This window comes from Euphorbia lathyris, chromosome 1, assembly GCF_963576675.1.
Source record: "Euphorbia lathyris chromosome 1, ddEupLath1.1, whole genome shotgun sequence".
NCBI classification, from domain to species: Eukaryota; Viridiplantae; Streptophyta; class Magnoliopsida; order Malpighiales; family Euphorbiaceae; genus Euphorbia; species Euphorbia lathyris.
The window spans coordinates 47505877-47577965 of NC_088910.1; the positions used below are offsets into that span (position 1 = coordinate 47505877).

Here is a 72089-nt window from a genome sequence, read left to right on the forward strand (position 1 = left end):
TTCCAAGGTGAGTGGGATATACATTTACCTCTTGTGGAGTTTGCTTATAATAATGGTTATCATTCGAGTATAGGCATGGCACCTTATGAGGCATTATATGGAAGACCGTGTAGAAGCCCTATATGTTGGGATGTTGAAGGAATGAGGCAATTAGAAGGACCTGAGTTAGTCCAGGAAACGATTGAGAAGATCAATGTCATAAAGAAGTATTTAAAAGCTGCACAGGAACGTCAGAAAGCTTATGTGGATCAGCACCGAAGGGAGATGGAATATAAAGTTGGAGATAAAGTGTTTTTAAAAATATCCCCATGGAAAGGAATAGTTCGTTTTGGTAGAAGAGGGAAGTTGAATCCAAGATACATCGGGCCTTATGAGATCATTGAGAGAGTTGGACCATTGGCTTATAGGTTAGCTCTACCACCAGAATTGTCTTTAATACATGATGTATTTCATGTGTCAGTATTAAAAAGATATAGATCAGACCCAAGTCATATGATTCCTGAACCTGAGATTGCAATAGTGAATACAGACTTGACTATTCGTGAGCAACCTTTGGAAATTTTGGGACGAGAAATGAAACGACTCAGAAACCGTGAAATTCCAATGGTTAAGGTGAGATGGAGTCATAATCAAAAACTTGATGAGGCAACTTGGGAGGTGGAAGAAAATATGAGGACACAATATCCTTACCTATTTGAAGCTTCTGGTAAGTGAATTTCGGGGACGAAATTCTTTAAGGGGGGAAGAACTGTAACATCCCTAAAACCCTAACATATACATCTTCCCACATTCATATATGTTTTCATGATTGAATACATACATTTTAGATTCATCGCATTGTCATTAGAAGTTTTATATGCATAATGCGATTACCGTGCGATTAGTAGACGATTAGTGTATCGTTAAGATGTAACGATTGGTTAATTGAGTTAGGACTTAAATGAATGAATGAATGAATTTATATGTCCTAAATTGATTAAGTTACACTTTAGGAGGGCTGAATTTGAGGTTTGTGAGCAAGCACGAGGTGTCACCCCAATATTAAGACAAAATACACCTCTTCATTTGCCAAATGATGTGCACAACTCATTCTTTATCTATTCCAGCCACAATTTCGACCAAAGCTTCAGCAAAACCTTCCTTGTTCATATCCTAAACCTCTCCAAAGAAAACTCTTCCAATTTCTTCAATTTTCGAGTCAAACAAGTCAAGTTAGGAAGCATACTAGGTGATAGACACGAGTTGAAGGTTAGTATGTTGTTTTAGCTTGTTTTCTATGAGTTTGAGATTCTGAAATACCTAGGTATGATCATAGGATTTGTTGTGGATGAGTTGTGATGGAGTTTGTTGAGTTTTGGTGTTGTTTAAAGTGGTTATAGGCTGTCCAAATTAAAGATATGTATCAAGTGCCCTAAATAGAAATCTAGGGTACTGCTTTCAGTCATTTTGGAGCATGTTTTTCATATTGATATTCTTCGAATTTGAAGATACATAAAGAATAACATATGTTTCTATATGTGTTATGAAACCCTCTGTAAAATATGGGACTTTAATTCCATATATAGATGAAGAAAACCTAGATGGAACATGACTGCCTCGAAATTGAATGTCATGTGAGGCAGCCATGTTGATGTAGCATTTTGAGGACCTTAGAGTCATAATTTGAGAAAGTTCCTTTATACAAAAGTTTTCCTAACTACTTGAAGTATATGTATGTAAAAGGATTTGGCAATCCATTGTGTTTAGTGTGAGCTAGGTTGAGTGAATTTTGGTAGATGCAAATCTGGATAGTCTGTTTCTTGGCAGGAAACAGGACAGAATCATTTTGCATGCCATATATTGTGTAGAAGTGATCTTCACATGAATTTTGGATATGTTATACCCATATATGTCTAGTTTCAGTAGGTTCAAGAATCAGGGAATTTGGATTTATATAGAGAGAGTTATGGCAGAATGTGTGCAAGTAGGTCATGTGATGATCTAAGACAAAAGGATTAGATTGCATGAACTTTGTGGCATTAGTGTCTTGTAAATCATATAGCATTCCTTAGTTTATATTTTCATCAAGTTTATGTTAAGGCTAATTGGATCAATGTTATGTGACATTATGAGGGCAAGGTGCAATTGAACGCACACCCGATCATGTTGAATAGATCGAACCAAGTGCGACGGTAAGCATATTGCTTATATATGTGTATGACTGTATTGTGCCTTGTGACTTGTTGAGTGTGAGATGTGGTTGAATCTGATGTGAATGATGTGGATAATGTTTGAGTGTTTATGATACGTCATGATTGATAAGAAAGTGTTATGATTGAGTATGTTGCAGTGTTATGCGTAAATACGGCATGTTAAGCCTTGTGCACATACTGGAACTGAATAATGGTTGGATTATAAATGAATATGAGCTTGCTTAGATGGATATGTGAAATGGTCCAAGTTGAGAGTGCTATCCGAATATTGTGAGCCGGAAGCACATGTGTTGAGATATATGAGTACGTGAGTGAGTGTAACTCCTCCGTAGCACAGATGATTGTATTCCGAATTTAGTGAGCCGGAATACAGATTGGGCCCAAGGACCATTTTATATATATTGTCTAAGTACAGCAAGGCCTTTCTAAAATAAGTATTACTATAATAAGTGAAACAGGTGAATAAAGTCTAACTTGGTATTGATGATATATTTTGATTTGTGCTCTTTACATTACTTTTGTATATACATATATGCGTAATATGTTTATTGAGTAGGCAGCTCACCCCTTGCCAACAGATTTTACAGGTTAGGTGGAGTTCTTCTTGCTTAAGGTCGCACCAGCAGTGTCAGTCCATTCTCATCTAGGCATTTTGGAGTCTTGTGATATACTTTTGTTTTGTAAATCCTCTATGTAGGATAATGACTTAAACGTGTATTGTAAATTGTAAATGCTTTCTCTTATGTATAATATGTAAAGTTTATATGAGATTGAAGTTTATATGATTGAGAATTGAAAGCATGTATATAACTGATATTGTGTGAGATATCATGTGATCCAAGTGAGGGGGTTACATGATAAGTGGTTGCGGAATCCGCGTGATGTGAATATTGCTTCTTTAAACTCCAAGAGGAATGTGTGTCCTGATGATGTTAATCAGGATGGTCTGGATGGTCAGGGGAAGATTGAGGGAGCTAATGTAGGGGAAAAGGGTAAGCAGAATACCACAATGAGAGTTGCAAATAATAAGGTGGTTCAGATGGTTGAGAGAGATGAAGAGCATAAGTTGGTAGAAGGGGACGGAGGTAGTGAGCTTGATGATATGATTCTTGATGATGAAAGGAAGCGTAAGTGGAAGGTTCAAGTTCAATCTGAGTCGGTTGTTGAGGTGGTTACCAATCCTGCTGCTGGGAGTTTAAACAGTAGCAATCTTTTTTCGACCGGGGTCCTAGGGACGCCCCACCGGTCGCAATGATTGGTGTTAGTTGGAACTGTCGCGGGCTTGGCAATCCGCGTACAGTGTTAGCTCTTAAGGATATGATTAAGAGCTGTAAGCCTTCTTTTGTGTTTCTAATGGAGACTCTTGTTCATGCTAATAGAGTAGAAGAATTAAAGAGAAATATAGGTTTTCAGGGGTGTTTTTGTGTAGACAATATTGGTAGGAGTGGTGGTCTGGCTGTGTTTTGGAATGATTTGATTTCTGTTGACATCTTGAGCTTTTCCAAAAATCATATTGATATGTCTATATCTGATGGTGTTTCTCCTACTTGGAGGTGTACTGGGTATTATAGGAATCCGGATAGGAGCCAGAGACAAATTACATGGGATTTGTTGTGCTCTCTTCGGGGGGCTTCGCCGTTGCCTTGGTGTGTTATAGGAGATTTTAATGATATTTTGGGGCCGGAGGAGAAGAGGGGTTTACATTTGCATCCGGAGTGGCTGTTTAGAGGTTTCCGGGAGGCGGTCTCTTCTTGTGATCTTCAGGATCTTTTTTTTATCGGGCTTTAAGTATACGTGGGAGAGGGGGTCGGGGTACTGAAAATCATGTGGAAGAAAGGTTGGATCGGTGTATGGCTAATAGGGGCTGGTTTGAGTTATTTCGTCAGGCCTCTTTAACGTGTATTGTTACTTCCACATCGGATCATTATCCTTTAAAGCTTAACACTTCTTTGGAGGTGCATAACAATAAGGGTTGGAAATTTAGATTTGAAAATGGATGGGTTGCGGAGAAGGGATTTGTGGAGCTTATTTCAAAGCACTGGAAAGGGTCTGTGAATCTTGGTTTGCTTGAAAAGTTTGGTAATTGCATTAAGCTGATGACGAGTTGGAGTAAAGATCATAAAATGGTTTTTCGTAAGCAGATCTGTCGGCTAAAGGAGCGCTTGTTAGAGGAAGTGAAACGAGATTCTCAAGGCTCAGCTAAAATGGTTTTGGGTCTTAGAAAGGAAATTGACATATGGCTTGATAAAGAAGAGCAGTATTGGAAGCAAAGATCAAATTTTTTTTGGCTTCAGGGAGGTGATAAAAACAGTAAAGTTTTTCATGCTGCGGCTTCAGCAAGGAAGAGACGGAACCGTATTCTTTATCTGCAAACGGACAATGGGACTAAACTGGATACTATGGAGGAGCTGGAGTCCCATATTCGTTTGTATTTTACAGGTATGTATGAGGATGTGGATGATGGGAGGGTTACTAATGTTGAGTATGTGAAGAGTCGGTTGGTTCAAGGTGAGATTGATTCTCTGCTGAGACCTTTCTGTAAGGCTGAATTTACCTGTGCAGTTATGGCAATGCATCCGGATAAGTCACCGGGGCCGGACGGGCTTAATGCGGGTTTTTTTCAGAAGTTTTGGTCTGTTATTAGGGATGAGGTGTTTGTGGCTTGTTCTCAATGGTTAAGTTCAGGTGTGTTTCCTTCTTCTATAAATGAGACTGTGATTACTTTAATTCCAAAATCTTCTAGTCCGACTGAGATTCAGGATTTTAGGCCAATCTCGCTTTGTAATGTAATATATGAGATCATTTCAAAAGTATTGGCAAATCGGCTTAAGCCCATTCTTCCTCGGCTTGTTAGTCCGGAACAGTCTGCTTTTGTGAAAGGTAGATCGATTCTGGATAACGTTTTGATTGCTTTTGAAACCACGCATTACATGCGGAGGAAGAATTCTGGGAAGAGAGGTTTTGTGGCTATGAAGATCGATATTCGAAAAGCTTATGACAAGGTTCGTTGGTCTTATCTAAGGGCGATCTTGGTTCGAATGGGTTTTCCGGAAATGTGGATTGGTTGGATTTGGCAATGTGTCACTGGAGTAGAATATAAAGTGTTGATTAATGGTGTTGAAAGTAAGGCTTTTAAACCAGGGAGGGGGCTTCGTCAGGGCTGTCCTTTGTCTCCGTATCTCTTCATTATTTGTGCTGAGGGGCTGTCCCAACTTATAAAGCAGGCTGAAGGGCGGGGTGATATTCATGGTGTTAAGGTATGTCCTCATGCGCTGATTATTTGCCAACTGTTGTTTGCGGATGACAATATTTTCTTCTTTCGTGCAACTAGAGAAGAATATGAGGTGGTAAAGGGTATTTTAATGAAATATGAAGATGATTCGGGTCAAAGTGTTAATTTCCAAAAGTCGGGTCTGATGTTTAGTGCTAATGTTGGGATGGATCTTCAAGCTGATCTTAGGAACTGTCTTAGAATACAGGGACCTTTAAACGGTGGTAAGTATCTGGGATTGCCGTCTCTGATTGGTAGAAAGAAAAAGGAAGTTTTTAGCTATCTGAAGGATAGGGTTTGGCAAAGGATTAATTCATGGCAATCTTCTATTTTATCTCAAGCTGGTAAGGAGGTTTTAATCAAATATGTCCTTCAAGCTATACCGGCTTATACGATGAGTGTTTTTTTTGTTGCCTATTTCTCTTACTAATGAAATTCAGAAGGCTTTAAACTCTTTTTGGTGGGAAAGGAAAGTAAATGGGCAGAAGAAGTTGCATTGGACTGCGTGGGATCGGTTGTGTGATAGGAAAGACGAGGGAGGTATGGGTTTTCGCCATTTAAGATCTTTTAATTTGGCTCTTCTTGGAAAGCATGTTTAGAACTTATTACAAAATCCGAATACACTTCTATCTAGACTTCTCAAAGCAAGATATTTCCCGGGAGGGGATGTGTTCTCGGCCTCTTTAGGTTCAAATCTGAGTCACGTTTGGAGGAGTATTCATTTTTCAATCTCGTTTGTTCAAGGAGGGTTCAGATGGAGAATTGGTAATGGACTTAAGGTCCGGATTTGGGATGACCCTTGGCTTGCTGGGGATGTTTTTTATATTACCTCGGGGAATCCAGATTTGGATGGTGTTAGTGTGGTTCGTGATCTCTGGAATACAGGTACTACTGATTGGAACTTAAATTTGATTAATGGGGTTTTTTGTGCTGAAGATGTGGCGGCTATTTTGTGTTTGCCGGGAGGTGTCTTAGCTAGAGAGGATGTTCTTCGATGGCATTTTGATAGAAGAGGAAGATATGAGGTGAGGTCTGGTTACAGATATATTTTTGATAATTTTTTTGTGAACACTGTTAATAATGTTGGGGGGAGCCATAGTTATTGGGTTAGATTGTGGAGCTTGAAAATTCCACCGCGGGTGAAACTCTTTTTGTGGAAACTTGGGAGGGATGTTTTGCCGACTCGGGATAGGTTGTATAGGAGAGGTTTGGACATTGATAATATTTGTGGAGTTTGTGGTAATTTTGGTGAGCATAGCTTACATGTCTTTTTAGACTGTCCTTTTGCGGGTGATTGTTGGAGGGAGGCTGGGATTGTTTTTGATATTCCGCCGGTTGAGAGTTTTTGTGATTGGTTCAATTTTCTGATGAATCGTCATGCGGAACCATTTTTGGGTAAAGCTTGTATGATTTTGTGGTGTATTTGGCGTAATAGGAATGCTAATATTTGGAACGGACAAACTTTACCTGTGAATCTTGCTGTCCGGCTTGCTATTGATTTTCTTTACCAGTTTTTGGCGGCTCAAGACGGGGCGGACATGTCTGCTGTTCGGGTTCGTGAGGGGTGTGCGGGTAAGAAATGGAAGCGGCCTCCTTTGGGCTTTATTAAAGTTAATATTGATGCTGCCATTTTTAGAGATTCTAATGAGATCGGGTTTGGGGCGGTGGCGAGGGATCATCAGGGTGTGTTTTGTTGGGGTTACTCAAATTTTAAGAGCAGTAATGTTGATCCATTGATTGCGGAAGCTTTGTGTTTGAAGGAGGTTCTGTCTTGGCTAATTGCTCAACGGAAATCAAATGTTTTAATTGAGTCGGATTCTAAGTTGGTGGTGGAAGCTATGTTGAAGGAAGATGATGATTTTTCGGAGTTCGAGTTGATCATTTCACAGTGTAGGCTATTGTTTCAACAAATTGTTGTTGTTAGTCTTTCCTTTATTTTTAGGCAAGCGAACGGTGTTGCTCATGCTTTGGCACGAGGGTCACGTTCATATGCTAGCCCTTATTCATTTGTTCATTTACCGGATTCTATTCGACCTTTGTTACGTTCGAATTTGGTTGTTGTTAATTCTTAATAAAGGTTGGTTCAGTTCAAAAAAAAAAAAAAAAACTTCCATCTTTCTTTTCCTACCAAATTAAAAAATCTAAAGAAAACTTGAATTTCACCTTCAGTCAACATTGGGCCAAAGATTATTGATGTTGGACTGTTGACTGAGATAGACTCCATACCATATTAGGTTGCCTCAAATTGTTTCTTTAAGCATTCTCACTAGGCATGGCAATGAGTACAAATTTCATGGGTACTTGATACTATTTGAATTATGTACGGATGAGTTTAGAACGAGAGTGAGATTAAAAAAAATACACGTAGCAAATATGGACAAAAATCAGAATACACCCTAGGGTTTCCATTGACGGAGATGATAATTAACTTTTTAGTTTAATTGATTCTATAACATTGTAGTATCAGACTCTATCGAAAGTTTGAATCTTAGCAACTATATTTGTTGATTAAATTTTAACATTTGTTAAGTAATACATGCTTCAATCTCAATATGTATTCACATAATGTATAAGAGATAATAGTTAAAATTATTCTTTGATCTTGAATATTAGTTTAACTTTTTAGTTGAATTGATTCAATAATACTTATTTCCTATCATATATTTGTTAATTTGTTTTTTTTACTCTTGAATGTAATTGATGGGGCGGTCAAATGCTATTTGTTTGTTGTGTGATGGTCTTATGAGAAATTATTGTCACACATTGGATTGGTAGTTTTGCAAGATGTTTATTCGATGTTGAAGGATGAGATTACATGAATTTTAGATGGGCTGAATCTTGTCTGGGAGATGAGTTTTAAATTGGTGGAGATGGAGCTAGGCAGTTTTCATATTCCATTTTCTTAAAAAAATTAATTTTTTTTATAAAACAAAAAAATTTAAATTTAATATATATAAATTATAATTAATTATTGATTCAATAAAAAAATGAAGATCAAACTTTTTAGAAATTTGCCAATAATTCTACAAAAAAAAAAAAAAAGAAATTTGCCAATAATGAAACAACTAATTGCTATGTTATTATTAGATTATGTACTAATTTATCTTTATAGTTATGGGTGAAAATTGATTTAACCCCTATATACAAAATAATCCAATTTCAAACCTCATTAATGAAAGATTAGTTTTTGTTATATATGCAATTTCATGTTTTAGTTGTCTTTGAACGTCTAGCTTTCTGACCACCTAATAAGGTTTTTCAGTTACCGAAAAAAAATCATCACCCGTTAATGACGTTGAAATAGTATCGTCTGGTGAATCTTAGGTTTAAAATTGTACTATTTTATACGTAGATGCTAAATTCGTTTTCCTTTAATAACTATAAGGCTAAATTTATAACTCGCCTATTATTGTTAAGAGAAAAGTTATGAAATAAATTTTGAAGCTACACAAACAAATTGTATTATTGTTGTCGATTTTCGATTCCATTTAGTGGAGTGTTGTTTTTCTATATATGATTATTATTAAATTCAGACATGATATAATAATTATTTATGGAAATAATTTTTCAACAGTTAAAATTAGTTTTAAATTTTGTATAAAAAAATCAAAACTTTTTTTAATTGGAGGCTCTTCTAAATGGGAGGCCCTAGGGGGCCACCTATGTAGCCTCCATCTTGAGAAGAAAATTAATTTTAGATACTCCATAAGAATTTTTATAACTTATTTTATTAAATCCCATCACATATAGAGATAGCAACGGATATTATACCCGCAAATATCCAACACAACTCAATCCTAATAGAACTACGTGTAGTCTGTATAAAAGAATATGCGACAAGTATGAGATCAAAACTATTACTAGGGACGGGTATGGGAATGTCCCGAAAGTACCCAGTACCTGTCATAAATCTTTTATATAATTAAAAAATATTATTGTTTTTAGATGTAAGATGTTGGATTCAAACCCCAACATTTTGTTCTTCAACCATTGAGTTATACCATTCAACTATTTTATTCTTATAGATTAAGGGGGTGTTTGGTTGCTCATTTTCATGCTCATTTTTGCCTTTTCACTTCAAGAAGGAGAGTTTTAGGTATTTGATTAGTGACTTTCTGTTTGCCTTTTACATCTAAAAAGCATCATTAGGTGTTTGGTTAGTGATCTTCTGTTTACTTTTTACACCCGAAAAGCAGCCTTTTACAAAAGTAGAGAATATCTGCTTTTTGGAAAAGCAGCTTTTTCTAACAGCAAACCGTAACAGCAACAACAATCCGTAACAGGAAACAAAAAACCGTAACAGCAAACAGCAAATAAAACAAACGGACCCTAAAATTCAATTTGTTTAATTTTTAAATGAATATTTATTAAATTTATACTTTATTAAATTTGTAATATTTTTTGTTTTATGTATTGATTCTTAACGGGTAAAGATACCCACAGATACCCGCGAATTAAATAAGACGAGTATAAAATGCAAAAACTATACCCGGATATGGATAATTAAAAAATAAACGGATAAAAAATTGGAATTGACAATACCCGCAAATATCCTACCCTTGGCCATCTCTAATCACATGGAACACTTAAGTGAAGAAAATAAGTCATTTCCAAGATGCCTAACAGGACACTTCTTTTGAAGAGGATATGCCTTCTTCTCATGGAAAATTGCGAATTCCACTAAAAGATTTTTATAGTATACGTGTAGTAGATAAAGAGATTCTTTTCTTTCTTGGTCGGCCACTTCTTTCCTCCTTATGATTAACGTGCTCATCAAATTTTGGAATATTAATTAATTATCACCCTATCATTTATCCGGAAAAACAAAATCTACTATACACCTGTTCCACTGCATCATAATAATTCAATAACTGTATTATTCATACACTGAGCTAATAATTTAATAATACAGATTATAATTTAGGATTTAAGGTTTATAGTTTAAGTCTAGGGTTTTAAAATCACAATGCAAGTCCTAATTCTTGCCTCCACCCTCACAGAAAAGCAAGTTTCATTTGATTATATGCATCATCTGGTTTAGAACCACAGCTCAAAAGAAAATGCAAATATTTAGTTCTTGAGAATTCACAGATCAAAAGAGAATACTAATGGATTATCCTGCACAAAAATACAAATATTATTTGGAAATTTATTCTAATCGGACCTGAAGAAACCTTGGAGGACTAAAGAAGTTGAGATGTTTACTTCACTGTTCGGGATGGAAAACATGGCCTATAACGTTTGGATTTCTCATGCTCCCGGTCCCGGCTATTCTTCTCATGAAACTTCTTGATATAGTCAGAAGCCATCCCATCTATCAAACTGTTCCCTTCACGAATCATATATGTCGAACCTTTCTCTTCATCCGCCTTCTGCATCACAAAGGAATACGGCTTTGACCTGCTCCGCATCTGCTGCGATGACTTTCGACTTCCTGCAGGAATTTCAGGTTGGTCTGTAACCATTACAGAACCAGTAACAGGTGTCAGGTTTTTGTTAACAAGTGAAGGTTCAGTCAGCACGACTCCCAGACTCATCTTAGCAATAGAAAAAGAAGAGAGTTTAATGATGTTAACTACCATCTTCATTGACTTCTCACAGAGGGAGTCGTTGCTCTTATCCTTGCAAGTACTCATGCTGCTGCTGCTGCTGATTTAGTATATTTATACCAAATTAAGCAAATAAATGCATGAACCAAGAACAACCTACCTTATGGTTACTAATATAAGCACTTGAATAGCTTTGGTTTGTGGAGATTATTCCTTTAGATAAGTAGTTCCTTCCTTGGAGGATGATATAATTATAAGGGAGAATCAAAAGAATATGTCTTCCCCACCACTAACTAACGTTCCGATCAAGACAAGTGGTAACTCAAAATCATAATCATCATATGAATAATGCAATAAAGAAGTGAATTTGTTCTAACAATGAGGTTCTCTTAAGTAAAGCTAAATACTTTGATAGAGGTTCTCTAAAGTAAAGCTAGTTTGTTATGTGGTAGCAAATGTTATGCTTGTCTCCAAGTCAAGTGAGGAACAAGATTCTCTTACACTATTTCTACTTTCTCAATCAAGAAGAAGTTGCCCACAGAATCATCTTTAACTTCCCCCTTTTCTGAAAAGCTGCTTTCACCACAACTTCCTCTCTCTAACTAAAATTTGAAAATATTGGAGAACAAATATGATCATCCTTCCTGCACCCAACGTCCATAAAACTTTAAGACGTCATTCATATATAAATTTAGGGGAAGGAAGCATGATAAGGAATCTGTTCAATGTTATCATCTTTTTCAGTAATACAGAGTTGCATGTACTTAAGTTACATATTTGCAATTGTAAGCACAAACTAAATTCAAAACTTATAAATGTACTCCATATGTAATAGAAAGTGAATTTGCCTTCATTTTGGATATCTGTTAACAGATCAAGTAGAATCTCAACATTATATTATCTCTATCATAGTGATATTAAATATTAAAACGCTCAAACCTTAAACAGACAATGTTGCTTTTTTTATCTCATCAATTGCTAGATTCTGTTTTCCCTTTTTTCCCTTTAATTTTCAGTACAACTCCTCTTTGGGTGGCTACATGGGATGGAGTAAGTACCACTGACATGTGGACTTTCAGAAAGTTGTTCATAGTAGTTCATGGGAACGTTGTAATAGTTTTATGTTTTCACCACTTACCTGAGATTGAAGCCAACTATCTATGTTACTGTGCTGAGTTCAGATTAGGGTGTTAATGAGCCAAATAGATAGTTGGCATCAAAGCTCAGATCGATTCGAGTTCAGAATCGGCTTGAGCACTAACGAACCGAGCTTGAACTTCCTTAGGTTCAAGCTCGAAAGCTTGCAAACTGGCTTAATACTATATATATTTCAAATTTTTTACTTCATATATATATATATATATATATATATATATAAAATATTTCATTGTCTTAAATTTTTCTTTCATTGATTATTATTAGTTTTTCATTACAATTCACAACTCACATATAAGACTTAACCTATCAAAAAAGATGACACAAAAAACTCTTTAGTTTTTGAGCCTTTAGCTAGAAACTTATGTTTTGATAAAGATTAAAATAATTACAAACTTTAATATATATTTCAATATTTTAAATTTTTCTATGAGTTTGCATCTACTATTCTTGAATCTGGCCAATAACATGTGATTTTTTTAAAATATTTAAATTTGTATGGGGTACGTTATAAGATTTTTTTTGTCGCCTACAATGAATTTTATTAAAGCTCGTGAAAAGCTCGATAAAAGCTCTGTTCAGACAAAGCTCAATCAGATTCGGTCAAAGCTCGGTTCAAGAGGGCTCAACTCGAGATACTAACGAGCCAATACCGAGCCTACCCAGGTTCGAGCTCGGCTCAGCTCATTTACACCCCTAGTTCAGATCAAATAAAGAATAGAAGAGGCAACGCTACAATGGGAAGAATGTTTAGCGATGTCATCTTGAGCTAAGTTATTCACCTCCTATTTTACCCTTTTATCCACAGATGAAGTCAATGTTTCTCCTTTTGACAGAAGCTTAGTAGCAAAACTTACCTGATTCGGAGTAATTTAGACATTAATTCGTATTCTTAGACATTAATGATTTTAAATATAACAGACAGTTTTTAAATTTCTTTATTTTCCTTTTTTTCCTTGAAGAAAAAGAAGTTCAAGGAAGATAAACTTACAAGAATCAAGCGACTGGCTTGCTTCATATAATTCATACAGATGAGAGCCAAGGGTTAGGCGCAACATATGTGTACCCTTGGAAATGTTCTCCAGCTGTTGGCGTGGCAGCTGGTGAGTCATCAAGAGGCATTCTTGTCCAACACTGGTCAAAATTTGCAGTACAATCTTTTCCATTCACATCCGGAGTGAACTTTGGCTGCAATCCCCTCTCTTCTAATTTCTTCCAATTGATTGACCGAAACCATTTATGACTTTTCACCTCATCCCCTCCATCAGGACCACTTCCTAACCTTCTTGCTGGTTCTTTTTGCAGCAACTGCGAAAGTTTACAAAAGAAACAAAAAAAAAAAATGTTACCAACAGCTGTTTGAAAATAGAAGCGGGTTTAAAACCATATGGCAACTCATACTTACTCCTCTCAGCAAAGAATGAGCTTCAGAGGTGAGGCGTGGTGGAAGCTTGACTTTCTCTTTGATAATTCTCTCCTGAAGTTTCTTTCTATCTTTATGCGTAAATGGTGGCTGCACACATATATATACACTGAAATCAACTCAAAAACCAATGTCAACACTTGATTCATAACTCGTTTATGGAAGGGGAAGGAAAAGTTGATGAAGCAAAATCCTCCCCCATTATCTCCTAAGAGGAAAAAGAAAATGACTTCATAACTAGAGTTCGGTAGAGAACATTAAACAAGCATAGTACCTGCCCAGTTAGCATTTCAAACAATAGTATTCCCACACTCCACCAATCAGCATCTTTGTTGTGGCCTTTAGATAGTAAGATTTCTGGAGCCATGTATTCGGTTGTCCCACACATTGAATTGGATCTACTTGATTCATCAATTTCCTTTGCCAGTCCAAAATCAGTTATCATCACCTGCATAACAAAATATCTATTAAGCAGCTGAACAATTAATCAAATGTCATAATGTATAAAAGAAAATAATTGAAACAAAGTCCCATTACATGCCCATCAGGATCCATGAGAATGTTTTCAGGTTTAAGGTCCCGGTGCACAATTCCACACTTGTGAAGATGTGAAACAGCAGATACTATCTCAGCAGTATAAACCCTTGCCTGATCCTCACTATTCAAGACATGCCAAGAGCCCAAGTTAAAACATATCATTATACATATTCATAAGAAGTCCAAAAAGGTGGGACATCATATCATATACCTGAAGATCCCCTGACGATAGAGATGAAAGAACAGATGACCTCCGTTTACAAAATCCAGGATCAAATAAAGCTTAGACTTGGTCTGAGAAGAATTCAAGAAGAAAACGTTCAGTGTTTTTCATACAAGCACAAAAATACTAATCAAAACACTTATCAGAAACACATTCATGGTGAAAATACATTCATTCCATATGCAAATAAACAAATCAGTAAGAACATATGCTTTGAGCGACCTTGGTAATTGCTTTAGGAACTATTCAATTGCACATAAAACAAAACTTGAAACTCAAACGAAGACATAATCAAATTGAATTGATGAGAAATTGAGAGTATGAAGTACCTGAAAAGAGTAACGAAGCTGAACAATGAAAGGATGAATAACTTTAGAGAGAATATCCCTTTCGGCCTTCATGTAATCGACATGATTCTTTTTAATAATAGTATCTTTTCGCATCACCTTCATCGCATAAATTCCATCATCGTTACCATCTCCACAATCTCTTACCTTCTTTCTAACTTGAAACACCTTACCGAAAGCTCCCTGTCCTACAACTCTCAGGATCTCAAAATCGCTAGGGCTAATCTTACTCCCAACCTGCTCACTCTTCCCCTTGCCATCACCTTCAACAACCTCGCTCTCATTTTCGCTATCGAGATCCTCTACCTGGATTTGGACAGGGAGGGAAGGGGAAAGGGTATATCGAGGAGAAGGGCCCAAGAAGGAGTGGGACCGATTGTGGATAACAAGCGGTTCTGCGATAACAGCGGAGGAAGAAGAGGAGGAAGGGGTTGAAGTTGAAGGCGATTGCGATTGTGATTGGTTAGGGTGTGGGGTTAATGGGCCAAATACATCAGAGAAATCGAATTCAGGGGCGGTGGTGGAGTTTGGTGGTGTGATTGTGAGCTTCTTGAGATGAGCGGATAATACAGAGTGAATGTTTTTCTTCTGCGAATTGGAAACCATTTTAGGATTTGAGAGAAAATGAGATAGGAATTAGGAAGAAAAGAAGACGAGCCAGCCAAGAATTATGGATCAAGGCAGGCTGAGAGAACTGAGATCACATTTTTTTCAAAAGAAGTAGAAAATGAAGCTTTGTAGATCACGAGAGGAAGAAGAAAGGGAAGATAAAATGCAAAATAAATTACAAAATACGAATTCCAATCAATCTAGCGACGAAATAATTGTCATTTATTGAAGAGAGCAACAGTTACAGGAAGAAGTTACTAATCTAGGCTTTGGGAATTGAAAAGAACGCGCCTTTCAGCGCGAGTGTGGGAGTAGAAAGGAAACAAACAAACAATTCACTGTGGCAGTGGTTTTGACTTTTTAAAATTTATAAAAATATTATTAAATTAAATATATCAAATAAAAGTATTATTAAATTAAATAAATTGAATTGTATATACTTACGCTATTTATAAACTAAATTGATGTCCAGGATGATCATCTTTGTCCGGTTATTAGACTGTCTTCGGAAGAGAAGAGGGAGCTCAGAGAGAAGTGGAAGGTGTCTTTGATAGTTAAAGTGTTGGGGAAGAAGATCAGCTTTAATTATTTTGTCCAAAGGATTCAAGCCCAGTGGGCTAAGAAAGGGAAAGTCAGTATTACTGACATTGAAAATGACTTCTATGTCATCAAGTTTACTAGGGTTGAGGATTACAATTCGGTGATCAATGAGGGCCCATATATTATTTCCAACCATGTTTTGGCTTTACGGCCTTGGGTTCCTAATTTTAATCCTCATGATTCTACTGTTAACAAGATTTTGACTTGGGTTAGGTTTCCGGGCCTGCCCATTGAGTACTACAGTGAGAAATTCCTAAGCAAAATAGGAGGTATGGTTGGGAAGGTCCACCATGTGGATAAGACTACTATTGGTGCCATTAGGGGCAAGTTTGCTAGGGTTTGTGTGGATGTGGATCTTGCGAAACCCTTATTATCTAAGTTCTGTGTTCAGAACAAGGTGTTCTTTATCGAATATGAAGGCTTACATAACATTTGTTATGATTGTGGCATTTATGGTCATTCTCAGGAAGGTTGTCCCAAAAGGGAGAGTGTTTTGAAGGAGACTGTTATGGAGAGTGGGAGTATTTCTGTAGGTAACCAAGGGAAGGAAGGAAACTTCGGTCCTTGGATGGTAGCTAAACGGACTACTCGTCGTAGAACTCAGCCTCCTATTATGCAGAATCTTCCTCCTGATATTATAAAGAAGGGGATTTTTGCTCTGTCTAAGCCTATTGCTGCCCCTAGTGTGAAGGAGAAGCCTATCCCCAAAGCTAGGGAAGAGGCTGGTACCAGCTTAGCTCTTAGGCCTGGCTCTAGGTTTGGTGCCCTATCTATTGAAGACGTTCATGAGCCTGTCCAGGGTGATGAGCTTATGGAGCACAGTATGCCGGGTCTGGAGTCTGTTGTGTCTTCTGAGCTAGTGGTTGATTCTGTTAATCCCCTCTTTGCTTCCAAGAATGAAGCTCAGGGGGGCCCCCTAGTTCAGGCGGCCCGAAAGATGAAGGAAACTAATGAGGGTAGGTCTTCTATTCTTAGTGGTGATCCTGGTATTGGGAATCCAATGGGGGTTATTAAACCTGGCTGGAAAAAGCCAAAGGGCAAACAAAAAAGCATCCAGAAGTCCTTGGCTTTTTCAGAGAAGAGGGGACCTGCGGGTACCTCGGTGGTGAGGCTCTCAGGAGCCCCTAGTAAATACCTGGCTTAGGTAGGTTGGTGCGGTCAGTCTTCTCCTTTCTATGGACTTGTTGTGCTGGAATGTTAGGGGTGCGGCTAGCAAAGCTACCCGTATCCATATTAATGACCTTATTAAACAGTTTAACCCCTCGTGTTTTGCTTTACTGGAAACTAAGATTAGTGGAGAGAAAGCAGATGAGGTGGTTAATAAGTTTAAGAACTGGAGGTGTGTTAGATTGGAGGCTACTGGCCGAGCTGGTGGGATCTGGCTTTTCTGGAGGTCAGATCGGATTCATTTTGATGTTATTAGTATCGATAAGCAGTTCATTCACATTAAAGTTAACATTTTTGGTATTACTCCCTTCTTGACTACCCTTGTGTATGCTGATCCTATCTTAGTTAATCGTAAACGGCTGTGGGAGATTCTCTTTTCGATGAGTGGCAGCATCTTTGAGCCATGGTTTATTGCGGGTGACTTTAATGATATCGGCCTTATGAGTGACCAGAGAGGAGGTTCCAATCATTATGTTAATCGCTGTCTTCACCACAAAAATAATATGGATTTATGTGGGCTTTCCGACTTGGGGGCTTCGGGTCATAGATTCACTTGGAAACGCAATAGTACCTTTGTTCGTTTGGACAAGGTCTATGCTAATGTGGCTGCCCTGACTTCTTTCCCTGAGTGTTCTGTTTTAAATCTTCCGTTCCGTCATTCGGACCATTGCCATATTTTGTTTAGACTTTTGAGGGGCAACCGACCTAGGAGGAAGAGACCGTTCCGGTACCAGCTGGCTTGGGAGTCCCATCCCAAGTTTAAGGAGTTCGTCCAAGATAATTGGAAACCTCATTCGAATGTCCTGCAAGCTGCTGAAGGGTTCAGAAATAAGGTGCTTGGTTGGAATAGGAATGTCTTTGGGCACATTATTAGAAGAAAGAATAAGTTGTTAAAAAGAATGGAGGGCGTTCAGCGTAGGTTGGATGTGAGGTTTGATCACAGTTTAGATGGCCTCCTTAGAACCCTTCAGAAGGAGCTGGAAGCTATGCTTAGGCAGGAGGAGCTCCTCTGGTTCCAGAAGTCTAGGAAATCCTGGATTAGAGATGGGGATCGTAATACCAGGTACTTCCATCTGTCCACTATGATCAGGAGGCAGAGGAATAGAATTGAGGCTATCAAAGATTCTGATGGGGAGTGGGTGTATGAAGATGAGGCGATTCGAAACTTGGCTCTGGAGTTCTATAAGGAGCTCTTCAAAGAGGAACCTGTCCAGCTGGAGAGGGCTCACTCTATTTCTACCTTTCCTTTGATCAGTGAGGATATCAGTCAGAGTGCCTTTCTTCCTATTTCCCGAAAAGAGATTGACCATGCCATTTTCAGCATTGGGGCGTCTAAAGCGTCTGGTATTGATGGTCTTTCTGCTGGCTTCTACCACAAGCACTGGGGTATTGTGAAGGAGGGTATCTATGATTTTATCATAGGTGTGTTCAATGGGTCTAAGGATATTGAGCTGGTTAATAGAACTCTCCTGGTCCTTATTCCTAAAATTGATAAGCCTTCTTCCTTTTTGCATATGAGACCCATCAGTCTTTGTAATGTTCTTTACAAGACGGTTACAAAGATTGTGGCTAATAGAATCCGTGGCATTCTTTCGGAGATCATTTGTTAGAATCAGGGTAGTTTTGTGCCCGGTAGACAAATGATGGATAATGTGGTGATTGCCCAAGAAATGGTGCACACCATGAAGATTAAAAAAGGGAAGAAAGGCATTGTGGCTCTAAAGCTGGATTTGGAGAAGGCTTATGATCACATCAACTGGAATTTCCTGATGGAGAGTCTGGAGAGAGCTAGGATCCCGGACAGTTGGAGAAATCTTATTAAGGTTTGTATTACTTCTCCTGTGTTTCAGGTTATGGTGAATGGGGATATGTCAGAGGAGTTCTCTCCGGGTCGGGGCATCCGTTAGGGTGATCCTATGAGTCCCTTCCTCTTCGTTATTGCTATGGAGAGGCTGTCCCACCTTATTCAAGATGCCATTGATATTGGGAGTTTCCACCCGGTGGCCATCAACAGCTTCTGTCCCCAGGTGACTCACTTATTCTTTGCTGACGATGTCCTTATCTTTCTTGAAGGTAATGAGGAGCAGTTGAGTGTCATTATGGATATTCTGGATTGTTTTTGTTCGGCCTCTGGTCAGAGACTTAATATCCAGAAATCTAGGATGATGTGCTCTAAGAATATGAATCCGAGAATTTGTAAAAGATTAAGCGATATGTCTGGTATTCCTCTTACCAATTCTCTTGGGAAGTATCTGGGTATTCCTCTCCACTGTGAGAGAGTGTCTAAAGTTTCCTTTAAAGATACTTTGGACAAAGCCAATACGAGGTGTGCCACGTGGAAAGCCAAGACTCTCTCCCTCGCTGGCCGTCTGACTTTAATTCAATCTGTGAATTGCGATGCTCCCAACCACATCATGTAGGCTTGTCAGCTTCCGAATCCTGTGCTTAATGATCTTGATAAGATTAACCGGAGGTTCCTGTGGGGGGAAGCTGCGGAGGGAAGAAAGATCCATCTGGTGCCTTGGAGCGAGGTTTGTCAGCCCAAAGATTCAGGTGGCTTGGGCATCAGGAGAGCTAAGGATAATAATAAAGTTTTATTAATGAAACTTCTTTGGCGTATGTGGCAATGCCCCTCCTCTCTCTGGGTTCGCCTTCTTTGTGGTAAGTATCGGAAAGATAAGATCTTTGGGGGCCCTAAAGAGAGAGTTACCAGTTGTTCCTTCCTCTGGAAAGGGCTTAGTGCCATTTTTGCTGAGTTTTGCTCGGGGGTTGGTCTGGATGTGGGTAATGGTAAGTCTATTAGCTTCTGGTTTGATACCTGGATTGGGGATAAACCTTTAATGGATGTGTGTACTTCCCCCCCGCCTAGTGATTTCCACAACTGGAGGTTAGCCGACGTGGTGGACTCTGAAGGGGACTGGATTTGGCCTAAGTTTGATTCTTTCTTTTGCCTTGAGACTCTCCTTAGAATTAGAGGAGTGAAGGTGAGTAATCAAGAGGAAGACATGGATAAGCATTGCTGGGCGCTGACTAACAATGGAGTTTATTCTTGTAAATCTGCCTTTGAAGCTTTTTCCCTTGACAGGACTGTTAATCCCTCGGATATTTGGAAGACCATTTGGTCCCTTAAAGTCCCCTACCGTATGAGGAGCTTCCTGTGGCTGGGCGTTAAAGACAGGTTACTTACTAACTCAGATAGGTACAGAAGGCATTTGGCGACTTCTGGAGCTTGCGGTAGATGTAGAGGCCATGTTGAATCCTTGTGCCATGCTCTTAGGGATTGCCCTAAGAGTAAAGAGGTTTGGAAGAAAATTCTCCCACAATATACTTTCTCTTCCTTCATGTCCCATTCTGTGAACGACTAGTTCTCAGATGGTATTAGGGGAAAGTTATTGTCTTATATGGAGCATGGGGACATTTTCTTTGCCATTATCTGTCATCAAGTTTGGAAATGGAGAAACGAGGCGATTTTTGATAATAAAGCTGTGCTTTTGCCTAACTTAGCTGAGTTCTTCTTGATGAAACTCTCCTCTATTATTGATAGTTTCAAAGGTGAGTCCCTTGCCAGATCCTCCCCGACTACTGATGTCCACCTCGTGAGTTGGAGCAGGCCGAGAGAGAGGGTTGTGAAGCTGAATACTGATGGTTCCTGCCTCAGTAATGGTAAGATTGCTGCCGGAGGTGTTCTTAGGGATGCGGGAGGCGCCTGGCTTTCTGGGTTTACCCAGAATTTGGGTTTGGGTTCTTTTTTCTCTGCGGAGCTCTGGGGCATTCTCTCTGGAATCCAGCTGGCGATTAGGCTGGGTGTTAAGAGGCTTTCTATGGAATCAGATAACTTGGAGGCCATTAATATGATTTTGGGTAGTCATGCCATGGGTCTTCATAGCCGCAACCTTATTAAAGCTATTAAGAGACTTAGCTCCTCTTTTGAAATCCTTGAGTTCAGCCATATTTTTCGGGAGCAGAACCGTGTTGCAGATCACTTGGCGGCAGCTGGCCATGAGGGGGTGTTAGGTGTTACTACCCTTACCGTTCCCCCTATCGCTCTTTCTCCTCTTCTTTTAGAGGATAGGATTGGGGTTAGCTTTCCTAGCTAATCCCGGTGTAGTTGCTTTTGTTTCGGCTTTCCTTTCCTTTTCTACCAAAAAAAAAAACTAAATTGAATTTAATGAAATAATCATTTAACAATACTCAATTGTATCCCAAATATTGGTGTTGCATTTTGTTATCTCATACTCCATTTACTGTTACCAACTCCATTTATTGTTACCAGTCTTGATCACATGCATCTTAATGAGCATGTAGAATTTATTCATTCACCATTAGATCTAGGCTTATTAGAATCTTAAGATGGAGATTCAAAACATCATGAGGTTTAGATTTAATAAGCTTATATCTAACGGTAAATGAGCAAATTCACTTACTTATTAAGATGCATGTGAAAATTCCTGGTACTAATAAAGTAATACCATTATCCTAATAATAATATCATTATCCTACTCCATTTACTAATAAAGTAATATCATTATCTTGACTTCAACTTGAAAATAATTGTAAGACAAAACTAGTACGAGACCTCCTACCATTTTGAGTTTAGTCTATTTAATCTAATATTTTATTTTAACATATTAAATCTTTAATTTTTTTTGGTTTAATACATCAACTGCTCCCTAAACTTGATTAAAATATTAGATTGACTTTCTAAACTTTACGAGTAACTCATCGACTCCCTAAAATTGTTTATACTATACTATATAGGCACAAAAATGCATGAAATGCATCTTCGCGTATGAATATGAATTACACACACGCTGATGTTAAAAAATGAATTGACAGATGGCAGTACACCAATAAAACGATGACACATATAAATGAAATTTAAAGATAAAAAGTCTAAATTAAATCAACTAAATAATAATCTATTTTTTCCCTTTTTTTCTGCAAAAATCCAGAACGTCCTGTTTCCTTTCTCTTCTCTCTTTCTCATTTTCTTTTTGATTCTCTTCTTCAAGTATTCCGGCTAGCCATGGCCATTCCGAGAAGGAGCTCGATTTTTCTGGCCAGCAAATTTTCTTTTTTTTTTATCAGGATTTTTTTAATGTAAAAAATATAACAAAAAAAAATCTAGAAACTCTGTTTTTCTCTCTTCTTCGAGTAAAAATATCAAAATTCTCTAAGAATTCTCAATCATGGCCTATAAAACCACAAATTCAACAGTCATGGATTCAAAATCACTTTGCCCATTTCACCAGATATCTGAAACCCAACTCATAGTCAAATTCCACCAACTCATAAGCTTCTTCGGAGAAATAACTCATCATAAACAGAGTATCTCTAAAAAAAATCCAAATTGATTCAAATTCGGATGAAATCGTACATATTTACCTTTTTTCTTCCTCTTTCACTCAATTTCACTGCTTCTCCTCTTCAATTCCTAATCGATAGACCCAATTTCAAATGGATCTTCTTGCAAGCAATGATGGATTCAAATGGACCTATAGAGAATTTGAGGATTTAATGGATTTTTTTATCATTTTTTTCAATTAATAGCTAAAAAATTTAAAAGACGGGCTAATTGGTGTAGTGATTTCAAGAAAAAATTGGAGAAGATGGTCAAATGGCTTGTTGGTGTAGTGATTTCAATTAATAAAATGTGACAGAGGCATGACAAAAAAGAAAGGTAGGAAGTAATGACTCTCTACACGCGCCATTCCTTTTTTCTAATCCCACGTGATTTACTATTAAATACCACATAGGATTTTTGCGTTCATTTTATACAGTATAAGCAAGTTTAGGGAGCTGATGAGTTACTCGTAAAGTTCAGGAAGCCAATCTAACATTCTGGCCAAGTTCAGGGAACGAATAATGTATTAAGCCAATTTTTTTTATCACTTTAAGTCCCAAATAACCAAAAAAAAAAAATTTGATGAACAAAGAATTATTCATTTTATGTGGATTCAACATTTGTATTTTTAACGATTCGAAAATAAAACATTATTCATTTTATCTGGGTTCAACATTTGTATTTTTAACGATTTGAAAACCATATTTTATATGTTATACGTAGTAAGAGAAACTGTAAAAAAATCTTATTTTGATTTGTAAAATTATAATTACAAACACAAGTAAAATGATTAGATGTTCGCAACTAACCGCAAATGGAAGGAAACTTGAAGAAGGAACATAGAAAATTGCTTGGCCTCTCTGTATGAACAACTTTCTCATTCAGTTTGTTCTGTTTGGCCTCTGTGTTGGCTCAGTTTATCCCCTGCATTGGTTCACTTCTCTTTAACAATTCTTTTTGTTGAGATTAATTTCGTCACTAACTTTTTTTGGTGCACAATTAATTCTTTCAGCCTTCACCTATATGTGTAATACGTAAACAATTAGACAACTGAATTTTCATCCATAATATAGATTACGTAAAAAAAAAGTCTAGGATTACGACTTAACATGCTCTTTCAAACATTTCTCTAGAAGATCAAAAAGCTAGGATTATATACATTTTCAGTCTATTTCGAGCTTCTGAAAATTTAGTTTTCCAAATTTTTATAAGTGCATTGACACTAAAAAAAAAGTCAATTGCCGATAAAAGATTTCTATTGTAGCGACGGTTTTAACCATCGCTACATGTATTACTGACGGTTTTTATAACCGTCGGAAAAAATGTTATTATTGCAAATGTTGTTACACTTACCGACGGTTTTACTAAGGCGTCGGGGTAAGGTTTTTCAATAGGCCACTTTCCTACCCGCGGTTTAAACCGCCTCTAGCATCTATTTTCATTAAAAAAAATTACCAACTAAAATTTAGTTGGTAATCCGTCTCTAAAATTTTAGTAACGAAATATAAAATTACCGACAAATCGTGTTCAATAATTTTGAAGCTTTCATGCTTCAAATATGATCACATGTAGTTCTAAGAAGGAAACTCATAAAATTAAGCTAGATATATTGTAATGCAAGTAATTTGATACATTTGCCTTACTTTATCAAGTGTAAATTATTATAAGTGAGGTACAAAAACATGTCTCAGACTGCTATCTAAGAATACACAGTTACAAGCATTTTCGAACCTCTAAACCAAATAAAGATGAAGGTTCTGTGTTTTTCTAATAAAAATACAGTCTGGAGAATTGAAATGGTTTTCTTTATCAAACCAATGGAAAGCTAATCAAATATTTTTTTCCAAAAACAAAGTATACATTAAGTGCTGCAATGGTTGTAGACTAAAAGACGGTCATTTGCACTTAATATTTTCTCATCTGTCCAATTATATTTGAAAATTCAAAGCAAGACTTTCTCCCCATTGATTCATATGTTCTTACATCTTAGGGGACTAATTATAACTATAAGGTTGAGGTTAAAAAATTAAATTAAAATATCCAACCTAAAAATGTTTTTTTTCCCATATGTATGTTAGGTGACATGTGGTACATAAGAAATTCTACAATACTCTTGGTACAATACACATGTTCAATCAAATAATACAATTTGAACACATTTATTTCTAACACTAATAATTTTCTATGAATCACACCTGAAGCACAATATATATAAATTCTCCGTGTAACATCAAGTTAGATTATAATGTATTGATGACATGTCTCACGTGGTCATGTCAGGTTTCCAATGGAGTAAGTTTTTGGATCCGGTTATAATAACTCTATTATGAGAGATTTTATCATCTCAAAAGTAATTTTAATGACTTGCTATGTATATATTTTACTTCATTCATTTAAAAATAATTGTTACATTTAACTAATTCACACTTATTTATTGATTTGCATTAAATTTATAAAAGATAAACTAAAATAATTTTTTCTCTTCATTAATAATCATTATTTGATGTGTCTCTAATTAAATGCATCCCAATTTAAAAGCTTATAAGCTTTAAATTGTAAATCATAAATCTTAAATTTAAAAATCTAAGTATCTTATAATATTAAGGACATACTATAGAGTAAAAACATAGGCCCATTAATTGTTTACCCATTATATGATTAGATGTGTAATTAATTAATAAGAAATCGAGAATTCATTTAATATAAGAAATTGTGTTTTTGGGTTCTTTAATCGTTGACGTGTAGTGTTTGTATTGGATAGAAGTAAGAAGTAGAAATTCTAATTGGTTTCCGAAAAGGAAAAAAGATATCCTAATTCAACTGTGACTCCTAAAGAAATCCTAACTCAAGAAGCTGCGGTAACCATACCTTCCCATTCCAACTATATATATTCAAAGGAAAACAAACCTAACTCAAGTTTTGATCAAGTTTCTCTCTGATTACAGATACCATTCCATAATCAACTTTCGTTTTCTCGTCGGAGTTTCTGAAAGTGACAATGAAATCTGCATCAGCAACATCGTCATCAGTTGATTACTGGAGGAAGTATTTCAAGACGGGTAATTTGGATATATTCGATATCTCATGCCATCATGGTTGCTGCTTCAGATTGCCCAAAGAGGTTTCGGTTGAATAGAGATCGTATTGCCGAGAGATTGTTCTCTTCGGGGTGCTCCGGTTGCAATCAGGTGGTGGAGCCTCCTATCAGAGAAGGTACGACCCCTGAGTCTGTGAATCCATCTACAACAGATGAAGAGGAAGAGGAAGATGATGATCCTTTTTTGTGTACCACTCATGAAACTGCTGGAATACAAGAAAAAACATTGATGGAGGAGCATCAGAATATGCGAAAACAGCATGAATCAAAGGAAGCAAACGTTGAGCGAAGAGGTGTGAAGATCATAATAAAGAAAAGGCCTTCAAATATTGAAGAGGACAAAATAAAGTGTATGGATGAAGAAGAAGTTGATATGGAGATGAAACTTGAAGCCTCCAAAAGGAAACTACAGCAGCGTTATCAACAAGCTCAAAATGCAAAGAGACCGATCATGAAGTTGCAGCATCTCCCCCTTCAGCAACAGATCAAACCAGCAACGAAGAGAAGAATAATCAAAATTTAATTTGTAACCCCATTCTCGATTTTATTTCATTGGAAAGAGACATTTAGATTTTTAATTGACATAGTCAGTCTAGAGATTCTATAATAAAAATTTAATTTCACTCCCATTACTGGACCATTCTTGTAATTTTCATTATTATTAGACGCATCAGTTCGTTTTTTTTATAGAACAAAAACTACTCCATATATTCTCCACATATTTTTCTCTATTAGTTATGGGATAATATTCAAATTCACCATATCTTGTTTGGCAAGTTTAAAGTCCGAATGACAAAAATTTATTCTTAAGAATTAATTTGTTAAATTGACTCCTATCCTATAAGAATTTAAATTGACTAATCATTGCTCTAAGCTTGATTTTGTGACTCCTGGGCACATTTTGAGTGATCGGTTTGTTGGGAAGAAGTGACTGTTTTCTAAAAAGCATATGGAATCGCATTTTGGGAGTATAATGAGATCGAGGAACCCAGAATTTAATCAGTTGTTTAATGTATCAATGGCTTCTGATTCGAAGATTATGAATTTGGTGATTAGAGATTGCAAACCAAGGGGTGAATTCTATGGTTGATGTTGGAGGGGATAATGGTTCACTTGCTAGGATTATTTATGATTATGGGAGAGAATGAGGAGATTAAAGAGAGAGGGAAAGAGTGTATGTTTAGAGAAAGAAATAAAATAGATTAAAGAGAGACTGTAGAGATTGTGAGTTTGATTTTTTATTTTTGTTATAGGATTTGTTTGTGATAATTATATAATAAGAGGATTAATTTATAAAATAAATAAATATAAAAATAAAATTAGCTCTTTACCATTTGACTACCAGAATGAGGAGTAGGTTGTCAAGTTTTTCATTTTTATATATATGTAGTCAGTCCATGTTCTTGTGAAGTTTTTCATTTCTAAATTCCCAAGTTTTAGACTTTCATTTCACTCCAATTAGTTAACAATTCTTGTAATTCTCACAACATGAATTCATATCCAATAACATTTTTTGCTACTACTCTATATATCCTCCATGTATTTTTTTTTTCTATTAATTTGGGGTAGTATTCAAATTCATGGTGTTTGGCAAGTTTAAATTTGAAATGACACAAATTTATTCTTAATAGATCAATTTTACTTAAAGATTAAGTAGCCAATTTTACCTTTATTAACATGTCAATAATCGCAGTTACCATGTCAATAACATCTTACGATATGTCTAACACATGTCACCACGTGACAATTAAAATTAAAATTAAAAATAAATCAATTGTATCAATTTATGATGCTATTACGGGTTAGGATATTCAGAAAATTCATTTTTATTAACGGTCACATGTCACTATGTGGATGCCAGATGGAGACACCTCATATATATTGTGAGGTGTTATTGACGTGGTGGCCATATTAGTTTTTCGATGACCTAGATCTTCGGATTCGGGCATAATGATTTTAGTGATAAAAATTTATCACTTTAGTGATTTTATTGGATCAAAAACTAATTTAGTGACCACTAACATACAAAGCTCGTAATTTAGTTACGATATAAAAAATTTACATGCTGATTTTGATAAAGGAGGTAGGGTTAGGTTAGTGAAAAACTATGGTTGTATGAATAAATTAGACGTTTAGGTAATAGGTTACATGGTTAGGATTAGATTAAAAGGAAGGAATGTATTAAAATAAATAAAATCAAAATTTAAGGTTTGTCTCAATACATTAATTAATCCTTAAATTTGATATTTTTTACCTCTTAACACCCCAAATTTTTTGAATGATCTATTTACATACCTCAACTTGTTATTTTTGCTACTCCACCCTTAGTAACTGAGCTGGCTTATTAAGCTGATATGGTATATCAAGAAAGTTATAAACGCGTGAAAGCATGTTTAATAATTTCTTGACTTTTCACGTTTCTTCAAATATGAAATTTCCACAACTTCCTTCACTTCTTCAAGTTCTTATGTTCTTGAGATTTTTTTACAGTTTCATACTCACACCCAAATCCTTTGAACAACTTGTTCAGCTTTGTCAATTCAACTCAACTTTCACAACTCTATTAGTAATGGCTAAAATAATTTGGAATGTGTACATTTAAATTAGTGTAAATTACATAACTCTATTATTAATGACTAAAATAATTTTTTTTTGAACTGAATGACTAAAATAATTTTTGTTTTTTTAAATTCCACTCATTAATTCATTGAAATAATTCTAATACCTCCAACGTTTAGGATCTAGAGCAATTTTACTCTTAATGTTGGCATCAAAAAACGATTTTACCTCTAACGATGATAAGTTAGATTTTTAAGAAATAATTCATCAAATTTCCTTCTCGGTCATGAATCTTGTAATATGCACTTCACATATGTATCATTTTATAACTAATTAGTAACATATTATAAACTTATTATTAGACGTAAATAAAAATTGAAAAATATATTATATTTCATACAAGTTGGAAAGAAAATCAAATATTTCACTGATCACTACAAGAAAAATGGTAATTAGCAACCAAAGTTTAAGACCAGATTCAAATCGGATGCAAAATGGCAACTGATATGGTTGCAAAACATTATCACTAGTTGCAAAGATGAGAATTAGATTTCTTAAATATATTGGCTTAATAGGCACCCAACCCCCTAAACTTGTAACTTTTTTTCACCTGACCCCCTCAACTTAGGGGACAACCTCTCAACCCCCTCAACTCTCCAAAAACATCACATACAACCCCTTACACCCATATGTTCGGTCAAAATATTGACCCGTGTAGAAAACGCGCTTGACTGTTGACCACACCAATACCACGTATCACTTTTTTATTAAATTTTCCCAAGTGATTTCACCTCGACGACCACTACCGCCAACCTCAGCACCTCGATAAGGCTGCGACGACAAACGACAACACCTCGCATACAATAATCACTTGGAAAAATTTAATAAAAAAAATGACACGTGACATTGGTGTGGTCAACAGTCAATCGCGTTTTCTACACGGGTCAATATTTTGACCGAACATAGGGGTGTAAGGGGTTGTATATGATGTTTTTGGAAAGTTGAGGGGGTTGACAGGTTGTCCCCTAAATTGAGGGGGTCAAGTGAAAAAAGTTACAAGTTTAGAGGGTTGGATGTCTATTAAGCCAAATATATTTGAGACAAAATACGGTGTCAAAGTTCTGTTGGTTGCAAATATTGCAACCGGATCTGTCTCAAATATTAATCTTCAATTCTATTTTTTTTTTATTGGAATCTTCAATTCTATTATTAAAGCCCAACAATCAGACCAAAAATTTAATTTTGATAAAATGACCCTCAATCCCATTAATTAAACAATGGGTTCATTACACTCATAAACAGTAACTCAAAAACCCATCATTCTGTCTCAGTAACCCTAACTCATCTTTTAAAATTGAAGCGTATCAAATTGGTAATAGAATGTCTTAGAGCATCTCCGCCACATCAACAATGCATTAAATAATAAAAAAAAAATTGAGACAAAAACATTATTACCAAAACATAAAGAATTATGATTCAAAAAAAACATAAAGAATTATGTAATTATTATTATTTTTAACTTAAAACAAAATTCTAAATTTTAAAAAATAAAAGTCAAATTTAACCCATTTCAAGCGAATGACGGATATAGCTTAACATATGAAAGTATGCAAATTTAACCCTAACGTTTTCAAATAAGATTAATTCTAATCATACGCTATCGAAATTTTGAAAAGACTGATTTGACTGTTATTTAACTGTCATATCGGGCCTTCCAAATAAATTTGTCGATAAATCGAAGCAGGTACATACATTTTTATTGGTTTTTTATAATTATATTAATAACACAGTAAATAATTTAGACAGTTTGATAAAAAAAATTGTGATTAACGTATATGCAACAAATTTAAATTTTAGCATTTTTTTAACATAGGGTTAAAAATGTGGAAACATTAGATTTATATTTATACAATTTCATATTTTAAGATTAAATGTAACATTTTCTTAAAATGTTGGGGTTAAATTTGATTTTTATCTCGATTTAAAAGCCTATAGGTTTTAAATTGTAAACCATAAATCTTAAATTTAAAAAATTAAGTATCTTATAATAAGAATAAGGACTTACTATAGAGTAAAAACATAGTAACATGTAAATATTTACCCATTTATATATTAGATGACATTATTATATTAGAGGTATAAAATTAAGGGAAAAGTATAAAAATAAACCTTATACCTGTTTTCGATTGCACATTTGTGGTTTAAAAATTTATAAAATGGTGCTTTGAGGTTCATTCCATTAGCAAACACATATCAAATTGACTAACGATATTAAAAGTTAAAGGGAAAAGAGTTAATTTGGTCCTTATATTTATTTATTTTATAAATTAACTCCATTGATTATCTAATTATCACAAACAAACCCAAAAATAAAAATAAAAATAAAATACACCTTCTTCTCCATCTCGCTCTAATTGCTTATTTGATTTTTATTTTTAATTTTGGGGTTTGTTTGTGATAATTAGATAATAAGGGGGTTAATTTAGAAAATAAATATATATAAGGACCAAATTAACTATTTTCCCTTTGACTTTTAACACCGTTAGTCAATTTGGTATGTGTTTGCTAATGGAATGAACCTCAAGGTACCATTTTGTAAATTTTTAAACCACAAGACTGAAATCAAAAACATGTGTAACCACAAGATTTATTTTTTGTGCTTTTCCTAAAATTAATCTCATGAATGTTTATCTGATAAAAAAAATGTACATGAGATATAAAAAAGAAAAAATCGTAAATTCATTTAAATAAGAAATTGTGTTTCTTGGATTAGAAGTTAGAAGTAATATCGAAATACGTTTCCTAAAGAAGAAAAAAGAAATCCTAATCGAACTATGATTAGCATGCTAAAGAAAACCCTTTTAATTTAGGTAACTACGCCGCCCATACTTCCAGTTCCAACTATATATTAAAAGGAAAACAAACCTAACTCCAAGTTTTGATCGGAATCTGCTTCAACTTTCTCTCTGAATCGAATTGATATTGTCGGAGATTCTGAAATTGATCTCTCTGATTTGAAAGTGAGAATGAAATCTGCTTCAGCATCCTCGTCATCGGTTGATTGCTGGAGGAAGTATTTCAAGACGGCTAATACGGATATATTCGGTACCATTGATCAGGCCATCATGCTTGCAGCTGCAGATTGCCCTAAGAGGTTTCGGTTGAATAGGGATCGTATTGCAGAGAGATTGTTCTCTTCTGGGGTGCTCCGGTTGCAATCAGGCGGTGGAGCCTCCTATCGGAGAAGGTACGACTCCATCTGTTGTTGAGCAAGAGGAAGAGGATGATCCGTTTTTGTGTACGACACATGAAACTGCTGGAATACAAGAAAAAGGATCGAATAAAACTAGCATTTTTTTTTGCTGCTATTCTATATATTCTTCACATATTTTTCTCTATTGGTTATGAGGTAATATTCAAATTCACCGTATTTGGCAAGTTTAAAGATGACAAAAAAAAAAAATTATTAGGAAAGTACAAAAATAAACCTGGTGATTACACCTGTTTTCGAAAACACCAATGTGGTTTAAAAGTTTGCAAAATGGTATCTTAAGGTTTATTCCGTTGGCAAACACATATCAAATTGATTAACGGTGCTAAAAATTAAAGGGAAAAAAATTAATTTGGTCCTTATATTAATTTTTTTATAAATTAACCTCCAGTATTATCTAATTATCACAAACAAACCTCAAAATTATACCATCTTCTCTATCTCTTTAATTTCTTATTTTTTTCATCTTCCTCTCTCTTCTCTCTTAATTTTCCTCTCTCTAAAATCAATTGAACCACCAAACAAATGTCACATTATTCCAATTCATTATCCCCTCTAACAAACATCCTCTTAATACTTTGAATGAATTTCCCTCAAAAAAAAAAAAAATACTTTAAATGTCTAATCTATTCTAAACTCTAGCTAAATCTCACGTTAAGAGAAAAAGTCATAGGTAATACTACCGGCTATCGTCCTAAAAAATACCTAGTAGCAGTAATTTTCCTGGGAGGAATTGCAGAAATTGCAGTCCAAGCATGAAGCTGCTAAGCATCCGACTCCCACTCTATGAATTTTTCCACATTGCTTCCTACTTTTGTGATGATTCCAGTAATCTCATGCCTAATTATAGTTAATTAAACTTAAATTAATACAATTAATATATCAGAATAACAGAGGAATATGTGTTAATTACTTAATTACCCTGGTACAACAGGATACATGGTTATCCCCCAGTCATCTCGCTGGTGGTGGAGATCGGTATGGCAAATTCCACAGTATAAGATCTTCATTGTCACATCATTTATCCCATTTTCGCTGTGCAAGAAACTAAAAAAGTAATTAACATTATAATTAATATAAGATTAGTGAAAATTAGGAATCAAGCTCTGATTAAGAACATAGAAAATAAATCGACCCAATCATATTGACACAAGGATTTTAAGCGAACTCTGTTTAAAACCGATAGATCTAGGTGGAGATTAGAAATTCAGAGTATTAAAAGGATATTTGTTAGAGGGGATAATGAGATAATGAGGTGTTTGTTTAATGGTTTAATTGATTTTAGAGTGAGAAAAATTAAGAGAGGAGAGAGAATGAAGAAAAAAAAACAAGAAATTAAAGAGACGGAAAAGATGATATAATTGATTTTTATTTTTTATTTTGGGGTTTATTTGTGATAATTAGATAATAATGATTGTTAATTTATAAAATAAATAAATATAAGGACCAAATTAACTCTTTTTCCTTTAATTTTTAACACCGTTAGTCAATTTGGTATGTGTTTGCTAACGGAATGAACTTTAAGGTATCATTTTGTAAACTTTTAAACCACATTTGTGTTATTCAAAAACAGGTGTAATCACAAGGTTTATTTTTATAATTTTTCCAAATTTATTCTTAACCTTTTTAAGGAATTAATTTGTTAAATTGACTCCTATACGAATTTAAGTGATTAATTTGATGCTTTATTCACATTTGATAACAACATGTTAAGAAATTGAGGTAAAAAAAAAAATGTTATGTCTAATTAATTATAAAGGTTTAAATTTGTCTTGAATTTTTTTTATTTTGAAACTGTCAGTGGTTATTTTCTTTGGTTTCAGCAGCTTTTACGCATCTCTCAACGACTCTCATCTAGACATGTTTCTTTCAATCTCAGCACTTGAAATTGTACGACCTAAACTAAAAAAACTCAAACAAGTCATCCAATCCGGCGACTTGCTAGAGTTTAGACACTTTCAAAATTTTCACTTTAATTTAGTTCCTCATAGAACCATTAGAGTTGCTCTAAGGGATTTTCCAACTTATCAAGATTGTATTTTTATTTATTTTAACTGATATAGCATTTAGTTATATGATATAAATTTTGATGCTATGATGATATCATTCATGAGACAACTACTCTTGCTCTTAATTGAAAGTATGCACAACTTCTCTAACATAATAGTTCTATTCATCAAATGTTATCTCTATGTCAAACTTTATGAATAATCTTTTGAACATATTACAATTGCATGTATTGTAATGATTGGATAGTTCAAATTTGAAAATATATATATTTGATATTTTTTTAGTGTTAATTTGTGAAAATATATGATATTTCCATTATTAGTACAATATTTTAATGTTAGGCTTTAAAGATATAATGAGAGTAGGTTGTATCACTAATACTAATTTTTAATCATTATAAATATTTTTTTATGCATGCTATTTTATTCAATATAAATATTTATTTGAGCGTTTAGTAAGGTAAAAATCTACTCACTATAAGTTAATAATGAGCGGAATTATTCTGCTTATTAATATTTTGTTGAGAGAAAAATTCTGCTTGTTAAATTTTTTTTAAGGGTTAAGGTGTAAAAATACCTCCAACATTTTGGGTTAGGAGCAATTTTATCTCTAATGTCTAAAATAGTGCAATTTTACTCCTAACTTTCGTAGCCAATAGCAAATTTACCCCTAACATTCTAAAAAAAAGGATTTTATGTTTTTTATAATTTAATAATAGAATTTGAGATTAATATTTATAAATTCGGTGGATTTTTTGAATTTTTTTGTTCAATTCGTTCTAAAGACAATATATGTTTTTTTTTTGTTTTTTTCACAATGATTTGTTATTGATAAAATGACGCACGTGTGAAGTGTAGATGACAAGATTCATGACCGAGAAGATAGTTTGATGAATTATTTTTTAAATTGACCCAATTTATCAACATTGGGAATAAAATTGCTCTTGGCTTCCAACGTTAGGTCTAAAATTGCAATATTTTAAACATTAAGGATAAAGTTGCTCATGACCCAAAACATTAGGAGTATTTTTACATCTTAATAATGATATCATTAAATTTGTTTTTTCTTACAGTGGTTTCCAATGGAAAAGTTTTTGGAAATTTAAAAATTTAAGTATTTTATAATAACAAAAGAACATCCTATTATTTGTTTAGCGATTTAGATATTAGGTGACATTATTATTAGATTATTAGATGTATAATTAATCTCATGAACTTTTACCTATGTTTTGGAAGGTCATGAGTTCGAATCACATCCGGGTCTGGTGGAAATTTTTATTTTTACTAAGATGGGTAACCTCTTGGGAAGTCCTTGTGTTGCACCCCAAAACTTTTCCTTCAAAAAAAAATCTCATGAATTTTTATCTAATAAAAAAAATATATAATGAGATAAAAAAAATCGAGAATTCATTTAAATAAGAAATTGTTGATGTGCATTGTTTGTATTGGTTAGAAGTTAGAAGTAGATTCGATAAAAAAAAACAAAAAAAAAAGAAGAAAAAAGAATTTAGAAGTAGATATCCAAATAGGTTTCTAAAAAAGAAAAAAAGAAATCCTAATTAAACTACGAAACACGGTAAAAGAAACCCTTTTAAACTAGGTAACTACAGAAGCTGCGTGAGGCCTTGATTCCAGTTCCAACTATATATTCAAAAGGAAAACAAAACCTAACTCAAGTTTTGATCGGAATTAGCTTCAACTTTCTCTCTGAATCGATTTGTTTACAGAGACCATTCGATAATCACTTTTTCTTTTCCAGGAGTTTCAGAAGGTGACAATGAAATCTGCTTCAGCTTCATCGTCATCAGTTGATTACTGGAGGAAGTATTTCAAGACGGCTAATACTGATATATTCGGTATCATTGATCAGGCCATCATGCTTGCTGCTGCAGATTGCCCTAAGAGGTTTCGTTTGAATAGGGATCGTATTGCTGAGCGGTTGTTCTCTTCCGAGTGCTCGGGTTGTAATCAGGCGGTGGAGACTCCTATCGGAGAAGGTACGACTCCATCTGTTGTTGATGAAGAGGAAGAGGATGAGGATGATCCTTTTTTGTGTACAAGAAAATCATTGATCACAAATCATGAATCAAACAAGGAATCAAAGGTTGATCGAAGAAGTGTGAAGATCATAATCAAGAAAAGGCCTTCAAATATTGAAAAGGAGAAATTAAAGTGTATGGATGAAGTTGATATTGAGACGAAACTCGAAGCATCCAAAAGGAAACTACAGGAGCGCTATCAACAGGCTCAAAATGCAAAGAGACCGGTCATGAAGTTGCATCATCTAGCCTCAGCAACAGATGAAACCAGCAATCAAGAGAAGAATAATCAAAATTTAATTTGTAACCCCATTCTCGGTTTTATTCCAGGGGAAAAACGTTTAGATTTTTCATTATTATTAGAAGCATCAGTTCGTTTTTTTATAGGACATTCAAAATTGTATCTGGGAGATTAAATAAAACTACAATTTTTGCTACTACTCTGTATATTCTCCACATATTTTTCTCTATTAGTTATGGGATAATATTCAAATTCACCATATCTTGTTTGGCAAGTTTAAAGTCCAAGGGACAAAAATTTATTCTTAAGAATTAATTTGTTAAATTGACTCGTATCCTATACGAATTTAAATTGACTATTCATTGCTCTAAGCTTGATTTTGTGACTCCTGGGCACATCGGTTTGTAGGGGAAGAAGTGACTGTTTTCTAAAAAGTACATGGAATGACATTTTGGGAGTATAATAATGGGATCGAGGAACCCAGAATTTAATCAGTTGTTTGATGGAGCAATGACTTGTGATTCGAAGTTTATGAATTTGGTGATTAGAGATTGCAACCCAATTTTTAAAGCGGTGAATTTTATGGTCGATGTTGGAGGGGATAATGGTTCACTTGTTAGGATTATTTATGATTATGGGAGAGAATGAAGAGATTAAAGAGAGAGGGAAAGAGTGTATGTTTAGAGAGAGAAAGAAAATAGATTAAAGAGAGATGGGGGAGATGGTGAGTTTGATTTTTTATTTTTGTTTTGGGGTTTGTTTGTGATAATTAGATAATAAGAGGGTTAATATTGTAAAATAAATAAATATAAAGATAAAAATAGTTCTTTATTATTTGACTTTTGATTTTTTTTTAACATCATTAGTCAGTTTGGACTGTCTTTGCCTAACGGAATGAACCACAATATACTAGTTTGCAAATTTTTAAATCATGTAATTTATGTTTTAAAATGATTCAAATCACATGGTTTATTTTTATATTTTTCCCTAAATATTTCTAATGAGTGGTTTTTGAATCAATTTAATCATTATAAATACTTATAGTAGGTGTATTTTTAAATATTATATATGGTGCCCGCTATCCTCACTTCCTTTAAAAACAAAGTAAATTTACTTTGTTTCAATAACGAATAATATTGCGACATGTGTCAAATTAATTTAAAATAAAATAAATTATATTAAAAGTTGACCTGCTATTACAGGTTACCACTAAATAGGGAAAATTAAAGTTACACAAGGTGGAATATAATTCTATCCACCAAACTACTTTACGAAAATTGACACTACTTTACGGAAAATCTAAAAAACCTTTACAAATTTCCGTAACATTTCTATAATTTTCCGTAAATTAATTATTTTTTGTTAAATTATTAATAAAAAAATAATTTTAATTATATCCACCAAACCACTTTACGAAAATTAAAACTACTTTACGGAAAATCTAAAAAACCTTTACAAATTTCCGTAACATTTCTATAATTTTCCATAAATTAATTATTTTTTGTTAAATTATTAATAAAAAAATAATTTTAATTATATCCACCAAACCACTTTACGAAAATTAACACTACTTTACGGAAAATCTATAAAACCTTTACAAATTTCCGTAACATTTGTATAATTCTACGGAAATTAATTATTTTTGGTAAAGTATTAATAAAAAATAATTTTAATTCTATCCACCAAACCACTTTACGAAAATTGACACTACTTTACGGAAAATCTATAAAACCTTTACAAATTTCCGTAACATTTGTATAATTCTACGGAAATTGATTATTTTTGATAAATTATTAATAAAAAATAATTTTAATTCTATTCACGAAACAACTTTACGTAAATTGACACTACTTTACGGAAAATCTATAAAACATTTACAAATTTCCGTAACATTTCTATAATTTTATGTAAATTAACTATTTTTTGTTAAATTATTAAAAAAAATAATTTTAATTCTATCCACCAAACCACTTTACGAAAATTAACACTACTTTACGGAAAATCTATAAAACCTTTACAAATTTCCGTAACATTTCTATAATTTTACGTAAATTAATTATTTTTTTGTTAAATTATTAATAAAAAAATAATTTTAATTCTATCCACCAAACCACTTTACGAAAATTAACACTATTTTACGGAAAATCTATAAAACCTTTACAAATTTCCGTAACATTTGTATAATTTTATGTAAATTAATTATTTTTGTTAAATTATTAAAAAAAATAATTTTAATTATATCCACCAAACCACTTTACGTAAATTGACACTACTTTATCGAAAATCTATAAAACCTTTACAAATTTCTTTAATATTTGTATAATTTTACGTAAAATAATTATTTTTGGTAAATTATTAATAAAAAATAATTTTAATTCTATCCACCAAACCATTTACGTAAATTGACACTACTTTACGAAAAATCTATAAAACCTTTACAAATTTCCGTAACATTTCTATAATTTTACGTAAATTAATTATTTTTTGGTAAATTATTAATAAAAAATAATTTTAATTCTATACACCAAACAAGTTTACGTAAATTGACACTACTTTACGGAAAATCTATAAAACATTTACAAATTTCCGTAACATTTTTATAATTTTACGTAACTGACCCCCGAATTTAGATTTGTGATAATTTATCCCCCACCTTGCTTATTTTAAAGGGTTAAGGTTCAAAAATACCCCTAACTTTTTAGATTAGGAGCAATTTTACCCCTAACGTCTAAAATGGTGCAATTTTACCCCTAACGTTAAAAGTCAGGAGCAATTTTATCCATAACGTTAATAAATTGGATTAATTTCAGACACTATTATAAAATACATATATTTTTGTTTCTTATTCTGCACCAATTGTATAACAATTCGTTTTTAAAAAAGAGATTTCATATTTTTTATAATTTAAGAATAGAATTGGAGATTAATATTTATAAATTCGATGATTTTTTTGATTTTTTTTGTCTAGTTCGTACAAAAAGACAGTATATTTTTTTTATTTTTTTTCACATCCCAACATATGCTTGCGATCTGTTACTGATAAAATGATGCACATGTGAAATTTAAATGACAAAATTCATGACCGAGAAGACATTTTGATCAATTATTTCTCAAATTGAACCAATTTATCAACGTTAGGGGTAAAATTGCTCATGGCTTCCAATGTTAAGGGTAAAATTGCACCATTTTAGACGTTAGGGGTAAAATTGATCCTGGCCCAAAACGTTAGGGGTATTTTTGCACCTTAATCCTATTTTAAACAAATAACTCATCAAATTGCTCAAGTGGAATAAATAACTCCTCAAGTTGCTTATTTAGAACAAATAACTCCTAAACCCTAAAAAACATTCAACATAATATTACATCAGAAATAAAAGATTTCAAAATATCGGTTGCTACATCTAACTAATCTACTGATACATTAACTAAAGCGCAAAAAAAACTCCCGAAAAATAAATTTACGTAAAATTGTTCAAATGTTATGGAAATTTGTAAAGATTTTATGGATTTTACGTCAAGTATTACAATTACTTAAAATAGTTTAGTGGATAGAATTAAAATTATTTTTATTAATATTTTACGGAAAAATAATTGCTTTACGTAAAATTGTACTAATGTTATAGAAATTTGTAAAGGTTTTATAGATTTTCCGTAAAGTAGTGTCAATTTTCGTAAAGTGTTTGGTGGATAGAATTAAAATTATTTTTGATTAATAATTTAATAAAAAATAATTAATTTACGGTAAAATTATAGAAATGTTAGGGAAATTTGTAAAGGTTTTATAGATTTTCCTAAAGTAGTTGTCACGTCCGTGTCTAAATTTCTAAAATTTATATTTTGATATTAGTATATATTATAATTATTGGGTATGTGAAGTTAATTTGGTGTTATAGTGAAAGTTTGGAGTTAATTGGATGGTTTATGTGCAAATTAAAAGTTTAGATTAATTTTAAAAAATTATATAAAGATGAAGGATCAAACGTGATATTTGTCAAATTTGATATATATATGTCAGAGCAGATGAGGCGGTGATGATTATCTATTTTCTTTCTTTCCTTTTGTTTTTCTTTTTCTTTCGTTTTTATCAACAATTTTCTCTGAACCGTTTCTCCACCGTTTCTTTGATTTACGGAGATTGGACCGCCCGAATCACTTGAAATTGGAACCATAGCATCCTTATATATAGATTTAAGTCCTAACCGAAGAGTTTTTGAGTTTTGACAGTGTTTGGAGGGAAACGTCTTAGACAGAATTTAGAGAATAATCGATCGGATCAATTAGTAGCCAAGGTAAGTAACTATCAACTATATTTTGAGTTTTATGTATATAGATATTTATAATCAAAGAATTTTCTGAAATTGATATTTCAGGGTTTATATGGATATTTTGTAAAATTGGGGTTTTCCACGATTTTGCGTTTTATTGTGAAATTATGGTTCAAATGAAGCTATTGATTATGCTTCTATGTGAATTTCAGATTTTACTTGATTATGTTGATTTAAGGATTAATTTGGTTGATTTACATATATACATATATGTTTTTGGTTTCAATATATATTTATATTGAACAAAATGAATTTGATGATTTCTTACAAATTGGTTTTGAATTGAGAAATCTGTTGCGGTTATTGTTGGTATTATTTAATATGAGTTTATGATAGAAAGGGCTAATTGAAGCCAAATGATTTATGATTATGAAATAGTTTGGAATTTGATCGTGAAAGCAAATTTGAGCACATTATGATTTTATGATTTTATATCCATTGAGAGTTATCCGGATCGGTGGTTTTATATTTGAAGACCATGTTCAGTGAGGGACATGGCATGTGTACACAGTGTGAAGACCTATTGGGTATGGCAACGAAGTGTTGGGTAAGACCATATGGGATAGGCAATGTTAAGAGACGTCTCGATTATATATGTGGTTATGAATTGATACTTAAGGGGAGAAACTCGAGGATGGATACAATGTTTTAAGTTCATTTGGATTACGTTTTCGGTTACGATTGATTTTGATATAAGGTTTTACGTTTGATTGAATACGATTTGGTTTGATAAAACATTTATTTGATTATGAATTGGTTCGATAAAATTCTATGAACTTTGGTTTTGAGTATATTTTATAAGGTATTGATTAAATCTCTTCCTAAAGGTATATATGTAGCTATGTTAAGCAAAGTTGGTTTTTGTAACTGATAGTTTCTTACTGAGATTTTTGTCTCACCTTTTTAAATGTTTTAATGTTTTTAGGTGAGAAAGTACAGGATATAGAGAAGGTTACCGACCGTTTAGGCGGGGTTTGGAAGTTGGCTGCTTACTGTGAGAATTATAGTTAGAACTTTGGTAGTTCAATTGTAATATAATGACGTTGGATAATTTGGAGACTCTTAAGTATTGATTATGATCTTTCTATTTCACGCCCGATGCCGATTGAGGTCGTCTAGGGTCGGGTGTGACAGTAGTGTCAATTTACGTAAATGGTTTGGTGGATATAATTAAAATTATTTTTTATTAATAATTTACCAAGAATAATTATTTTACGTAAAATTATATAAATATTACGAAAATTTGTAAAGGTTTTATAGATTTTCGTTAAAGTAGTGTCAATTTACGTAAAGTGGTTTGGTGGATAGAATTAAAATTATTTTTTTATTAATAATTTAACAAAAAATATTTAATTTACGTAAAATTATAGAAATGTTACGGAAATTTGTAAAGGTGTTATAGATTTTCTGTAAAGTAGTGTCAATTTTCGTAAAGTGGTTTGGTGGATAGAATTAAAATTATTTTTTTATTAATAATTTAACAAAAAATAATTAATTTACGTAAAATTGTAGAAATGTTACGGAAATTTGTAAAGGTTTTATAGATTTTCCGTAAAGTAATGTCAATTTTCGTAAAGTGGTTTGGTGGATAGAATTAAAATTATTTTTTTATTAATAATTTAACAAAAAATAATTAATTTACGTAGAATTATACAAATGTTATGGAAATTTGTAAATGTTTTATAGATTTTTCGTAAAGTAGTGTTAATTTTCGTAAAGTGGTTTGGTGGATATAATTAAAATTAGTTTTTTAATAATTTAACAAAAAATAATTAATTTATGGAAAATTATAGAAATGTTACGGAAATTTGTAAAGGTTTTATAGATTTTCCGTAAAGTAGTGTTAATTTTCGTAAAGTGATTTGATGGATATAATTAAAATTATTTTTTTTATTAATAATTTAACAAAAAATAATTAATTTACGGAAAATTGTAGAAATGTTACGAAAATTTGTAAAGGTTTTTTAGATTTTCGGTAAAGTAGTGTTAATTTTCGTAAAGTGGTTTGGTGGATATAATTAAAATTATTTTTTTATTAATAATTTAACAAAAAATAATTAATTTACGGAAAATTATAGAAATGTTACGAAAATTTGTAAAGGTTTTTTAGATTTTCGGTAAAGTAGTGTTAATTTTCGTAAAGTGGTTTGGTGGATATAATTAAAATTATTTTTTTATTAATAATTTAACAAAAAATGATTAATTTACGGAAAATTATAAAAATGTTACGGAAAAGTAGTGTCAATTTTCGTAAAGTAGTTTGGTGGATAGAATTATATTCTACCTTGTGTAACTTTAATTTTCTCTATTTAGTGGTAACCTGTAATAACTGGTCAACTTTTAATATAATTTAATTTATTTTAAATTAATTTGACACATGTCGCAATACTATTCGTTATTGAAACAAAGTAAATTTACTTTGTTTTTAAAGAAAGTAAGAATAGCGGACATCATTATATATAGTTTTTAGCAAGGTAAAAATCAACTCATTTTAAGTTAATAATAAGTATAATTATTCCGCTTATTAATATTTTTTGGTAAGAAAAGTTTCATCAAAAGAAAAATTATGCTTGTTAAAAAATCTTTAATGAAATTAGACTTTTAATAATGATTTTTCCTATCATTAAATCTGTTTTTTTTTTACAGTGGCTTCTGATGGAATAAGTTTTTGGATATTTAAAAATTTAAGTATCTTATGGCAACAAACAGGACATACTATTATATGTTTATCTATTTAGGCATTATCCATTTAAATAAATATACGATGGGATATAAAAAGAAATCGAGAATTCATTAAATAAGAAATTGTGTTTTTGGGTTCTTTAATTGTTGACGTGTAGTGTTTGTATTGGATAGAAGTTAGAAGTAGAAATCCTAATTGGTTCCCAAAAGGAAAAAAATATCCGAATTCAACTGTGATACCACCATGACTCCTAAAAAACCCCTAACTCAAGAAGCTGCGCGAACCACACCGACTATATATTCAAAGGAAAACAAACCCAACTCAAGTTTTGATCGGAATCGGTTTGAAGTTTCTCTCTGATTACAGATACCATTCGATAATCAACTTTCGTTTTCTCGTCAGAGTTTCTGAGAATGACAATGAAATCTGCATCAGCATCATCTTCATCGGTTGATTACTGGAGGAACTATTTCAAGACAGGTAATTTGGATATATTCGATGTCATTGATCATGCTATCATGGTTGCAGCTTCAGATTGCCCAAAGAGGTTTCGGTTGAATAGAGATCGTATTGCCGAGAGATTGTTCTCTTCCGGGTGCTCCGGTTGCAATCAGGCGGTGGAGCCTCCTATCAGAAAAGTTACGACCCCTGAGTCGGTGAATCCATCTGCAACAGATGAAGAGGAAGAGATGATCCGTTTTTGTGTACTACTCAAACTACTGCTGGAATACAAGAAAAAGGATCGATGGAGCATCAGAATATAGAGCGGAAACAGCATGAATCAAACAAGGTTGATCGAACAAGTGTGAAGATCATAATCAAGAAAAGGCCTTCAAATATTGAAAAGGAGAAAATAAAGTGTATGGATGAAGAAGAAGTTGATATGGAGACGAAACTTGAAGCCTCGAAGAGGAAACTACAAGAGCGTTATCAACAGGCTCAAAATGCAAAGAGACCGATCATGAAGTTGCATCATCTCCCACCCACGCAACAGATGAAACCAGCAACGAAGAGAAGGATAATCAAAATTTAATTTGCAAGGCCATTCTGGATTTGATTTCATTGGAAAGAAAAAACATTTGTGAAGGCAGAATGAGGTTGTCAAATTTTTCGTTTTCATAGTCAGTCTAGATTCTTGCTGATAAAGTTGTGTTGTGGGATGAAGTTCATCAAAGCAGAGAACATCAATTCTTTTTTTTTTTTTTAAGGATATGAATTCTATATATTTTCTTGGTATTTTTTTTCTATTAATTAATGGGATAATATAGACAATTAACCGATTTTCATTTTCATAGACCGATTTGGTTTCCGATCCGGTTTTTAAAACATTGCTTTTGACAGTCCTGGTTAAGTTTGAAATTTAGTTTAAGGATTTAAAGGAGTTTTGTGTGTTTATAATTTAGTGATAGCAGGTGTTTTTTTATCTTTCATTAGCCAATTTTTTTACAGTACATTCAGTCGAGCACATCATCAATGCATTAAGTCCAAAGAAAAAAAAAATAATATCAACCTAATATTGAGATAAAAATATTATTATCAAAATATAGCCTTAACTTATGAGATAGTGTAAATTTAAGTCTAATATTTTCAAATAAGATTAATTTTAAAATACATTCAGTCCATCATATGTACATATTTAAGGCCAGCTCCAGTATTTTAGAAGCCCTAAACAGTCTTATGTTCCAAATTTTTTATAAATTTAAATTTAATAAATATAACTTAATTAATTTTTGACTGTACTAAGAAAAATCAAATAAAAATCAAACTTCTGAGAAAATTAATTGGGAACGAAGCAGTTAATAATTATAGAAAAGTACAAATTTAACCTTATGCCTATTGAAGAATGACTAAATTTACGTGATGATCAGAGTCTATGTGATCGCAACTGTATTATGTTAATTAATGAAAAACAGAACCCATCTTTTATTAATGGGGTTATTTGTCTCTAATGACATTCAAATTGCACCGGTAAATGATACTTAAAATTATATTATTTTATCTAAATCCTTTTTTTTTTAATAACCATATGACTAATTTTGTAATTTATCTATATTCTTGTTAAGATACAAGTTGTGAAATAAATTTTAAAGACCTCATATTATGCTATTGTTGTTAAGAAGCAGTGATTAAAAAAAAGACAATAATATAAACTTCTTTTTTTTTTTTGGTAAGAAGGAAAGAAAAAAAAAACAAACAATAATAATTTTAAGAAGATATATTCTTATTTTCTACTTACGATTACTATTAAGTTTAGATATGAATAATCATTAATTTTGAAGGTAAAAGTTATGTATACTTTGTTTTTAATAATTAATATTTCAATAATTATTATATTATAATTAAAATAAGTTTTGAATTTCATTAAATATTTACCCATTTATATATTAGGTGACATTATTATTATTATATTAGATGTATAATTAATCTCATGAATTTTTATCTGGTAAAAAACATATAAAAAGATAAAATCGAGAATTGATTTAAAAAAGAAATTGTGTTTGGGGTTTTTCTAATTGTTGACGTGTATTGTTTGTATTGGTTAGAAGTTAGAAGTTTCTAAAAAAGAAAAAAAAAAAGAAATCCTAATTGAACTATGATAGAATAGCATGGTAAAAGAAACCGTTTGAAACTAGGTAACTACAGAAGCTGCGGAACCATACCTTCCAATTCGAACTATATATATTAAAAAGAAAACAACCCTAACTCAAGTTTTGATCGGAATACCCTTGAAGTTTCTCTTTGAATCGATTTGATTACGGAGTTTCTGAAATTCATCTTTCTCAATTGAAAGTGACAATAAAATCTGCTTCAGCCTCATCGTCATCAGTTGATTACTGGAGGAAGTATTTCAAGACGGCTAACACTGATATATTCGGTATCATTGATCATGTCATCATGCTTGCTGCTGCAGATTGTCCAAAGAGGTTTCGGTTGAATAGAGATCGTATTGCAGAGAGATTGTTCTCTTCCGGGTGCTCGGGTTGCAATCAGGCGGTGGAGCCTCCTATTAGAGAAGGTACGACTCCATCTGTTGTTGATGAAGAGGAAGAGGAAGAGGAAGAGGAAGAGGGTGATCCTTTTTTGTGTACAAGAAAATCATTGATCACAAAGCATGAATCAAACAAGGAAGCAAAGGTTGATCGAAGAAGTGTGAAGATCATAATCAATAAAAGGCCTTCAAATATTGAAAAGGATAAACTCAAGTGTCCAGATGAAGTTGATATGGAGACGAAACTTGAAGCCTCGAAGAGGAAACTACAAGAGCGTTATCAACAGGCTCAAATGCAAAGAGACCGATCATGAAGTTGCATCATCTCCCCCCTCTGTTAAAAATTAAACTTAATTTATTATAAATAAATAAAAATAAATAAATAAAATAAAATGGAATCAATCATGTGATTTGAAGGAAAAAAAATCAATAGTCAAAAGTCAAAAAAAGAAAAAGATAAGAGATAAGAGATAAGAAATTAATTATGTATGGGTTGGTTTGAATGTTTGATTTTTTTTTTTTTAATATACTTGTAACCTCTATAAGAGGTTTGTGCCTTTGTAATTCAAATTGAATAAAAAAGAGAAGTGAAGGCAAGTAGAATTGTGTACATGGAATAATTTATTCCGAAAAAAAAGGATAGTCTTTCCAAATTTCAATCTAGTCCCTTTATTTTCTAACAAAGTGGTATCAGAGCCACGTTACGAGAGTCAGTCTTCCGCAAAACAAATCCTACAAAAATGTCAGACGGTCTCAAACTTCCTTATCAATACCCTCAGCTCACCAAAACCAATTATTCAAGTTGGTGTATTCGAATGAAGGCGTTACTCGGATGTCAAGATGTCTGGGATATAGTCGAAAAAGGCTACGTAGTCCCAGGTAACGAGGCAGCGTTGACACAGGCAGAAAAAGATACTCTGCAGAAAAATCGCAAAAGCGATCAAAAGGCGCTTACTCTCATCCATCAAGGTTTGGATGGATTAATGTTCGAGAAAGTAGCCGAAGCTACGACCGCCAAACAAGCGTGGGAAATCCTACGAGTTTCTCTTCAAGGGGAGGAGAAAGTTAAAAAAGTTCGTTTGCAGATGTTGAGAGGAGAATTTGAGATGATGAGGATGAAAGAGACGGAAGCCATTAGTGATTACTCATCCCGAGTAAAATCTGTCGTAAATCAGATGCGGCAGTATGGAGAAAAAATTGAAGAGTCCAGAATTGTTGAAAAAATTCTGAGATCACTACTACCAAAATTTGATTACGTAGTGGTGGCTATGGAGGAGTCCAGGGACATCAGCGAAATGTCCGTTGATGAAGTTGTAGGGTCACTACAAGCACGAGAGGAGCGGTTTGAGAAACAAAGAGAAGATTCCGCAGAACAAGTCTTAGCAACAAAGGCTGTGTTTAAAAATGGCGAAAGTAGTCCGTCCGGAAGAGGACGCGAAAGAGGTCGAGGAGGATATGGTAGAGAACGAGGACGTGGCAGAAATCAAGGCAGAAATGAAAACGGCAACAACAACAATGACAGAAGCACTCAATTCACCAGAGGCAAAGGAAGAGGCCGAGGACGCGGTCAAGGAAGAGGAAACTGGAGGCCGAATGAAGGACGCGACAAGTCCAACATTCAATGTTATAATTGCTCCAAGCATGGTCACTACGCGGTAGAATGTTGGAGTCCTCCTAAGGAGGTAGAGGAGACTGCCAATAATATTCAAGATGAGGAAGTAACTGGCACTGTGTTACTTACCTACGAAGGTGAAGAAAATCGCGAAAATAATATATGGTATCTTGACAATGCGGCAAGTAACCATATGTGTGGTGACAAGAATATGTTCGTGGAGCTCTATGAATCCGTTCGCGGTAATGTTGTATTTGGAGATTCCTCCAAGGTTCCTATTACAGGCAAAGGAACAATTCTTATTCGGCTAAAAAACGGTGCTCACCAGTTTATTGATAATGTTTATTATGTTCCTAGCATGAAAAGCAATATTTTGAGTTTGGGACAGTTACTGGAGAAAAATTATGAAGTTCACATGGTGGACCGGAAACTACTTCTGTTGAATGAGAAAAAGGAGCTGATTGCACGAGTACCCATGGCGAGAAACAGAATGTTCACAATTAACATTCAGACGGACGTGGCCAAATGTTTGAAAGCTTGTGTGCAAAGTCCCCCTGGCTTTGGCATTTACGGTACGGACATCTCAATTTTGGAGGACTGAAGCAGTTGGGACAGAAGCAGATGGTAAACGGATTGCCTCATATTGACCAGCCTCATCAACTGTGTCAAGGATGTCTTGTTGGAAAACAATTCAGAACCAGTTTTCCAAAGGAGTCCATGTCAAGAGCAAAGGCGCCACTTGAGCTAGTTCACACAGATGTGTGTGGACCGATCACTCCACAGTCCTTGGAAAAAAATAAATATTTTCTACTTTTCATTGATGATTATAGTAGAAAAACTTGGGTGTATTTTTTGAAAGAAAAAGCAGAAGTTTTTGAGACATTTAAAAAATTCAAAGTCCAAGTGGAGAAAGAAAGTGGTCATTTTATTAAGGCACTCAGATCAGACAGAGGCGGTGAATACATGTCCATCTCTTTCAAGCAATTTTGTGAAGATCATGGAATCCGTCATTTCCTTTCAGTCCCCAGATCACCTCAGCAAAATGGCGTAGTCGAAAGAAAGAACAGAACAGTGCTCAACATGGTGAGGAGCATGTTAAAAAGCAAAAATTTACCGAAGGAGTTATGGGCTGAAGCAGTGGACTGTGCTGTCTACCTATTAAACAGATCGCCAACTGTCAGTGTTTGGGATCAAACTCCACAAGAAGCATGGAGCGGAATAAAACCCAGTATTTCTCATTTGCGTGTTTTTGGCAGTGTTGCTCATGTCCATGTACCGGATGAAGAACGCAAGAAGCTAGATGATAAAAGCAAGAAATATTTGTTTGTGGGCTATTCAGAACATTCCAAAGGGTACAAAATGTTCGATCCTCAGACTCAGAAAATCATCATCAGTAGAGATGTCACTATTGATGAAGAAGCAGTTTGGGACTGGACCGGTGAAAATGAAAACAGCTACAATTTTTATCCTTTCATGGATGAAGACAATGATCAGGAAGAACCAGCCACAGTCGCAGCCACAACACCAGCAACCAGTTCGACATCAGCAAGCTCATCCAGTTCGAGTTCATCCTCGAGTAATAAAGACAGTTCAGATGAATATCCGCCCGGAAAGCCTAAAAAATTCATACCTATTAAAGATCTCTATGATGTAACAAGAAATCTCGATGATGAATTAACTCTTTATTGTCATTTTGTTAATAATGAACCAACAGATCCAGAAGAAGCAATGAAAGAAGAAAAATGGAGAAAAGCCATGGAAGAGGAGATTCATTCGATCGAGAAAAATAAAACATGGGAGCTGACATCACTTCCGGCCGGTCAAAAACCCATTGGAGTTAAATGGGTGTTCAAAGCAAAGAAAGATGCAAACGGTGAAATCGCCCGACATAAAGCAAGACTGGTGGCGAAAGGGTTCAGTCAACGACCCGGAATTGACTACAATGAAGTTTTTGCTCCTGTTGCCAGAATGGAGAGTATCAGACTGGTAATTTCTGTAGCTGCTCAACACGGGTGGAGAATCCATCAAATGGACGTGAAATCCGCATTTCTCAACAGATATCTGGAAGAGGAAATTTATATCCAGCAACCACCTAGGTATGTTGTGAAAAGTCAAGAAAATAAAGTGCTAAAATTGAAAAAGGCACTTTATGGTCTTAAGCAAGCACCACGAGCCTGGAACAGTCGTATTGACAAATATTTTCAAGAAAATGGTTTTGTTAAATGCCCACATGAATATGCCCTGTATGCAAAGGTGAAAAATGGAGATATGTTACTTGTTTGTTTGTATGTGGATGATCTCATTTTTACAGGGAACAATCCTAAGATGTTTGAAGAGTTCAAGAAGACAATGGCTCGTGAGTTCGAGATGACTGACATTGGTCTAATGTCATATTATCTTGGCATTGAAGTGAAGCAGAATGACGATGGAATTTTTATTTCTCAAAGTGGTTTTGCAAAGGAGATCTTAAAGAAATTCAAGATGGAAAACTGTAATTCTGTCAGCACGCCAGTCGAATGTGGAATTAAGTTGACAAAAGATGAAGGTGGAGACAGAGTCAACCCGACATTATTCCGTAGCTTGGTCGGAAGTCTCAGATATTTGACGTGTACGAGACCGGATATTCTTTATGCAGTCGGCTTAGTAAGTCGATACATGGAAGCCCCAACGGTGTCACATTGGAATGCAGCAAAAAGAATTCTCCGTTACGTGAAAGGTACAACTAATTTGGGATTACTTTATTCAAAAACTGACGATTTCAAATTAGTTGGATACTGTGATAGTGACTGGGCCGGTGACAAGGATGATCGAAAAAGTACAACTGGTTTTGTATTTTTTCTGGGTGATACTGCATTTACGTGGAGTTCGAAGAAGCAGACGATTGTGACGTTGTCAACCTGCGAAACTGAATATGTTGCTGCAACCTCATGTGTGTGTCATGCGATTTGGCTCCGGAAATTGCTAAAAGAATTTCAGATGAGTCAAAATAATCCAACGGAGATTTTTATCGATAACAAGTCTGCACTGGCATTAGCGAAAAATCCAGTGTTTCAGGATCGGAGCAAACACATTGATACGAGGTACCATTTTATTAGAGAATGCGTTCAACAAAAGGAGGTGACACTGAAGTACGTGAAAACGGAAGATCAGATTGCAGATATTTTTACAAAGCTGTTAAAATACGATGTGTTCAGCCAATTGAGAGCTCTATTGGGAGTTACGGAAAATTAAGTTTAAGGGGGTATGTTAAAAATTAAACTTAATTTATTATAAATAAATAAATAAAATAAAATGGAATCAATCATGTGATTTGAAGGAAAAAAAATCAATAGTCAAAAGTCAAAAAAAGAAAAAGATAAGAGATAAGAGATAAGAAATTAATTATGTATGGGTTGGTTTGAATGTTTGATTTTTTTTTTTTATCTATAAGAGGGTTTGTGCCTTTGTAATTAAAATTGAATAAAAAAGAGAAGTGAAGGCAAGTAGAATTGTGTACATGGAATAATTTATTCCGGAAAAAAATGGAGTCTTTCCAAATTTCAATCTAATCCCTTTATTTTCTAACACCCTCAGCAACAGATGAAACCAGCAATCAAGAAAAGGATAATGAAAATTTAATTTGTAACCCCCTTCTCGATTTTATTCCAGGGGAAAAACGTGTAGATTTTTCATTATTATTAGACGTATCAGTTCGTTTTTTTTATAGGACATTCAAAATTGTATCTGGGAGATTAAATAAAACTACCATTTTTGCTACTATGTATATTCTCCACATATTTTTCTATGGATAATATTTTTGACATTCAGACTTTAACTTGCCAAACAAGATGCGGTAAATTTGAATATTATCCCATAACTAATAGAGGAAAATATGTGGAGAATATATAGAATAAGAGTAGTAGCAAAAGTGGTAGTTTTATTTAAGGGTTAAGGTGCAAAAATACCCCTAACGTTTTGGGTCAGGAGCAATTTTACCCCTAACGTCTAAAATGGTGCAATTTTGCCATTAACGTTTGTAGCCAAGAGTAATTTTACCCCTAACGTTGGTAATTTGGATCAATTTCAGACACTATTATAAAACACAGATATTTTTGTTCATTATTTTACACCAATTGCATATCAATTCATCCTAAAAAAGGATTTCATGTCTTTTGTAATTTAATAATAGAATTTGAGATTAATATTTATAAATTCGGTGAATTTTTTGAATTTTTTTTGTCTAATTCGTACAAAAGCCAATAAATTTTTTATTTTTTTTCACATCCCGACATATGTTTATGATTTGTTATGGATAAAATGACGCACATGTGAAGTGTAGACGATAAGATTCATTACCGAGAAGACAATTTGATGAATTATTTCTAAAATTGACCCAATTTATCAACGTTAGGGGTAAAATTGCTCTTGGCTACAAACGTTAAGGGCAAAATTACACCATTTTAGACGTTAGGGGTAAAATTGCTCCTGACCCAAAACGTTAGGGGTATTTTTGCACCTTAACCCTTAAATAAAACTACCACTTTTGCTACTACTCTTATTCTATATATTCTCCACATATTTTCCTCTATTAGTTATGGGATAATATTCAAATTTACCGCATCTTGTTTGGCAAGTTAAAGTCCGAATGTCAAAAATTTATTCTTAAAGTTTTTAAGGAATTAATTTGGATTAAATGTACTCCACGTATTTTCTTGTTGTGGGAGAAAGAAAATAGATTAAAGAGAGATAGAAGAAACAGTGAATTTGATTTTTTATTTTTATTTGTGATAATTAAATAATAAAGGGGTTAATTTATAAATAAATAAATATAAAAATAAAATAGCTCTTTACTATTTGACTTTTTGATTTTTTTAATACCATTAGTCAGTTTAGATTGTATTTGTTAACGGAATGAACCACAGTGTACCATTTTGTAAATTTTTAAACTATGTCATTTATGTTTGAAAATAATCTAAATTACAGGGTTTATTTTTGTACATTTTCCTAAATATTTCTAATGACAATATAAATATTTTTATGAGCACATTTTAATCATTCTAATTACTTATAGTAAGTGTATTTTTAAACATTATACATAGTTTTAAGTAATGTAAAAATCCACTCATTGTAAGTTAATTATAAGCATAATTATTCCGCTTATTAATACTTTTAAACATTATACATAATTATTCCGCGTGTGAAATCATGTTTAATAATTTCTTAACTTTCCAAGTTTCTTCATATATGAAATTTCCGCAACTTCTTTTTCTCCAAGTTTTTACGTTCTTGGGATTTTTTACGAATTACTTTCAGTTTTCCAACCATATCAAAGTCACACCCAAATCCTTTGAACAATTTGTTCAGTTTTGTCAACTGAAGTCAACTTCACAACTATATTTTGGAATTTATTTGTGATAATTAGATAATAATAAGGTTAATTTATAAAATAAATAAATATAAAGACAAAATTAACTATTTTTTATTTGACTTTTAACACCGTTAGTTAATTTAGCATGTGTTTGCTAAAAGAATGAACCTCAAGTTTCCATTTTGTAAATTTTTAAACCACAGGAATAACGATCGAAAACAACAAATATAACCACAAAGTTTATTTATTTTTTATTTATTTTTTACTTTTTCCTATTAATAATGACTAAAATAATACCAAAGCTTTTTTCCCTATTATTAATGACTAAAATAATACCAAAGCTTTATGGGACGGATCCTCGGCCTTTGAGGCGCTTAACCATTATGGGACGGATCCTCGGTCTGAAGTTTGGAAAATCATTTGGTCTTTAAAAATTCCTTACCGTATTAGGAGTTTCCTTTGGCTTGGTGTTAAGGATAGGTTGCTCACTAATTTGGATAGGAATAGACGGCATCTGGTGGACTCAGGGGCTTGTAGCAGATGCAGAGGGAATATTGAAACTATTTGTCATGCTCTTAGGAACTGTACTAAGTAATGAGGTGTGGAGAAAGGTTCTCCCTCACAACTTACTTTCTACTTTCTTGGATTATTCTGAGCATGAATGGTTCATCGATGGAATTAGTGGGAGGTTATTGGATAACCTTGAGCATGATAATGTCTTCTTTGCTATTGTCTGCCACCAGATTTGGAAGTGGAGGAATGAGGAAATCTTTGGAAGTAAATCTGTTTCTATTCCTAATTTAGTTGAGTTCTTCTCGGGAAAATTACTCAATATTACTGATAGCTTCAAAGGTGATTCTCTGGTAAGGGTGTCCCAGAAGAAGTCTGTTCATCTCATTGGTTGGTGTAGGCCTAGGGAAGGGGTGATGAAAGTAAACACTGGTGGCTCTTGCCTCAAGGACGGTAAGATTGCTACTGGCGGCGTGCTGAGAGACGAGGGGGGTGCCTGGCTGTTTGGGTTTACTCATAATCTGGGCTTGGGTTCGTCCTTTTCGGCTGAGCTTTGGGGGATTCTTTCTGGCCTGAAGCTGGCCATGCATCTTGGTTTGAGGAAGCTGATTGTAGAATCTGACAACCTTGAGGCTATCAATATGATCTCAGATACAAAGGCTATCTGTCTTAAGAACCTAAATCTTATCCAAGGTATTAGAAGGTGTGTCTCTTCCTTTGACTTCTTAAAATTCAGCCATATCTTTAGAGAACAGAACCAGATTGCTCATCGTCTGGCAGCTGCTGGTCATGATGGGATGTTGGGCGTCTCGATCCTTTCTTCCCCTCTGCTTATCTTTCTTCTCTTCTTTTTGAAGATAGGGTGGGGGTTAGTCTCCCTAAACTAATCTCAGGCTAGTTATTTATTTTGTTTTTGCTTTTCTTTTCCTTTCCTTTCCTAAAAAAAAAAAAAAAAAACGAAAATAATACCAAAGCTTTTAAAGTTTTTTTCTCGTGATTATTATGCATTCTGTGTTTACAGCCTTCCTTGTTTTCTCCTTACTTAATTTGTTCATAACCTCGTTGATCAAAACCGATTTTTCACCCCCATTTTACACACCAACTTTGTACAGGACAAATTTAAAAGATTGCATTAACTGCACCACATCATCAATGCATTCAATAATAATAATAATAAAACTAATATTGAGACAAAAATATTATTACCAAAACATAAACAATTATGTAATTATTATTATTTTTAACTTAAAACAAAATGTTAAATTTTAAAAGGATAAAAGTCAAATTTAACTCTAACATTTCAAGCGAATGAAAGATATAGTTTATCGTATGAAACGATACAAATTTAACACTAACGTTTTCAAATAAGATTAATTGTAATCATACGCTATCGAAATTTTGAAAAGACTGGTTACAGACCTTCCAAATAAATTCGTCGATAAATTGAAGCAGTTTCTTTGTTTTTTTTTTTTTTGTATTTTGTAACTATATTAATAACACGGTAAATATTTTAGACAGTTTGATAAAAAAAATTGTGATTAATCTATATGAAACAAATTTAATTTTTAGAATTTTTATAATTTTATTAGCAATACCAATCAAACCAGTTTTTTTTTTTTTTTAGTTTTCGATAACGTAAGGTTAAAATTGATCTTACTTGGAAACATTAGGTTTATATTTACACCATTTCATATTAGCCTTAGGGTTAAATTTAGTCTTTATATTGGTTTAAAAGCCTATAAGCTTTAAATTGTAAACCATAAATCTTAAATTTAAAAATTAAGTATCTTATAATAACTGGTTTCAAAAAAAAAAAATCTTATAATAATAATAAGGATATACTATTATATGTAGAGTAAAAACATAGGAACATGTAAATATTTACCCATTTATGTATTAGGTGACGTTATTATTATATTAGATGTATAAAATTAATCACATGAATGTTTATCGGATAAAAAATATAGGGTAAATTACATCCATGGCCACTGAACTTTACCCATTTTAACATTATGGTCACTGAACTTCAATTAACGGTATGGCCACTAAACTTTACATTTTTTAACACCGGTGGCCACTCAATTTTAACCAAATCCTCAAAATGACCGCTAACGACCTCAAAATGAAAATATTCAAGAATTAAAGTTGTTCAGAACGACATTTACAATGAAACCACATATTTTATTTTCTAGAAACACCTTTTTTGGGAGCTTTCTCTCTAATAACCAAACAACACCTAAATGACCTTAAAACGAAAATTTTCAAGAATTAAAGTTCCTTAAAATATCATTAACTCTTTGATTTTTTTTTTATTGTTAGACTGTCACCGGTCGTTTTGAGATATTGAGTGGCTACCGGTATTAAAAAGTGTAAAGTCGAGTGATCATACGGTTAAGAATTGAAATTTAGTGGCCACAATATTAAATAGGTAAAATTCAGTGGCCATGGGTGTAATTTACCCAAAAAAAATATACCATGAGATATAAAAAAGATAAAATCGAGAATTCATTTAAATAAGAAATTATTTTTCTTGGATTAAAAGTTAGAAGTAATATCCAAATACGTTTCCTAAAGAAGAAAAAAGAAATCCTAATCGAACTATGATTGGCATGCTAAAAGAAACCCTTTTAATTTAGGTAACTACGCCGCCCATACTTCCAATTCCAACTATATATTAAAAGGAAAACAAACCTAACTCTAAGTTTTGATCGGAATCTACTTCAACTTTCTCTCTGAATCGAATTGATATTGTCTGAGATTCTGAAATTCATCACTCTGAATTGAAAGTGAGAATGAAATCTGCTTCAGCATCATCGTCATCGGTTGATTACTGGAGGAAGTATTTCAAGACGGCTAATACGGATATATTCGGTATCATTGATCAGGCCATCATGCTTGCAGCTGCAGATTGCCCTAAGAGGTTTCGGTTGAATAGAGATCGTATTGCGGAGAGATTGTTCTCTTCCGGGTGCTCGGGTTGCAATCAGGCGGTGGAGCCTCCTATCAGAGAAGGTACGACTCCATCTGTTGTTGATGAAGAGGAAGAGGAAGAGGTAGAGGATGAGGATGATCCTTTTTTGTGTACAACTCATGAAACTGCTGGAATACAAGAAAAAGCATTAATGAGGGAGCATCAGAATATAGAGCGAAAGCAGCAGGACTCAAACAAGGTTGAGGGAAGAAGTGTGAAGATCATAATCAAGAAAAGACCTTCAAATATTAAAAAGGAGAAAATAAAGTGTATGGATGAAGAAGTTGATATGGAGACGAAACTTGAAGCCTCCAAAAGGAAACTACAGGAGCGTTATCAACAGGCTCAGAATGCAAAGAGGCCGATCATGAAGTTGCAGCATCTGCCCCTTCAGCAACAGATGAAACCAGCAATCAAGAGAAGAATAATCAAAATTTAATTTGTAACCCCATTCGCGATTTTATTTCAGGGTAAAAGATATTTAGATTTTTCATTGACATAGTTAGGCCCTGTTTGGGAATTAGCTGTTAGCTGTTAGCTGATTACATTAGCTGTTAGCTGTTAGCTGATTATATTAGCTGATTTGACTAGCTGATTTGATTAGCTGTTTGTTAGATCTGTTTGGTAAAAATTAGCTGATTGATAATAGCGGTTTGTGCAAAAAGACAAATAAGGGCATTAATTTTAGCGCAGGAGAAGAGAGAGCCTATTTATTGGGGTCAAAAAAATCCATTAATTTTAATATCCCAAAACGCTAATTGAAAAAGCTCCTAAAATGAGCTTTTTCAAAATTAGCGTTTTCATTCCAAAACGCTCTTCCAAACCTCTCTCCACCAAACACTCCAATCAGCGGTTTCAGTGGTCAAACCGCTAAAGTTGGTCAAAAACGCTCTTTTTATCCCAAAACGCTCTTTACCAAACAGGGCCTTAGTCTAGAGATTCTATGGTTTGAAGAAGGGATTGGACAAGGATAGAGTGCAGTTCCCCAAGTTTTAGACTTTTATTTCACTCCAATTACTTAACAATTCTTGTAATTTTCATTATTAATAGACGCATCAGTTCGTTTTTTTATAGGACATATTCAAAATTGTACTTGGAAGATTAAATAAAACTAGCTTTTTTTTTTTTTTTTGCTGCTACTCTATATATTCTTCACATATTTTTCTCTATTAGTTATGGGATAATATTCAAATTCACCGTATTGTGTTTGGGTTGAAAGTCCAAATGACAAAATAATTATTGGGAAAGTACAAAAATAAACATGGTAATTACACTTGTTTTCGAACAACACCAATGTGGTTTAAAAGTTTGCAAAATGGTACCTTAGGGTTTATTCCGTTTGCAAACACATACCAAATTGACTAACGGCGTTAAAAATTAAAGGGAAAAAAGTTAATTTGGTCCTTATATTTTTTTTATAAATTAACCTCTAGTATTATCTAATTATCGCAAACAAACCCTAAAATAAAAAATAAAAATCAATTATACCATTTTTTCTATCTCTTTAATTTCTTATTTTTTTCTTCTTTATCTCTCTTCTCTCATAATTTTTCTCTCTTTAAAATCAATTGAACCACCAAACAAATGTCCCATTATTCCAATTCATTATCCCCTCTAATAAACACCCTCTGAATGTCTAATCTATTCTAAACTCTAGCTAAATCTCACGTTAAGAGAAAAAGTCATAGGTAATACTACCGTCCTAGAAAATACCTAATCGGAGTAATTTTCCTGGGAGGAATTGCAGAAATCGCAGTCCAAGCATGAAGCTGCTAAGCATCCGACTCCCACTCTATGAATTTTTCCACATTGCTTCCTACTTTTGTGATGATTCCAGTAATCTCATGCCTAATTATAGTTAATTAAACTTAAATTAATACAATTAATATATCAGAATAACAGAGGAATATGTGTTAATTACTTAATTACCCTGGTACAACAGGATACATGGTTATCCCCCAGTCGTCTCGCTCGTGGTGGAGATCGGTATGGCAAATTCCACAGTATAAGATCTTTATTGTCACATCATTTATCCCATTTTCTCTGTGCAAGAAACTAAAAAAGTAATTAACATTATAATTAATATAAAATTAGGGTCCGTTTGTTTTACCTACTGTTTGCTGTTTTCTGTTACGATTTGCTGTTACAGTTACGGTTTGCTGTTTGCTGTTGTAAAAGGCTGCTTTTCGGAGGTAAAAGGCAAACAGGAGATCACGAACCAAACACCTAATGCTGCTTTTCAGATGTAAAAGGCAAATAAGAGGTCACTAACCAAACACCTAAAACTCTCCCTTTTGAAATGAAAATGCAAAAAAGGAGTATGAAAAGGAGCAACCAAACACCCCCTTAGTGAAAATTAGGAATCAAGCAATGGTTAAGAACATAGAAAATAAATCGACCCAATCATATTGACACAAGGATTTTAAGCGAACTCTGTTTAAAACACATAGATCTAGGTGGAGATTAGAAATTCAGAGTATTAAAAGGATGTTTGTTAGAGGGGATAATGAGGTGTTTGTTTAATGGTTCAATTGATTTTAGAGTGAGAAAAATTAAGAGAGGAGAGAGAATGAAGAAGAAAAAACAAGAAATTAAAGAGATGGAGAAGATGGTATAATTGATTTTTATTTTTTATTTTGGGGTTTGTTTGTGATAATTAGATAATAATGATGGTTAATTTATAAAATAAATAAATATAAGGACCAAATTAACTCTTTTCCTTTTAATTTTTAACACCGTTGGTGAATTTGGTATGTATTTGCTAACAGAATGAACTTCAAAGTACAATTTTGTAAACTTTTAAACCACATGGGTGTTATTCAAAAACATGTGTAATCATAAAGATTATTTTTATAATTTTTCCAAATTTATTCTTAACCTTTTTAAGGAATTAATTTGTTAAATTGACTCCTATACGAATTTAAGTGATTATTTTGATGCTTTATTCACATTTGATAAGAACATGTTATGAAATTGAGGTAAAAAAAAAATATGTTATGACTAATTAATCATAAAGATTTAAATTTGTTTTGAATTTTTTTATTTTGAAACTCTCAACGGCTATTTTTCTTGGTTTCAGCATTTTTTATGCACATCTGAACTACTCCCATTTAGATATGTTTCTTTCAATTTCAACATTTGAGATTGTATAACCCGAACTAAAAAAACTCAAACAAGTCTTCCAATCTAACAACTTGTTAGACTTTAGACACTTTCAAAATTTTCATTTTAAATTGATCCCTCGTAGAACCACTAGAGTTGCTCTAAAGGATTTTCCAACATCATCAAGATTGCATTTTTATTTTATTTTAACTGATATAGCATTTGGTTATATGATATAGATTTTTTGCTGCTATGATAAGATCATTTCTGATACTACAAATTGCTGATCTGATCTGAGACAACTACTCTTGCACTTAATTGAAAGTATGCACAACTTCTCTAATATAATAGTTCTATTCATCAAATGTTATCTCCATGTCAAACTCTATGAATAATCTTTTCAACATATTACAGTTGCATGTAATGTTGGGCTTTAAAGATAATGATAGTAGGTTGCATCACTAATATTAATTTTTAATCATTATAAATATTTCTTATGCGTGATTTTTTACATTTTCGGTATTTTTTGTATGTTTTCTCGTGTTATCAACGCTATTATGTTTTTTTGCACTTTTTCTTCTTTTTTGTGTTTTCACGTTTAGCTTTTCGATTTTCGGTTTTTTCCTTTTTAACGTTTTTTTTGACGTTTTTTATTTTTCACATTTTGTTAATTTTTCGTGTTATTCACGTTTTTCGTATTTTTCACGTTTTTGTGTTTTTTACTTTTTCGTGTTTTGTTTGCATTTTTCGTCTTTTCATGTTTATCGTGTTTTTCACGTATTGTCACGTTTTTGTGTTTTAGCATTTTTTGCGTTTTCGTGTTTTTCGTATTTTTTTACGTTTTTGTGTTTTTTGTATTTTTCATGTTTTTGTATTTTTCGTATTTTGTCACTTTTTTGTGTTCATTTTTTGTGCCTTTTCAAGTGTTTGTTTGTTTTTTCGTTTTTGTTTTTTTCGCATTTGTTCACATTTTCATATTTTTTGCGAGTGTTTTTTGTCATATTCTCGTGTTTTGTAACATTTTCATATTATTTATATTTTTCGTGTTTCATATTTTTACATTTTTTAACGTTTTCCCAATATTTCTCTAAATGCGTATGTTTTGGGGAAAATGTTTTACCCTTTTGAAAAGGGTAAAACATTTTTCCTTATTTCTTCATTGCTTTTTCATTGACTTGCAACTTATTTTCCTTTGACTTATTCTCCTGCACAAACAAACACTGAAAAATTGGAAAAATATTTTCCTGCAGAATATTTTTCCCAAATAAACGGGGCCTAAGAATAAAATTGCTCATGACCCAAAAAGTTAGGAGTATTTTTTACACTTTAATCTAATTTTTAATGAATGAAATTAGATTCTTAATAATGATTATCATTAAATTTATTTTTTCTTACGGTGGTTTCCAATGGAAACGTTTTTGGAAATTTAAAAATTTAATTATTTTATAATAACAAAAGAACATCCTATTGTTTGTTTAGCGATTTAGATATTAGGTGACATTATTATTAGATTATTAGATGTATAATTAATCTCATGAATTTTTATCTAATAAAAAAAAATATAATGAGATAAAAAAAATCGAGAATTCATTTAAATAAGAAATTGTTGATGTGTATTGTTTGTATTGGTTAGAAGTAGATTCGATAAGGAAAAAAAAAGAATTTAGAAGTAGATATCCAAATAGGTTTCCTAAAAAAGAAAAAAAGAAATCCTAATTGAACTACGAAACACGGTAAAAGAAACACTTTTAAACTAGGTAACTACAGAAGCTGCGTGAGGCCTTGATTCCCGTTCCAACTATATATTCAAAAGGAAAACAAAACCTAACTCAAGTTTTGATCGGAATTAGCTTCAACTTTCTCTCTGAATCGATTTGTTTACGGAGACCATTCGATAATCACTTTTTCTTTTCCAGGAGTTTCTGAAAGTTACAATGAAATCTGCTTCAGCTTCATCGTCATCAGTTGATTACTGGAGGAAGTATTTCAAGACGGCTAATACCGATATATTCGGTATCATTGATCAGGCCATCATGCTTGCAGCTGCAGATTGCCCAAAGAGGTTTCGGTTGAATAGGGATCGTATTGCGGAGCGTGCTCGGGTTGCAATCAGGCGGTGGAGCCTCCTATCGGAGAAGGTACGACTCCATCTGTTGTTGATGAAGAGGAAGAGGTAGAGGATGAGGATGATCCTTTTTTGTGTACAAGAAAATCATTGATCACAAATCATGAATCAAACAAGGAAGCAAAGGTTGATCGAAGAAGTGTGAAGATCATAATCAATAAAAGGCCTCCAAATATTGAAAAGGAGAAAATAAAGTGTATGGATGAAGAAGAAGTTGATATGGAGACGAAACTTGAAGCCTCGAAGAGGAAACTACAAGAGCGATATCAACAGGTTCAAAATGCAAAGAGACCGATCATGAAGTTGCAGCATCTCCCCCCTCAGCAACAGATGAAACCAGCAATCAAGAGAAGAATTATCAAATTTTAATTTGTAACCCCATTCTCGATTTTATTCCAGGGGGAAAAACGTTTAGATTTTTCATTATTATTAGAAGCATCGGTTCGTTTTTTTACAGGACATTCAAAATTGTATCTGAGAGATTAAATAAAACTACAATTTTTGCTACTACTCTATATATTCTCTACATATTTTTCTCTATTAGTTATGGGATCATATTCAAATTCACCATATCTTGTTTGGCAAGTTTAAAGTCCAAGTGACAAAAAATTATTCTTGAGAATTAATTTGTTAAATTGACTCATATCCTATACGAATTTAAATTGACTAAGCTTGATTTTGTGACTCCTGGACACATGTTGAGTGATCGGTTTGTAGGGGAAGAAGTGACTGTTTTCTAAAAAGCACATGGAATCGCATTTTGGGAGTATAATGAGATCAAGAAACCCAGAATTTAATCGGTTGTTTAATGTATCAATGGCTTCTAATTCGAAGATGATGAATTTGGTGATTAGAGATTGCAAACCAATTTTTAAAGAGGTGAATTTTATGGTCGATGTTGGAGGGGATAATGGTTCACTTGTTAGGATTATTTATGATTATGGGAGAGAATGAAGAGATTAAAGAGAGAGGGAAAGAGTGTATGTTTAGAGAGGAAGAAAATAGATTAAAGAGAGATGGAGTAGATGGTGAGTTTGATTTTTTATTTTTGTTTTAGGATTTGTTTCTGATAATTAGGTAATAAGAGAGTTAATTTTATAAAATAAATAAATATAAAGATAAAAATAGTTTTTTGCCATTTGACTTTTGATTTTTTTTCTTCACATTATTAGTCTGTTTGGATTGTCTTTACTAACGGAATAAACCACAATATACTGGTTTGCAAATTTTTAAACCATGTAGTTTATGTTTTAAAATGATTCAAATCACATGATTTATTTTTATGCTTTTCCCTAAAATTTTTTTTTTGCCCTAAGTATTTCTGATGAGTGGTTTTTGAATCAATATAAATATATTTTATGAGCGTATTTTAATCATTATAAATATTTATAGTAGGTGTATTTTTAAATATTATACATAGTTTTTAACAAAGTAAAAATCCACTCATTTTAAGTTAATAATGAGTATAATTATTCCGTTTATTAATAATTTTAGTAACAAAAGTTTCCTTTGAGAAAAATTATGCTTGTTAAAAAATCTTTTAATGAATGAAATTAGATATTTCTATCATTAAATCTGTTTTTTTTACAGTGGCTTATGATGGAATAAGTTTTTGGATATTTAAAAATTTAAGTATCTTATGGTAACTCTTTCAAAAAAAAAAAAAAAAAGAGTATCTTATGGTAACAAACAGGACATACTGTTATATGTTTATCCATTTAGATATTAGGTGGCATTATCCATTTAAATAAATATATGATGGGATATAAAAAGAAATCGAGAATTCATTTAATAAGAAATTGTGTTTATGGGTTCTTTAATTGTTGACGTGTAGTGTTTGTATTGGATAGAAGTTACAACTAGAAATCCTAATTGGTTTCCAAAAAGGAAAAAAAGAAATCCTAATTGAACTATGATACCATGACTCCTAAAGAAACCATAACTCAAGAAGCTGCGCGAACCATAGCAACTATATATATTCAAAGGAAAACAAACCTAACTCAAGTTTTGATCGGAATCGGTTTGAAGTTTCTCTCTGATTACAGATACCATTCGATAATCAACTTTCGTTTTCTCGTCGGAGTTTCTGAGAATGACAATGAAATCTGCAGCAGCATCATCTTCATCAGTTGATTACTGGAGGAAGTATTTCAAGACAGGTAATTTGGATATATTCGATATCATTGATCATGCCATCATCATGGTTGCAGCTTCAGATTGCCCAAAGAGGTTTCGGTTGAATAGAGATCGTATTGCGGAGAGATTGTTCTCTTCCCGGTGCTCCGGTTGCAAGGCGGTGGAGCCTCCTATCGGAGAAGGTAGGACCCCTGAGCCAGTGAATCCATCTACAACAGATGAAGAAGAAGAGGAAGAGGATGATCCGTTTTTGTGTACTACTCAAACTACTGCTGGAATACAAGAAAAAGGATCGATGGAGCATCAGAATATAGAGCCAAAACAGCATGAATCAAACAAGGTTGAGCGAAGCAGTGTGAAGATCATAATAAAGAAAAGGCCTTCAAATATCGAAAAGGAGAAAATAAAGTGTATGGATGAAGAAGAAGAAGTTGATATGGAGACGAAACTTGAAGCCTCGAAAAGGAAACTACAGGAGCGATATCAACAGGCTCAGAATGCCAAGAGACCGATTATGAAGTTGCAGCATCTCCCACCCACGCAACAGCTGAAACCAGCAACGAAGAGAAGGATAATCAAAATTTAATCAAGAGAAGTTTGTCGAATTTATTAGCGAGAACGTAACTGACCGAATCAGTTCGTTTAATTTTTTTTGGTTACTTTTGATCTTCTGTACAAACCTTTTTTATTTTTCCTATTTTAATAAAACAGGTTCGAGGGTTTCGGGTCTACAGGGGGTGCCAATCTAGTTGGGATTCTCTGCCCTGGATTTTTCCTCCTGGTTCCAATTAAAAAAAAAAAAAAAAAGAATTTGCATGATTCTAGATTTATTTCAGGAGAAAAAACATTTGGATTTTTCATTCATACAGTCCAGATTGTTGTTCATCAAGCAGATTCTATGATGTGTAAAATGTGTTCTCCAAGTTTTAGACTGTCATTTCATTCCAATTACTTATCAATTCTTGTAATTCTCATTATTATTATTATTATTATTATTATTATTATTATTATTATTAGACACATCAATTCGTTTTTTAAAGGACATAATATCCAATAACATATTCAACTGTCCTGGGAGATTAAATTAAACTACCATTTTTGCTATCTCCACATGTATTTTTCTCTATTAATTAGTGGGATAATATTCAAATTCACCATATCGTGTTTGGCAAGTTTAAACACGAAATGACAAAAATTTATTCTTAAAGTTTTTAAGGGATTAATTTGGATTAAATTGACTCTCGTATTAAAGGATTAATTTTACACTTTATTCACATTTAATAACACGTTATGAAATTAAGGTAAAAAATATATTTTATGACTAATTACATGGGCGATCCAACATTTTAGAGGTCCCATGCCTCTACTTTTTATAAAAAAAAAAAAAAAGGCGGCCCGGTCGCATTACGCGTCCCCGCTGAGCGAGGGTCCGGGGAGGGGTCCCACCACAAGGGTGTATTGGGGGCAAGCCTTCCCTTGCCAATTTAATTGGCAAGAGGCCGCTCCTAAGACTCGAACCCGTGACCTCTGGTCACACGACAACAACGTTTTACCGTTGCGCCAAGGCTCGCCCTCTATATGCCTCTACTTTTTATAAATTAAAATTTAATAAAATTACTTAGCAGCTTTTGAAATATATTTGTAGAGAACAAAATACTTTGCAACTTTATTATTGTTAGAGTAAAGTATAAAAAAAACATATGGTTTAACGTTTTTACAAAATCAGCTCTATGATTTAAAAAGTTGTAAATAGATGTATATGGTTTGTACAGTTTGGAAAATCAAACATTCCGTTATGAATTATTATTGTGAATATTTACCAAAATGAAGTGACTTTGAGAAATTAATAAGTGTGGTTTTGCAAATTACCTCACATATAAGCTCGGTTTCACAAATTAACTTAACCACAAGTATTTTTTTCATCGAAGAATTGACTCACAAATCCTTTACACAAACCATAAATTAATGTTTGTAAGTTTTTAACCGTATGATTGTTTTTGCAACTTGCGCAACCGCAAGGTTTTTTGAAAAAATATATTTTGGATGACTCCTAAAATGTTATTCTTGATAAGAGACTGTGATTGAAAAAAATGGACAATATATTCTATTTTTGTCAATTTTCAATTCCATTTTTTTTTGGTAAGAATGGAAGGCTAACAAGCCCGGGCAAACAAACAGAAAACAAGAGCCAAAGCAAGAAAGCGAGGAGAGAAAACTGAGCTAGATACTGATCATTCTAGCCGAAGCTCGACCAGTCCGATCCGCATAAAGAATATCCTGGAGGCCTGCAAGAGGCGCACCACACTCGTGATGACCCAAGGCGAAAGAGCCTGTGAAATTTGCCATCCAGTCAGCTGCTTTGTTTCCTTCCCTGTAAGTATGAGTGAAACGAACTAGCCAATTACGATTCCGAATCTCCTGACATCCGCGGATCAACCATCCTAGAGGATGGTGAGCACTCGAACTACTGGTCATAAGCATAAGAGCAGGGCTTGAGTCTAATTCAACAACAACTTTCTTGTATCCCCGGTTCCACGCCATTTTTAAACCAAAATAAAGGCCCCATAGCTCGGCTAGGAAGGCAGTAGAGATTCCAAGGTTAACAACAAACCCTCCTAGCCAATTCCCATTTCCATCTCTAAGAACACCTCCCGCAGCTCCAGGGCCCGGGTTCCCTTTACTGGCGCCATCTGTGTTCATCTTAACCCAGTCCCCGTCGAGTGGCCTCCAACAGATCCATCTCTCCTCTGTCCCTCTCATGCCAGAAGTCGAGATTAATTAATAGCCACACAGTACTCCCATGCTCGTCCTACGATGAACTCCGATTCCAACTCTGAACCTCCTCTACTGTAAAAAATTCTATTGTTTCTGGTTTTCCAGATCCACCAGATTGCAAACCCAAAAATCATATTCCATTGCAGCCCAAGCACATCGGTGTGAGTATTAATATTCACTGTTAGCCAATCTTCACATGATAAGGCAAAGAAACTATTTCGCACCGTCGTAGGCACAAGATTCAGCCAAATCTGCTTCGCCTGTTCACAATCTCGTAGAATATGGAGGGTAGATTCAACTTGCCCACAAACACCACACGACAGATCATTCGAAATCTTTCGTCGAACCCTATTTTCGTTACACAGTATCCCGTTGTGTTTCGCTAACCAAATGAAATACCGAATTCTTTCCGGAACCACAACCTTCCAGCATTTCGCCCAAGAGCTGTCATTTACCTCAGCATTGTACTGATTACAGACTCTGTGGTAGCCTGAACTGACCGAGTAGTCCCTTGAGTTGGTTCCTCTCCACGACCAGAAGTCCGCTTCTTCCATTCGCGGGAACACAGTAATAGATGCCATTCTCAATAGGACATGTTGCGGAAGATAAGGCGACGATAACGACCAATTCCACCCCTGGTCAGTAATCCAAAAATCTACCACAAACAAGTTCATCCAATTCTCAGGAATTTGTTTAATTGCTATGGCAAGTAGGTTTATATCTCCACGCCATATATCTCTCCAAGAACGGGTGCTACTCCCATTATATACCACACGACTAATCCCTAACTTCACTACTGCCGCCCCAGCCAGAATACTCTTCCAGTTCAACGACTATTGTCCTCTTATTTTAAAAAATCTCCATCCCCTAACGTCCTCTACCATATTTAGATTTCAAGACCTTAACCCATAATGCTTTATCATTAGTAAGAAGGTTCCAACTGAGCTTTCCCAGGAAGGCAAGATTAGTTTCCCTCATGCATCTCAGGCCAAGACCCCTCCACATCGTGATTTGCACACTATTTTCCAATTAACTAGGTGTATCTTCCTTGCTTCCATGTTCGAGCCCCAAAGGAAGTCTCTATTACACCAATCAAGTCGTCTGCAAATGCTGACCGGGAGAACTGCAGTTTGCATAGTATAAGAAGGGATATCAGTAGTCACCGATTTTACCAAGGTTGCTCTCCCAACAAAAGATAAGCATTTGGCTTTCCAGCCGGAGAGTCTCATATTGACCTTATAAATTACATACTTGAAGGTATCTTTATTGATTCTGTCATGGATTAAGGGCATTCCTAAGTAAGTTCCCAAATTTTCAGTGCACTCAAAGCCTAAGACATCGCAAATACCTCGACTGACCACATTCGAGACATTTCTTGAGAAGAATACTCTTGATTTTAGAAGGTTCACTTTTTGCCCAGAACAGTTACAGAACTGCCTCATGATGTTGTTCACTACCATAGCCTGACTCATACTATCCTCAGCTAACAGTACTATATCATCTGCAAAGAAATATGAGAAAGAGGAGTACCATTTCTAGAGAGAGGCACCAACTTCCAGGTCTTGCACAATACCGCATCCTTAATCAAATGGCCAAGGCGTTCCAGACAAAGGACAAAAAGGTAATGTGACAAGGGGTCGCCTTGTCGGAGCCCCCGGGTTGGAATAAAACCTGGTAGCTTCTCTCCATTCCAGAGTACATTCATAGAGGAAGCAGCTACACAATTCATTATTAGCGTGATCAAAGCTTCTGGGAGCCCCAACAGGACGAGAGTTTCTCTAAGAAACTCCTAGCTGATCCGATCATAAGCCTTTTCAAGGTCTAATTTCAGAATCATGCTTCATATCCTGCCTTTCTTATGTTTCATTGTATGGATAGCCTCTTGAACGAGAATGACATTATCAGAGATATTCCTTCCTGGGATAAAGCTGCTCTGACAAGGGCTGACCACATCCTTCAGGATTGGTTTAAGGCGGTTTACAATGCACTTTGTAACCATTTTATATAGCATGTTACATAAGCTAATTGGCCTAAACTGGTTGATGTATTCCAGGCTTGGAACCTTCGGGATCGATCAGTGAGCAGCGTTTCACTAAATGCAGGAGGAACACGGCCAGAATGCAGGATGTCCAGGATATACTGACAGACCTGATCGCCTACTGTTGTCCAACACTGCTGAAAGAAGATGGCTTGATAACCATCAGGCCCAGGGGCCTTGTAAGGGGCCATCTGAAAAAGGGCATTACGAACCTCATAGGCTTCAAACGCTCTCCCAAGACGGGTCAGACGACTCTGATCAATTGAAGAAAAGTTAGTCATTGTGTAAAGGGGGGCACGGATCGGCTCCTCCTCCATATACAACTTTTTGTAAAAATCCAGAACCATTTTCGCAATATAAGTCGGATCCCAATGCCACATGCCCTGACTGTCACACAGGCCTTCAATCCGATTCTTGCATCTTCGAATAAGAGTAGAGAGGTGGAAAAAGTTTGTGTTCCGATCCTCGAACTGAAGCCAATTGGCTCAGGATTTCTGGAACCACATAACTTCCTCCTGCATAAGAATTGCATCCGGATCCGCAGGGAGCTTACGCTCAAGGCGAAGCAACCCCAAAGTGACCGATCTTGCAATTTCCCGTTGAACGCCCTCCAGTCTACTATAAATCCTCTTCTTTCTGATGTTTAAAGAGCCAAAAATGTTCTTATTCCATACCTGTAGTTTTGAAGTGAGTAACTGCAAGCCTTCCTGGGCACTGCAATTTGGATCCCACGAGTGTCTAAGGAAATCCACAAAACCCTTATGCTGAATCCATGAAGCCAAGAAACGAAACGGACATCGTGCGAGAGTAGGATCCTACCCACGGATGCTTAATAGGATGGGGGCATGATCAGACCGATTGCGTGGTAGGTGTCTGACCACGGCTTCGGGAAAATTGTATCTCCAACTCGCATTACATAGGGCACGATCAAGCAGGCAAACCACTCGGGTTCTATGAGTAGAACCCCTGTACCAGGTAAACCCAGGACCCTGATAACCAAGATCAACGAACTCCATCTTGTTTATCCAATCCGTAAAAAAGGAACATCTATCAAGAATCCTCATAGACCCACCTTGCTTTTCCTCAAGGATTTAATACAATTGAAATCCCCGATGGTAAGCCAAGGGTTAGTGATCGTGCGTTTAAGCTCAAGCATCTCCTCCATAAAAAGGCGCTTAAAAGCCATTTGGGGGCGCACATACACAAAGGTTGCTTCAAAGATCTTCTCCCTAAGCAAACCATTCTTACAATCAATTCGGGTATGTAAGAACTGTCTATTAGTCACAAGGATCTCTACCGATGCTCTATTGTCATGCCAGAAAATCCAAATTCCCTCACTGAAGCCTTCAGTTTCAACAACCTCAAATCTAATAAAATTTAACTTTCTGCAAAGATCTCCGGCTCGTGCTCCTGGGAGCCTAGTCTCAAGTAAAACAAATATATCAGGGTCCTGCATTGATAGCATATGTCTAGTAGCCCATAGAAAAGTTGTGCCTCCCACACCGAAACAATTCCAAGAAATAATCTTCATAGGAAAAAACAAGAATTGGAGGTCACGCCCAAGACACAAGCAATCACTTTTTGCAGGGGGTAACAACCCCACTTTGCTCTTGTTGAGATGCACTTACAGAGTTTGTGATATCAAATTGGATTCCCTTGGCAGCTGAGTTGCCCATGGAATTCCCTCCCGTCGCTCGATTGGTTTCAGTGTGCGGCTCTGCCATAGAATTCCCCAACTTACTCCCATCCAATCTGCTTCTTTTGCTTCGGTTTTGTGTGCCCTCTAGCAGTTCCAAATCTGCTCCAGGATCCTCCGATTCTGTCATTAGACCACCAAAGTTGTTGTGCACCACTAGTTTCCTTGTATTGTTTATGCCTTTCAACGCCCCTTGTCGAGTGCCTCGCTTTCCTTTCTGAATCTTCGCTGCAAAAACATGACAAAGCTTCTCCGGTGGTTTGCTGAAAGGCCCATCTGTACTGAAGGGCGAAGGATTTGAGGTTCCATTTGTCACTGATGTTTGATGCGCAACAGGAGGCTTAGTGGCCGGTGATTTTTCAATCATGATCTACTTCCCTTTATTAACATATTTCCTTTTTGCAACCATCATCCATGGGCCGTAGGCGGCTTCCGCGTCCTCCCCCGATGCTCCACTAGTACTATCCGATATCTTATCCCCACTATCAACACGCTGCTTTGCCACCTCCTCATTACGGATACCAGTCATAGCATTATCCGGACCATTCGTAGGAATAACACTGAGGAAACTGCAATTTGCTCTTGTATGTCCATATCTTCCACATTTCGTACAGGCTATATGAAGTCCCTCGTATTCAATTCGATAGGAGATATCATTTACTTCAAATTCTGCAACCAGTGCTTGCATTAGATCAACCTCGTATTCAATCTTCCTCGCGAGGCTTTAATTGTGTTCTGGTCTACTTTTACCGCCTTTCTAATGGAGTTTGCTATGGTCATAATAAAGTCTTCCTGATATAATTGCACTGGTAAGTCAGGAAAACGTACCCAAACCATGGTGGGTGCAATGTTAGCTTCCGCTGCTACAAAATCAGGGGACCAGGTGCGTATGGTTAGATAGTGCCCTTGTATAGTCCACGGTCCTTCGTGCACAACCCTCTCTCTGTCCGCGGAATTGCCAAAGCTAACTAAGTGAAAACCATGCCTGATATCCATGATGTCCACTTTGCCTTTTGGTTTCCACGGCTCTAGTGCTCTTCTCTGCAGAGCAATGTAACCAACATTTTTTCCAAGGACTTTAACTATAAGAGCCTCCTTCCATGGTTGCTCCCACTCCTTCATGCCCGATATCCATGATGTCCACAGTGAACTTAGGTTTCAATGGGTTTGCTAGAGAAACCATAACCAGTCCCTCCGCTTGAAGGTCCTTCGGAGTGTGTTTCCGATTTTCATCCCGCAAAGGCTCTCCTATTACAGAGTCTTTGTAAGATTTGTTTCCACTAAAATCACCTGTGTGCATCGCATCTTCCTTATCTGGTGGATCTGTATTTTCAGTGGCCATGGCTTGGCTAGGCACTCCGACTCGATAGTGAAAAACAGTAAACCACGGTATATCCTCAATCCTTGTTCAATCCAATTTTAATGGCTCTTAATATTTTATTATAATATATTAAATTTATAATTACTGTTTTTTACAAGTATTTCATATTAAACCAGCATATCTGCGGAAAATCTTGCGGAAGCAGACGCCACACACCAACGGAGCCGATCGACCGGCGGCGAGTGGACAGGCGGCAGGCGCCGATCGGACCGGCGACGGACAGATCCGCGATATCGATGAGCGGACCGTCGACGGAACAGATCCGTGATTACCCTTGAACCAAAAATACCTGATCCAACGACGGCTAGAGGAAAAACCGACGGTGGCGAAGAGAAGAAAAGCGGTGGCAGGGAGATGAAAAGCGGGCGGAGAGAAGAGAAGCGGCGGAAGGAGACGACGGCGGAAGAGCAAAAACCCAAAAGAGACAGGTCCGCAAATCGCAAATCGCCAAGAGAGAGAACATAGCGTTTATGTATTTTCGATTCCATTTTAATTAACTAGATTCTTATATATATATATAATCAGTATTAAAATTTAGATAGGGGATAATAATAATTTTGTATACATAATTTTAACAATTGAGATCCAAATAATCATTGTAACTGACATATATTTACTAATTAATCATAAAGGTTTAAAATAATTCAGATTGTGTGTTTTTAATTCTTAATTTTTTTATTTTAAGATAGTCAATATTCATTTTTGAAGCGTTGATCGAAACTTAGTGGCTACAGGTATAGCAAAGTGAAAATTCATTGTCTTTTAT

At 34.3% G+C, this 72089-nt stretch overlaps 2 protein-coding genes across 5 annotated transcripts; both read right to left on the minus strand.

The window, feature by feature from the left end:
• Positions 1-10457: 10457 nt before the first annotated feature.
• LOC136231316 (uncharacterized) lies at positions 10458-11099 on the minus strand. The gene is made up of 2 exons (XM_066020663.1): positions 10669-11099; positions 10458-10581 (listed from the first exon to the last, which is right to left on the minus strand). Exons 1-2 carry the CDS (start codon positions 11097-11099, stop codon positions 10569-10571), a joined length of 444 nt encoding a protein of 147 aa, XP_065876735.1. The 3' UTR covers positions 10458-10568.
• On the minus strand, positions 10458-15514 carry LOC136231295 (serine/threonine-protein kinase AtPK2/AtPK19-like). 4 transcript variants are annotated; one of them, XR_010689746.1, is made up of 8 exons: positions 14680-15514; positions 14339-14421; positions 14128-14248; positions 13865-14038; positions 13573-13680; positions 13159-13475; positions 11043-11656; positions 10458-10918 (listed from the first exon to the last, which is right to left on the minus strand). XR_010689746.1 is itself a non-coding variant. In XM_066020644.1 (7 exons), exons 1-6 carry the CDS (start codon positions 15301-15303, stop codon positions 13191-13193), a joined length of 1395 nt encoding a protein of 464 aa, XP_065876716.1. In that variant the 5' UTR covers positions 15304-15514; the 3' UTR covers positions 10458-10918; positions 13159-13190. The 4 variants fall into 4 exon arrangements, 3 of the variants coding, with proteins under 3 accessions (XP_065876716.1, XP_065876708.1, XP_065876725.1); XM_066020644.1 differs by lacking the exon at positions 11043-11656; XM_066020636.1 differs by having other exon boundaries at positions 10458-11656.
• Between the last annotated feature and the right edge of the window lie 56575 nt (positions 15515-72089).

What these genes read in the sequence shown, in the direction of transcription:
- LOC136231295 (XM_066020644.1), bottom strand. Translation starts at nt 15,303, where the DNA reads ATGGTTTCCAATTCGCAGAAGAAAAACATTCACTCTGTATTATCCGCT. An exon ending in TATCGTCAGGGGATCTTCAG is followed by an intron (nt 14,249 to 14,338) that starts GTATATGATATG and finishes TGTCTTGAATAG; the next exon opens with TGAGGATCAGGCAAGGGTTT. An exon ending in TTGAAATGCTAACTGGGCAG is followed by an intron (nt 13,681 to 13,864) that starts GTACTATGCTTG and finishes ATATGTGTGCAG; the next exon opens with CCACCATTTACGCATAAAGA.
- LOC136231316 (XM_066020663.1), bottom strand. Translation starts at nt 11,099, where the DNA reads ATGAGTACTTGCAAGGATAAGAGCAACGACTCCCTCTGTGAGAAGTCA.